We start from the raw sequence: 72,089 nt of genomic DNA, 5'->3' as shown, positions 1-72,089 counted from the left end.
TTAAAAATAAAATTTGATCAGATAGAAGAAGTTAAAGACATTTGTCGTTGTTCAGTTCGTTTCATGCTTGTGAAAGACTTATATGTACGTAGGAAGCAGTTTCCGTTTTCGCTAGCATATGCTGTAACTATTCACAAGTCTCAAGGATTGACTATAGATTGTGCTTTTGTGAACATTGGTTCAACTGTGTTCAAAGAAGGTATGGCTTATGTAGCTTTGTCACGAGTGAAAACATTATCTGGTTTATTCATGATAGACTTTGATGACTCAAAAGTTAGTGCTGATACAAATTGTGTAAAGGAGTATAATAGATTAAGAAGAACCTATGCTCCTCATTTAGGTCAGTATCCTGTGTTGGAGAAACGTGTAGTTTCTCGTAAAAGGAGAAATGAGAATATCTGTAATGAAGATGTAGAGAGGGGGAAAAAAAGAGGAGTGATGTAATTGCAAGCAAAGAGAAAAAGGAAAATGAAAAAGAGGTTGTAGGATGTCCTTTTGAAAATAGCTCTGGTGTCAACTGCTACGCTAATGTAGTGCTGAATGTTGCATTTTATCTGGAAAGTGTGCAAGAGCAGATAATAGTAAATCAGACAAAAAGATTCTGTTCTGAGTTGAGTCTCCTTTTTCAAAAGCTGAGTAATGATAAAACTCAAATAGAAAGTGCTACTGAAATTAGAAAACTTTTAGATGTATGTTCAGGACGAACACAGTTTTCTCAAAATGTACAGCAAGACGCACAGGAATTCTTGATGTTTTTTCTTCAGGTACTGGAAGAAGAAGGGGTTCCCATTGAAAATTTGTTTGGTCTCTCTTATAAATGGGAACATAGTTGTGAAAACTGTTTCAATACATGTGGCTCTAATGTTGATTCTGAAAGGTTTATTTATTTAACATTGCCAGAAAGTAAAACAGTCACTTTTGCTAAATTAGTTAAAGATGCTAATCATAACATGGAATGCAGTGAGTGTCAATCTGAAATGTTTTCAACGTTACTTTTAAAGGAATACGGACAATATGTAATTTTAATGATGCAACGATGTAAAGCTGATGGTTCAAAATTGGATACTTTAATAAAGAAGTTTACAGGACAGCAATTATCAATTTCAGGAAAAACTTTTGTAACAGTTGCAATCATTTTCCATGAAGGACCTACTGTTACTTCTGGACATTACACAGTTTATCTTAAATGTGAAAAAGGCTGGACACTGTGTAATGATTCCCAATTGATTTTCAAGCAACGTTTGCCTTTTGATTTAGCAAATTCCTATCTAATCTTCCTGAAACCTAAATTTTAGAGAGACTTGGCAAGATGTGTACAAAACAATTTTACCATTTTATTGGATTTCCATTGGAATTTTCAAAAAAAATGATTTTTCAAATTATCATTTGGCCTAATGGAAAGGTAACCAATTGTAATGTGGACTTTTTAAATTTTTAATGAAACTTTGGAAAACCAAAAATTTAGACAAAATCGGTAACATCTGCACAATTTAAATTTTGGAATGTTATTGGTTCGCCATTGGAAATTTATTCCAAAAAGATTTTTAAAATTACTATTTGGCCATGAGGAAAGGTAAACAATTGTATTGTGGACTTATTTAATTATTAATTAATCTTTCGGAAACCAAAATGTTACAGAGAATCGGTGAGATCTGTACAATTTAAACTTTAGAATTTTATTGGATTACCATTGGAAATTTAATCAAAAAAGAATTTTAAAATTACTATTTGGCCTAAAGGAAATGGAACCAGATGTATTGTGGAGTTATTTGAGATATATTTTTGTGATTATACTTCTGAAACAAAAATGTCAGACGGTATTTTAAAGAAATAAGTATTGATATTAGTTGATATTTTTTTAGAATATTATGCATTTCTATAATGTTATGTTTAAGTTAGAAGAGATTCTGGGCTTTTTTTATACAATCTTTGAGATTGTTATTTTTTTTTTGCCCGCTGTTAAATGATGAATGCAATTGCTTTCACAATTTATAGTGAAATGCAATATATTCTGAAAACAGCAAAAAAAAGGCAAATTTTTTTGGGGGAAAAACATGTAAATACGTGTACTGTGTAATATATTGATTTATTAAATATTAATACTTTTTTCTTTTTTTTCAGATTGTGAAAGAAAATTTTTAAAAAAAACCAACCATTTTTTCAAGTAATTTCAATTACATTTTAATTAAAAATTAAATTGTTGGGTGGGACAGGTAACTGAGAAATTAGAAGGTCTCTTTCTTCCACTTTATCTCAAAAAGATTTTTAGTATTTAGTTATTAATTCCTCAAGGATCTTGAGATGTGGTAATTGATTTTTAGTGTTTTTAAAAAAAAAAAAAAAAAATACGCTTTCGCGTACGGTAAAAAAAAAGTTTTAAAGAAAAAATAAAAAAAAGTTGAGAGGTAAGGTTGGCTCTTAAAAGAGCCGTTGTGTTCATGCAGGGACAGAGGAAAGGAAGTATGGGAACATTAGCTGGTTGGACATTTGTGCTGATCTATTCTGTTGTTAATGAGGGAAACACTGGTCTCCCTGTGAACAATTAGATCATGGCAAAATGAACACCGCATAGTAACCCTACCAAACCGAGGGTTCATTTCCAGAGGTTCAGAAAAAGGTGATTGTGCCCCCACAGATGAAGGGCTCTGCTGAGCTGCTGTGGATGTGGTTGCTCGACTTACTGAAGGGTTGGCCCTAGTATGTCGTGCATGTGTCCTAGGATGCACATCCTCAAGGTGTCTCAACATAGTGTGATTCCCAAAGGAATACTTCTTGTTGGGATTACCTCGCGAAAGTACACGCTGGCACAGCTTGCAAGTCACCAAGGCAGCATTGACTTTTTTCTCACCCTCTGGAAAACTGAAATACTCCCATATGAAAGAGCCCTTCTGTTTCCTCTTTCTCTGCCTGATGGTGGTGCTGCTAGCCTCACTCGCAGCAGAAGAGTGCTGTTCTGCCATCGTATCACAAAGACAAGTCAGCTCCTTCTCCTAAGGGATCACAAGCAGAAATGAGGGGAATGGGTGTGGTGTAGGAGAGTTCTAGAACTGAAAGTAGTTTCAACCAATCAAAAGTTGTGTTTCATGATCACATGACCCACCGTGCGCGTACGTTACGCTTACGTTACGCTTACGGTGCGCTTACGGTGCGCTTACGGTAAAAGTGCGCATGCGTGTAAAAAAGACACGCGCTCGCGCGCATGCGCAAAACAGTCACTCTACAACACTTCCGCGTAACGTGCGCATGTAGCGTGCATGCCTACGCGCCCCACGCACAGTACGCGCGGCTACGCAAATTGCGTAACTATACGCAAACAGAGTAGATAAATTACAAACATTGCGTAAACCGTAAGCTTACCGTACGCTTACCGTACGCGCACTAAAAAAAAAAACTAATATATCTTACCTGTTTGGTAAAAAAAAAAGAGAAAACTTGTTATATTGCATATTTTTTTTTTAAAAAACATAGTGTTTTAAGAGAATAAAAAGTTTAAAAAAAACTTGTTTTTTTAAAAAAAAACACATTTAAGATAAGAATTTATAATAAAAAAATCATACAAAATCAATAAAAAAAAATATGGGAATCACATATGTTATAGGTAAGAATTAGCATTTAAAAAACCATACAAATTCACTGAAAAAACCATGGGTTTCACACACGTTATAGTTAGAAATTAGCATTTAAAAAACCTTGCAAATTCACTGAAAAAACCATAGGTTTCACACATGTTATAGTTAGGGATTAGCATTTAAAAAACTTTGCAAATTCACTGAAAAAACCATAGGTTTCACACATGTTATAGTTAGGAATTAGCATTTAAAAAACCTTGCAAATTCAGTGAAAAAACCATAGGTTTCACACACGTTATAGTTAGCTGGACATTTCACTCGTAAAAAACCAATGAAATTTTCCCGTTATAGTTAGTTAAGCTAACTATAACTCGCGCGCCCGCAATGCACTGCTGATGACGTCACATATTACATCACTCATGACATGGTCAGTGACATCACTCATGACATCACTGATGACATCTCAAATGACATCACTGATGACATCATCCATGTGATAGAGTGGCAGACCTCCTCTCAACCTAATATAACCTTTGATACACACATTCAAAAATAGAGACTGAAATTTTCAAAAAAATGGACATACCAATACCAATTACAACAACCTCTTCAATAATTCTAAGAACCACATAAACATCCACTCATTCACCAACAGTCCTGTACAGTCACTCATTCGTGTACTCACACATCATATGTACTCATACACCAATACATCCTGTTACACAATGCCACTCATCCACAGAGTTACTGACACACATAGTCACTCATGAAAAAAGAAAGAAACATACATTTACTTGCATATACAGTTATACACACACCACCACACTTACTTCTACAGAAACTTACACATACTTAGTCTTTTAAACAATCACTTATAGAAACACATACTTATTCATACAGGAACTCTTTCAATCTCTCACTCTCACATATACTCACTTATATACACCAATAGTCACATATACTAGTTTAAAACATATGTAGTTACTCATAAAGACACTATTGAGACAGCCATTCACTCACTAACACACCCATACACACTCTTCCACCCATACAGTCCTGCACATATGCTGTCTTCAACACATACAAACAGTGAGTTTAAATACCTGAAAATAGGATGAATCCTATACCATGTGAAAAAATGAATATTGCTTTATATATCTAAGATCCATTTGACCCCAAATACATAAGTTATAACAGCATGAATGCTGATTCCTAAACAATTTCATGTGAGGATCGATTTTATAAATAAAGTGCAATTCCGCATGTGAACAAGGATACTGTGTTATCCGAAACGCGTCGAAAAGCTGCAATTCAAATAAAGACCTGACTTTGCCACGAAGAAAACTGGTGTCCGTGACTCTCTCTTCGCTGTTTGCCGGACGGGAAGCGGGAAGAGCTGGGAAAGTATTTCTGATATATATATATATATATATATATATATATATGCCAAGGTGTATTGAAGAATAAGTGGGTGTATAAGTGTCTGAATGGATGATTTAGTAGGTGCGTGACTGACTGTATACGTGAGTGATTAATTGTGTCTTACTGAAAGCATGGGTTAGTGACTAAACTGTCTGAATGTCTGTCTTAGTCTGTCAGTTGGTGTGCAATAGGGGTGGGTGGAATTTGCGTAATCGCGTTACGCAAATCTCCGCGAAACGGTAAAAAATCTCCGCGAGCACGCAGAAATTCCGCAAACACGCGGAATTGCTTGTTCGCGATGCTTTTTTCCTGTTCACAATCGCTGTTTGCGTGCTCGGGGAGAAATATCTCGTGAACACGCATTTTGGGAACGCGAACAAGCAAAACATTTCGCGAAGTCGCGGAAAGCAGAATTTTGTGCAATTTCGCGTTCTCCGCGGAACGCGAAATTACACAAATTCTGCAAATTCCGCGAACGGAACGGAATTGACCGCCCAGGCCTAGTGTGCAAGCGGCTGCATGGGTTGGTGAGTAGCTAAATGAGTGTCTATATGGGTTATTGATTGGTTGTCTGAGTATCTGTATGGGTGCTAGTGTCTTTGTGGGTAGGTTGGGGTGGGTGACTGTGCATAGATGTGTGAGTAGGTGATTCACTGGGTGTATGGGTTCAAGGGTGCATCTGTGAAGGGCTGTATGTGTGGGTGAATGTGTGTATGGGTGTGTTGGTGAGTGAATGGATGTCTCAGTGATACATGTGTGAGTAACTCCATATGTGAAAGGCAGTATATGTGAGTGTTGGAGTATACAAATGACTATATGTGAGAGTGCCTGTATGGATGAGTATGTGTTACTATCTGTATGAATAAGTGAGGTGGTGTGTTTATAACTGTATAGGTGAGTAAATGGGAGTGTGATTGATTCTTTGCATGACTGCCTAGGTGTGTGAGTAACTATTTGGGAGAGTGGCAGTGTGTGAGTGTCTGTATAGGTGTATGCGTGCATATGATAGTGCTGTATTGACGAGTGCCTGAATGTATGAGTGACTGGATGGGTGAATGAGTGGATGTGTGTGTAGACCTAGGAATCAGTGAGGGGGTATGTAGTAACTGGTATTGCTGTGTCTATGGTTTTGAAAATGGTATCTGTATTTTAGATGGGATGTATCAAAGGTCATATTAGGGTAAGGCAAAAGAAAAAACGCGTTTTGAATAGAAACGCGATCCTAACTATAACTACCTACTGGCGACCGCCTTTAGGTTATATATATATATATATATATATATATATATATATATATATATATATATATATATATATATATATATATATATATATATTATAATAATGGCAACTCTTTCCAGCACTTCCTTTCGGTGAACATGGAAAACAACGACGACCAGGGAAACTTGCAAATGACAGGAAGATTTATTTCTCACTCCTCACATGACGCGTTTCGGGCATCAAGTGCCCTTGATCACATAGCGAGATAGCGGTACGTCATTAAAGTTATATACACTCATTTTTTTCACTCTTTTCACTCTTTTTTTGCTGTTACACCACGTGATAACAAACAGTGAAGAAACACTTGTGATATGGGGCTCTTTTCTATGCGACTTTATATAGATCAGATCATTGTTTAAATCTATAATCTTTACGCATGGTTAAAAACTGAATACATGTCTATGTATATTTGTTCAAATACAATGCCCAGCTTGTCTTGCACATAAGTTTCTCCAGCAATTTATGCAGAGTTATATTGCTCTGTACGTATTGAACAACATGAATTTATGAATTGCGCACTGAATGCCATTAATAAGGCGATAACGTCGAATCCCCAAAGTCATTCCCTGAGTGAGTCACACATATCTTAATATAACCTAGAATTCGTAGGACACCACAGCAAAACCACTATAGACTTTCTTGACATCCGGGTTAAACCGATGGGAGGGAAGTTGGAGACTTCAGTGTTCCGCAAGGCTACTGCCGGGAATACAGTTCTTCACGCGGGGAGTGCTCATCCTTTTGCGTTAATTAGGAGCATTCCCTTTGGGGAATTCTATAGAGCAAGGAGAGCATGCAGCAATCAAACTGAATATGATAAAATTGAGAGTGAGATGACCCGTAGATTCATTCAAAGGGGGTACTCTCCAGCTGTAATAAAAGGAGCTGCATCTAAGGCAAGAGACCTTGATAGACAAAAAATCCTGTTTGAACCATCAAGAACAAAACAGAGAAAACTACAGAGAGAGGGAGACAAGAACCAACTTAATTCTAGATTCATAACAACATTCAATGAAAAACATAAAGAAATAAGATCTATCTTAAACAAACATTGGCATCTAGTAAGAAACGATCCCATAATAGGCTCTAAAATGAAAAAACACCCGGACATCACCTATAAAAAATCAAAATCGCTAAAGGATCTAGTTGTGCGGAGCGAATATCAGGAAGAGAAAGGGCGAGCTCTAACCTGGTTACATCAAAAACCAGGTTTTAGAAAATGCCCAAAATGCAAAGCATGCCAGCATGGCATGAATTGCACTGATTTTAAAACTTTTTTTAATAAAACTATTGTTATTAAGAGTTTTTTGACCTGTAAATCTAGCTATGTTGTTTACCTGCTGCGATGCCCGTGCCCCAAAATATATATAGGAAGTACAACCCTTCCTGTGTATAAACGAATTTTACAGCACAGGAGAGCTATTGTTAATCAAGACAGAACATATCCTATAGCACGTCATTTTGAATCCCATCACCAGAGTAACCCGATATTTTTAAAATATTCCTGTATAGCGGATGCCCCGAGGAGAAAGAGGGGAGGGGACAGGGAAAAGGAACTAAGGAGGTTGGAAACATTTTTTATCCTAGAATTTAATTGCAAAGAACCGCAAGGGTTGAATGTGGATGAGGATTTGTATACGTGTTTGTCTTGAAATGCTCGAAGAGATAAGAAATGAGAAACTCTTGCTATCATTACTTTTGTTAGTGAAAAAACAATCAATATAGAGGGTAACTTGACAAAGATAACCGCTCTGTATAGAAATATCAAATATGATTTTAATATTTATGGATATATATATACGTGTGATATTAATCCCTATCCTATATGGAACTAATTGTGCTAGAGCTGAGAAAGTAAAAATGGATACTGTGATTGAGAAATGTCTAAGTTTACATAAGCACTTGCACTTTAGGATTGTCATGATAATTTTGATTAAAAGAATTGTTCTTGATAAATTCATACAGGTATATAGATCATGAACTTGTATACATTAGGAAAGGGTTTCTCTGCGTTATTTGCACAATAGGCATTAGCACCTTTGATTATTAACTTTTGTGAAATTCTTTAAAACAAAACTAGCACTGGCACTTTAGAATGCGTAATTTGCACAGTAAGCACTAGCACTTTGAATTACTGAATTTTATAAGAAAATGTTAAAAAGGCACTTGCCGAATTCATTTCCTGAAGATTAATACCATTTGCACTAGCATGTTGAAGAAATTTAAATCTTTTAAAATTGTATGACAGACTCTGATTTTTAATTAGCTATTGTCAAATATACGCAAGGAGGTATCCTGCGCGAAAACATAAGAAATAGCTGTAATCATTGAGCCATGTAATACATCAATATGTGCAAATTGAGTATAAATCGTACTAAAAAAACATGTAAAACAAATAGGAATGAACATGTTACAAGATGGCGGCCAAAGTGCATTATACAGAGCTGGGGTATATGAAAGTTGAGTCCCTCTTTGTTGTCAATCACTAAATGAAATGTATTTTAATGAAAAAAAGTATGGCACAAAACATCGTGAACAAGGCAGCGCGAGTCTGCTGAAATGCGTTGATGTGATACCTCGTTGTTTGAAAATAAAGACCGAGTGCCCATTCTTTCACCGGAGTGCTGGATGTTTATTTCCTGAAAGGAGTATACCTATAGTTTGATATATATATTTATATATATATTATAATAATGGCAACTCTTTCCAGCACTTCCTTTCGGTGAACATGGAAAACAACGACGACCAGGGAAACTTGCAAATGACAGGAAGATTTATTTCTCACTCCTCACATGACGCGTTTCGGGTATCAAGTGCCCTTGATCACATAGCGAGATAGCGGTACGTCATTAAAGTTATATACACTCATTTTTTTCACTCTTTTTTTGCTGTTACACCACGTGATAACAAACAGTGAAGAAACACTTGTGATATGGGGCTCTTTTCTATGCGACTTTATATAGATCAGATCATTGTTTAAATCTATAATCTTTACGCATGGTTAAAAACTGAATACATGTCTATGTATATTTGTTCAAATACAATGCCCAGCTTGTCTTGCACATAAGTTTCTCCAGCAATTTACGCAGAGTTATATTGCTCTGTACGTATTGAACAACATGAATTTATGAATTGCGCACTGAATGCCATTAATAAGGCGATAACGTCGAATCCCCAAAGTCATTCCCTGAGTGAGTCACACATATCTTAATATATGCTCCATATAAGGGCAAATGTGCAAATTCCAGCATAAGTGCAAGGCATTGTGCAAAATACGCAACTAACATGTGCAAATTACGCAATGCAAACAAATAATAACCTTGAATCTCCAAGGACATCAATCGTCTAACAAACGCCTGATGTATAATGTACAAAATATGCAGATATATATGCGCCTATATATGTGCCACTTCCCGCTTAAATGCGGAATTCATGTGCAAAACAACGCAAATTGTGTGCAATTTGTTGCAAGATATAGCAAAATGTAACTGAATGGGCATAAATAATATCTAGAATACAAATCACATGTATTAAAAGCCATTGTTTATGTAATCTATAGCTACCATTTAATAGTAATTCAATTTGAAAATGTCTGTATGTATATCCAAAGCCCCCATGACACAAGTTCTTTACATAGATAATTCTATTATGTATTTGTCATTAACTATAAAGTGCCTAGTGCAGAAATGCATATGACCCCTCCAAAAAGTGTATCAAATTCATAATATTTATAAAGTGATTACAATTTTTATAAAGTAATTAAAATTTGGGGCAAGCTGGACAGATGTTGTAATATTAATTGTATTGGTCACAGCGGTCATTGTCATGGTAGAATATTAACCCTATACCTCTTATAGGCCTATATATGATAGTATATCTTTGTACATATATCACATATAACATCTCCTTACTGTCTTAGTTCAATTGTGTATTGTTACAGATGTAAAGGCCTTACATTCTATAAGAAGGTGTGCATGTCTTATGTGTTGTTGAGGCCATTCGGGAATCTACTATCCAGTTCTAAAATATATTTAGTTTCCCGCTGTCTAAGTGCTCTTTCTCTATTGCCTCCTATCCGTGGAGCTAGAACTGAGTCGATAACAAAATAGGATAGGCAGTTAATGTCCTTGTTATGGACTTCTTTAAAATGGCGTGCGACAGGATATGCCTGATCGCTATTAATAATAGCCCGAAGATGTTGCAAAATCCTCACGTGCACCTGGGGCTTGGTACTTCCCACATACCTAAGTCCACAGGTGCACATGAGCACATATATCGCAAAATCAGTGCGGCAGTTGTAGTTGCCTCTGATGTCCAACTCATTCTCTCTGAATGTAGTACTGTATTTAGTGGTGTTTATTCCAAATTTACAAGCACCACAGGTTGTGCATTTGTAAAAACCTTTTCTAGGTTTCAACCATACTTCCCTATGTTCTAGCTCTGGAAAATTTCTTGAGAGTTGCCCTCCCATCGATTGAGGTTTCCTGAATGTAAGCAAAGGTTTCTCTGGCAGCCTACTACTAAGAACATTATCAGTCAGGATGATAGGCCAGTTCTTATTAATTATGGCTCTGATTTTCTTTTCCTGACGACTGTACGTTGTAGTAAGTCTGGGTGGGTCTTCTGATGTGTTTTCTAACCCCTCTTCTTCTGTCTCCTGCACTAGGAGCGATGCCCTGGTTCTCTTGCTGGCTTTCAATACTGCATCTGTTAGTGTCTTATTAGTGTAGCCTCTTTTTCTTAATCTGGACAGGGCCTCATCCTGGCAACTCTCAAAATATTCTGATGTGCTGCAGATGCGTTTTAGTCTTAAAATTTCCCCATAAGGGATGCTGCCAATGAGATGTTTGGGGTGTGCACTGGTTGCGTGAAGTGTTGCATTGCCTGCTGTGGGTTTTCTAAAAGCCGTAGTGGCTAACTCGTTATTATTCACATAAATGCAAACATCTAAAAATTCTATTTTAGTTTGGTTAATACATGATGTAAAATGTAAATTAAAACCATTAACATTAATAGTTTCAATAAAATCTTCTGCACTTTTAGTGTCTCCATTCCAAACAATAAAAACATCATCGATAAAACGTAACCAATGCACGATTCTATTCTCAATCATTTCTTTGTATTGGTATCTGAGGACCTGCTCCTCCCAATAGCCCACATGTAAACACGCGTAGCTAGGCGAGAAGCAGGCCCCCATCGCAACACCCTGTATTTGCCTGTATATGTCCTTGCCAAATAGGAAATAGTTATTTTCCAAACACCATGTAATCAAAGATATCAACATCTTATTATGCATGAAATATTCTCACGGTCTAGAGTTTAGAAAATGCTAAATTGCATTAATTCCACATGAGTGTTCAATACTGGTGTATAGCGATTCTATATCCAGAGTCACAAGGATCGTATTACTTGACCATACAACGTTTTTCAATTTATCCAAGAAGTCCCCAGTGTCTTTTACAAATGAAGGTAATGTTCTTACAAGATCTTGTAAATAAATATCCACATACTGCCCCACCTGTTCGTCATGCTTTTGATCGCTGAAATGATGGGGCGCCCGGGAATCGGAGATGTTTTTTTGTGGATTTTTGGTAATAGATAAAGAAAGGGAAGAACTGGATGTTCATTAAACATAAAATGATATTCATCTGTCGATATTAGCCCCTCTTGTTTCCATTTTTTTTAACTCTTTCTTTAGGGCTTCCTTTGCTTTCTTGTAAGCCGTCATTGTCTCATAGCAGTCCATATTATTGAGTTGTCGCATGGCTTCCTCTACATACTGTTTCCTAGGCCAGAGAACAATATTCCCTCCTTTGTCTGATTTCTTCACAATAATATCCATGTCGTTACTGAGTTTTTTCATAAAATTTTGATATTGTACCTGATTAAAATTTAATTTACTTTTTTTGTAGTTAACCTGACGGTGGAGTTTTTTTATTTCTTCGACAACACATTCATGGAAAATGTCCACAGCGTCTTGAGGCATTACTGGAAGAAATGTCGATTTGGGTTTATATGGGCATTCCCCTGCACCCTTTTGTAACAGATTAATTGCATGTAACTTCTGTTGAGTAGAGTCAAAAGATTCCTCTTGCTTATCATTTCTCAAATCGTGCATAGTTAGTAATGTTTGTACATCCGATGCCTGTAAATTTGGTTGATCAGTCACATCCCCGAGATTCTTGTTTTTCTTTTCCAGTCCTGTTTTAATCATAAAGAACTTCTTTAATTTTAACTTGCGTATAAAACAGAAAATATCAACTCTAGTGGTGGCATATTCAAAGTTACTTTCCGGACAATAATTAAGTCCTAGGGACAGAAGTTGTTCCTCAGCTTTGGTCAAGGTTATGGTCAAAAGATTAATGATGGTTTTCAAATCAGGTTTTATCTCTTGCGCCAGTAGTTTCTTTGCTTCCCTCTCCGCTTCGCGTTTCCGGCTACGGCGCCGCGTTCGACTGATTGTGTTCCACCTTTTTCTATTGTATTCTTTTCGTTTCGTGGCCTCAATGTTTGCCTCCGAACCTCCACTAAAAAATCTACTTCTTCGCCCAAACTTAGGATCACTTTATTGAGTGCTCTATCCGTACTTGTGCCTTCCATACTTGACTCACTGGTTAGTGACTCAGTATCTGTTCCAACAATATTAGTTTCAGTTTCACATATTTGTGTACAGCTTAAGATATTTGGTTTGCTTGTACTGCTCGTTTTTAATTTCCTTGCATTGTCGTATTTACGTGCAAATGTATAAATTTGCCCCAGCTCATAATCCGCCTGGTCCCGAGCAAATTTATGTACTTTTCTGGCTTTTATTTTTTCTTCATGTTTCTTTAGATGTTCATTGATTTCATTTCTCTTAGCTGCAATGAATTCCTTCTTGTCCGATTTACCTAATTCTTTATTGATTGTTTCAATTTCTAACAGTAACATTTGGCGGTAAATTTCGGCATAGTTGATTAATATATGCACCAGATTCATGGATGCTACCAAGTTACTTTCTCCCCACTGCCTTAACATCGCTGGGATGGGGTTGTCAAAACTTGGAGCCAATAGTATTCTGAGTCCTCGAGGTACTTTGTAAGGGACTTGTGTTCCCACCACTTGGTTACTTCACTTTTCATTTTTTTCTCAAGATTCTTTAAAATCAGGTTAATATCATTGTCAGCCTTATCGATCAGTTCTTTAGTAGTTAGAGCATTAGAATTGACCCTTGGTATATTCCCATATAGTATGTCCGCTGCTGCCTCTCGTTCACGTACCGCGTCAACTGACATGTTTGGAGGTTTTTTATGTGAGTTTTTATGTGAGTTTGAAAAACAACTCGTTCTATGTGTTTTTCTCAACAAATCCTATGCAAGCTTCCGTTTATATATGTACAACTCCATACGCCGTTTCATCTTCCAGCGCTGAACACCAATGGAGGACGGACCACAGATAAGTGCAATGTTTTTTATTTTTCCGCTCCCTTACACTCTCAATCACCTGATGCCTTTCAATCCTCTAGGGATCTTGATCACATGACGCGCTGTTCGGTGCTTGATTTGCTTTAATACTTTTTGCTACGATTTTTTGTTTTTAAAGTGACCTGTGCATTTGAACATCACGTGTTATGAACCATAGACTTAGACAACATATTCGTCAAAATGTAGTACAGGGAGCTTCAAGTTTAAAAGCAATATATGTTTAAATACATTATTCTTAAAAAAACTTTTGATTTGTTTCCCTTAAATTTAAAATACAGTACATATGACTTATGGTATTGCTATTGTACCAACATTTCTTATATAGCTGCCCTCGCTTTGTGCAAACACGCAATTATTGATGACACACGCTATCCAGGTTTGAATACCTTGGCACATACCCTTGTTGAATTGGTCAGATATTGCCAACCATAGCTCTTATAATCTTTGGTATACATCATTCTGGTACATTTTATCCACTGTTCAAAAAAGTGCAAGCTGCTTTTCTAGTGCAAAAGTTCAATGTGCTTGTGTTAAAAACAACACCAACGTATAAATTATAAATAATAATGTGCTAAAACACCGTGAAAAATTGCATCTGGAATTTATAATTGTGCAGCATCCTAATCCAATGATTGCTGTATACAGGGATTATTTTTTTCTTCTTCCTTATTATTACCCACTGATTTTCTCTATTGAATTTCATTGTTATTAGTTTCAGTAATTGTCAACATTTCATCTAAGTCTCATCACATCGAATGCTAAAGGTAAGTATATAAATCTTCAGTTTGGTTGAGACCCCCTGGGTGCTTGGTGTCAAGATTCAAAATGTATTTGGTCTCTAACTGGCGTAAAGCTCTTACGCGATCACCTCCTCTCTTTTTGTTCTGCACACAATCAATCAAAAAATATCTCAAAAGAGTTGGATCTGCCTTGTGGTGTTCGCCAAAATGTCGTACCACTGGATAGGACTGATCTTGATTCTTGATTACCCTGATGTGCTGGAGTACCCGTTTGTGTCCCTGTAGTATAGTACTACCTACATATTGGAAATTACATGGGCACTCCAGCACATAGACCACATGGGTCATTTTACATGTCAGGGCTTTCTTAATGGGAATCTAAACAGAATTAAAAGGGGTTTTATAAGAAGTGGCATTGACACCATGTTGGCATGCCTTACAGGTTTTACATTTGAAAAACCCAAGGCGTTGGCTCAACCAAGTGCCTTTGCCTATATTTTCCAAATCATTGCACACCAGGGTATCTTTCATAGAGGGTGCTCTGCTATAGGTTATGGTGGCATTTGTGGGTAGCTTCTGTCCAATCACCGGATCTCGTACTAGAATAGGCCAATTCCTATTTATAATTTTTTAGATGTTTTTACTTTGTTTGCTATACCCAAATATAAACCTGAATGATTCCTCGTCTTCCCTCTTTTTAGTCGCTGGCTTACTCCATTTATTTAAAAGGGTATCTCGACTTATCTGATTACTTTTCTGAATAGCATTTGTTTTGCATTTAGGCGAATATCCTCAAGCCAAAAATCTAGCTTTACTAGATGCCTGTGCTTGCTTCAAATCATTGTCATTACTGCATATTCTTTTTAATTGTACCATCTCACCAAATGGAATAGTTTGAATGAGATGGTCAGGGTGGGCACTACTCGCATGAAGCACCGAGTTACCCGCAGTGGGTTTTCTATGCAATGTCGTATGTATCTGATCATTGCGGATATAGACCTCAACATCCAGGAAATTTACAGAAGTAGTGCTAATAGAAGCAGTGAAGTGCAAGTTTAAATTGTTGACATTTAAGTTCTGAACAAATGTCTCTGCTTCACTAATTGTTCCATGCCAGACCACAAAAAGGTCATCTATGTATCTCAACCATTTTTTAACATTCAATGTTATGTTGTTCGAGAAGTCTTCGATGAGGACCAGCTCCTCCCACCATCCCATGTGTAGACAGGCATAGCTCGGTGAGAAGCTGGCCCCCATCGCTACTACGCGTTGTTGTTGGTACAATACATTTTCAAACAGAAACACATTGTTATTGAGGCAAAACTCCACCATGCTGACCAACATTATATTATGTTGGTCAAACTCAGGGCCTCTAAGTGAAAGATAGTGTTTTAGTGCTTTGAGACCATCTTGGTGCTTAATAGAAGTGTTTAGGTATGTAACATCCAATGTAATTAAAAGATAATCTTTTTGCCATGTCACATCTCTAATTTTCGCAAGGAAGTCTCCTGTGTCTCTCACGTATGAAGGCAATTCTTTCACATGAGTCTGAAGAAAATAGTCTACATAGACTGATGTTTTTTCTAACATGCTGTTGCATGCTGAAATGATGGGTCTTCCTGGGGGCTTTGTTGGATTCTTGTGGACTTTTGGGATGAAGTACATTATAGGCATCACAGGATTGTCATTTTTCATATATTTGTAGTCATCAGTGGTCAATAGACCCGCATTTTTCCATGCTACCAGTTTCATGTTGTAATAATTGTACATGCTTTTGAGGTTCTGATGATCAAAGCGATGGTAGCATTCTCTGTCCCTTAATTGCACCATGGCCTCTTCAATGTAATCCTTTCTGTCCCAAAGCACCAAGTTGCCTCCTTTGTCGAAATTCCGAATAATTACATTTTTGTTTTCCTTCGGTTTACTCATCAATTGGTGATATTGTAGTTGTTGTTTATTGCCTTTGCTTTTAGTTTTAGCATTTGTTGTACAATGAAGCTTTTTAATGCTGGAAATGACTTGTTCATTAAATACATCAATTGAATCCCGAATTTGTATGGGAGTAAATATGGATCGTGGTTTAAAAGGAGTTACCCACTTGTGTTTTGCTGTCTGACTGCCAGGTCGCTCTTCGCCTTGGGTTGAGTCATTGCTTTCTGTTGCCAATTCATGTATTGCCTGTAGAATAGGCCAATCAGTTGCCGTTAGATCATAAGGCAAAGACATCTGACTATCAGTTGGCTGACCCTCATTTTACTTTTGCGCAAGGAAATGTTTTCTGAGTTTCAATTTTCATATACACATATATATATATATACATACACACTTATTTGTTTTCTTGCTTTCACTTTGATTTGGTGGAAAAAACAGGAACAGACTCCACTTTTGCTGGTGCATATGTGTTTTTATTTGCTCATTGGTCCGTCATGATGCGTTTGGGCCTTTGCAGGCCTTGATCACATGATGCGGCTACACTGTAGTGCTAGTATTTAAAGTGACCAGTGCATGAAAAATACTGAAAACAGACTCACATTCAAACTTTACGTGGCCTCAGCAAATAACAATTTCATAATAAATCGTTTTGACATTTGATAAATATGTGTTCGCTGTTTTATATACACAATAATGGATAACTGGTTTAAAACATTTAAAGATATCATTAATGGGTATTAGGCACATTCCATGACACATTATTGTTATTTGACTACTCTTCTTTGTCATGACTATGTGTGTGCAACCTTTTATTTTACCCTTAATTTATTAGCAACCAGCCATCATCTAGCTATTGTACATTCTCTTTATTCATAGCTACCTAATATTGCCCAAGTGGGCCTTTGTATCTGATGTTTCCAATAAATAGTGTGTTATAAAGTGCTTGGTACTTAAAAACTCCCTATATGCCCCCTCACTTATAAAAATTACAGTTATTAGACAAATTAAAATCCAAAAAGAGGCAGTGTGTGTATACGTATACACAGAATTTCATATATATGGAGATATGTTGATGTTATACTCTCTGGTTTTAGATGTTTGCAGTAAGGAATTTTATACTTTGTTGTCTTCTTATAATGTCTTAGTGAGGTTATAGACACGTATAGAAATCATCGTTAGCATTCAGCCCATGTGGGCTTTTGGTGTCAGGCTCTAAGATCTATTGCGTCTCTAGTTTCCTTAGCGCTGCCTCCCGATTACCACCACGTCTTGAGGGTAAAACCGAATCTAGTACATAATATTTGAAATGTTCTACCTCATTCTCATGTACTTCTCTGAAATGTCGCACCACTGGGTACGATGGATCAGAGTTAGTAATCGCTCTAATGTGTTGGAGAACCCTCTTGTGAACCTGTAGTTTTGTACTGCCTACATATCGGAATCCACATGAGCACTTGAACACGTATATCGCATGATCAGTTTTACATGTTAAGGATTTTTTAATATTAATAGGCTGATCTCTAAATGGTATGGTATAGGATGTTTTATTGATACCAAATCTTCATGTGCGGCATGCGGTATATTTAATAAAACCTTTCCTTTGTGTCAGCCTATTTGATTTTGTTTTGGTTTCGGGGCTGCTACTAACTAGAATGTCACTGATAGAGGCTGCTTTTCTGAAGGTAATAGCTGGTCTTTTGGGTAGCTTATCCCCTATAACAGGGTCACTCAAAACAATTGGCCAATTCTTCTTGATTATATTACATAATCTGTTTTTCTGTTTGTTAAAAGTCAGATTTAGCAGTATACTTTCTTTTTCCTGAATTTTGTGATTGCTCGTTTTTGGTGCTGTCTCACTGTCTGACATTTTAAATAATAGGTCTGTTCTACACAAGGCTTGGGTTTTGCTCATAGCTACATTGATGGTTTTCTCTGAATAGCCCCTTGCCAGGATTTATGTTTACTGTCTCTTTGTGCTATACGTATGTCTCTGTCCGTGCTGCATATTCCTCTAATTCTAAGCATTTCTCCAAATGGAATGCTATGTATTAGGTGTTTTGGGTGGAAACTGCTAGCATCTAATATAGCGTTTCCCGCAGTTGACTTCCGGTGTAGTTTGGTTTCAATTTTCTTGTTAGTGATAAATACTTCTACATCCAAGCAACAGACTGATTCGTAGCTTATGGTGGCTGTAAATTGTAAATTGACATTGTTGACATTGATTTGTGAGATGAAATTCATGGCACTTTCTTTTGTGCCCCGCCAAATTACAAATGTCATCAATATATCTTAGCCATTTGACAACATGCTAATCGAGTATCTCCTTGTAATCTGTTTTGAGGACCAGCGCTTCCGACCATTCCATATGTAAACAGGCATAGCTTGGGGAGAAGCGGGCCACCATTGCGACACCTCTAATCTGCTGGAATCTCTGGTTCTGGAACATGAAAAAGTTATTTTCTAAGCAAAATGTAGTCATATTCACTAACATCCTATTATGTTGGTATAGACAGATTGATCTATTGTCTAAAAATATATATATATCGCAGCAAAGCTCCTTTCAGATTGAAAGTCATGCACTCAGGGGTCAATGAACTAATTTTATTGTGCCAATTTGCAGACACGTTTTGGCAGCTATGCCTTCGTCAATGCTCCGGGTAACTGAAGGTGACAATCTGACAATTTCAGTTAAATTTGTTTAGCCACACTCCCAGTGGTGCTTTTTGCGTGGCTATTGAAAAGGACAAACAATCCGATGTTTGAATCCTCTGTTTGCGGCCGCCATGCTAGTAAGTACAATGTTCAATTAATGTTCAATTAATATCCAATGACAGTATTAGTGTTTAGTGACTAATGATTCCACTTTTACAAAAAATATATAAGTTTGCCAATCACAAACAGGGTCTCTAAATAAACACCTATACCAAATGATGTTCCCCACGTACTGGCAGTCCATATTGAGTCCTTCCTCTTTAAGAAAGTATGCATTACTATTGTCCATGCCTTTTTGACAAAAAAAAAAAACCCTATGATTGTCCCTTGTCTGCCTCCTGCGATGTTACTGTGGGAATCCAAGACTTTCAGCTGCTGGAATTGTGCCCAATGGCTATCAATTCTCAGGTTTGTATAACCCCCGACAATCGTCAGCAAGCTATATGCCTATTTCTCGACAGGCAGCGGTTCTGGCAGCATACATTCATTTCTATGCTCTAGTTCTACCCAGTCTGTTGAACTCCTTCAAGGCAGGTGCACCGTATGTGAGGGTGAGTTCACAGATAAATAGCAATCTGCTTCTGAAAAACAACACTGATCATAAACATGGAATAAGACAAAAAAGTAAATAAATGTAAAACATTCTAAAATAGGAACTCAACCTAAAACAGAGATAAAACAAACCATGAACCTCAACCCAAAACCGTACTAACTGCCAACAAACAAATAACCTATTTTTTCTAACAACAGAAAAGAAACCACCTGCTCCACATTACAACAACTTCAATGGAAAACTTGCAGAGAAAATGTGAAACACCTAACAAACACATACATGTAATTATAAAAAAGGAAAGGAGTTTCTTAATTTAATATGTAAACAACAAATGTATTAAACATTTCAAAATTGACATGACAGAAGCATCAAGATATATCACATCACAGAAAGGAGAGCAATTATTACATAACATGTGCTACACCTACAACCAAGAAAGTAAATCGATAGTAACAATACATTGAAAATGTGCTAATTATTATTCAAATGCATGCTATGGGGGGCACTATAAAAGTTGATGTTGTCAATAATGCAAAGGAACACAACTACCCGCCAAATGTGATAGAAATTGAAGCCATTATCAAAACTGGATGGTGGATTTGACACCTTTAAAATGTCCCCCAAACCATTCCCTCAGAAATACACCATAGATGGTAACTATCTTAACTCAAATATACCTTTTGTATATGCCCTACTCCCAAATAAACAGAGTAGCAATTACTACAAACTCTTTAATCATATTAAACATAAAATAACAATTACTACCCACAAAAAACAATAAAACTTTGAACAAGCCATGATTCAAACTTTTTTAAAAGTCTACCTATGCACAACCATACAAGGCTGTTAATACCACTATAAACAAAGCTAATAGGGAGACATCTCAATTATTAGCACTAAGTGTAGAATACGCTGCTGTCAATTTGCCTTTAAAGTGATATAAAAAAACAAGACAGCATGTGCCTATGTCCCTGTCACAGAGGTAGCTCTACTATTTTCTTATAGAAAGTATTTTCTATCAACAAAACAGACACAAATGCCAATCAAACTACCAAATACCATGGTGAAATTTCTATGACAGTTCCTTGCCACAGGAAGCTAAATCAAACAACGCAGAAGAAGAATGGCACAATGCCGTCCAATCCACACTAGGCAGAAATCAACCCAATGCTTTGTAAATTTATAGAAGCCCTACAAAAAGAAAGAACCTACCAATAACTAAGAATAAAGCAATCATTAACTCAAATTAAACCGAAAATTTGCAAACAAATTAATAACATGTACGACATGATACAATGTAAAGTAAAGTTCTTCATAAACTACAAAGGAGTAGATGGCTTTGAACTAATATCCTGAAGCCTACTGTACATTAAATACTAATGTACAACCTACAAAACTCACAAGACTCCCCCAAAAATTAAAAGCATAATCTTACCCAACGTAAAAAAAACTTTTAATACAAATAAACATTATCTTATTTTATCAGCCAAAAAATTAAATAAAATTCCAATTGTAAATAGGACTGATAAAGTAAAATATTTGCAAATTATATATATAAAATTCCTAATCCTCAATAACCAGAAATCTTGAACATTAAATTCAATCCCTCGTAAAAAATAATTATAAAACATAAACATATTATACCAAAATAACACTAATACAAACTGACATACATGGTAACGTATAACATTTCCTACCTAGACCAATTCCTTTTTTTTTACTTAGGGCCTTATTGCAAGTTTGGCAGACCTATTGTCAGCACCCAACTGCCACACCGACAGGAGGACTGCCAATCCCGTAGTGCGCCCGTCCGCTGCACTGCATTACAAGTGTAATTAATGGCGGGTGAGTGATGATGCAGCAGTCTCATGGCGGTGGACTGATAGGCTCACAGGAGAGGCTAACATGCACCCCCACCCTCCGTGAAAGCACCTGCAGCACATTCCTGCATGGCGTGGCATGGATGCCACACTATGCAGGAGTGGGGTGTAATTATAGGGGGGCAGAGCATGTGCCCCCACCCACATGCAAACCCAGGTGCATATCCAGCAGGGGTCTCCAATAAGGCCTCTTTAGTTGCCTCTCTGCCACCCTTTTCATGGTGGGCTACCCGCCATGAAAAGGACGGTGAAAAGGCAACTTGTAATATGCTTGGCAGTTCCGACAGCTGCACTGCTAGCATATTCAGAACGGTTGCAGATCGCCGGCCCAGCCAGATCCTTGATCGCAGCGGAAACTGAGGTCTCATGGCATTCCGACCGACACACTCATAACACTGAGGGTGGACCTGCAGTGTGGCGATGGTTGGACCACTAGTACGGCAGTCCTGAGGGTCGCCTTACTTGTATTTGGGCCCTCACTGTTCTGCAGCTACATATCATGCTCAGTATTTATATAGTCAAAAAGTACATTCCACCAAAAATATACGAAAATGTAATTCCCAAAAAGACCAAATAAATACAAAACTAAAACCAGTCCAATTGAAATCCATGAAAGCAATCCAAAGTATCAAAGAACCATAAAAAAACTGTGTATAAAAAGAAACACCCCAGGAAACAAAGGAAATCATAGCGAAGAAAGTCTTATTAGAAACTGATTTCCTTAAAAAAAAAACGAAATCCAGTTGTCCATAGAACAGGTTCATAAAAAAAACCTGCAAAGTAAAATAGACCACCACCCACAAAAAACAAGCATATATAACATATATATTACCCTTCAATAATAAAAAACAACTAACATAAAACAATATAACATAGCATATCTAAACATTATTACAACACTGTTCTAAAACCTACAAAAACACACTAGTGAAGAACACTACAATTACTACAATTACATGTAGTAAAAACCTGTAAACAACACTATAACTAACCTTGACACCCACAAATCTCCCCTGGCCTCAAAACTAATTTTTTTTTTTAAAAAAAAAGACCTACCTGTTCCACGAACAGCAGCACATTCCTTCAACCTGCATCCCGGAAAATAGACTAAAAAAGAGATGAATAGACTTCAAAATATATGGTAGCAGTAAAAAGAAAATGGTCAATAAATGAAACTTAAAAAAAACATTATCTCCCCATAGAAATCAATGGAAATAAAACTTAAAAATGTTTACAAACTTTTGCAAAGTTGTAAAAAAGTAAATGATAGTATACAAAATATACAATTACCCAATACATCTTTAAAGAATTCTGTAAATCTTATGACAAAAAATGATTATAAAATACATGTTAAATAAGAAGATCATGTTAACAATGTAAGAATCATTTTCAGCATTTAAAAAATAGCATACAATGCATGTATTCAATTAAAATATGTTATTTTAATAACTATTCATACATATATACATTAAACAATTTAAATTTATTATTTATTTTCAAATATTAATATTATTTGCATGTGTCAATATCCTATAATATTTTATTTTAGCAAAACTTTCAACTTATTTATTACATTTTAGTACAAAAATATTGTTATTATTAATTGGCATAACATAACAAAATTAACGTTACATTAAAAATAAAACATTAATTTTTTAAAAATCTCTCCCCCTGTAACCCCTACAAATCCCTACTTCCTGCTACTAAAAAACAATATGGTACCCATTAATGTTGTATTAAAACTTTAAATAAAAAAATATCAGAATTCACAAATTGTTATAAATTTTATTAAACACACTAATTACAAAAAATGTAAAACACGAAATCAAGCAGTACATTAAAATAAAGATCACATTAGATTTATTAAGAAAATTCAAAATAATTGTTATATTTTGATTCATATTATTGTTTCACCAAAATTAAAAACAAGTCAGAACTATGGGGCTCATTACGATGGCGGGTGGACATCAGTACCCCCGCCATTGTTGCAGTGCTGGGACCGCCCACCAGACGTGCGGCAGTCCCACCACACATATTAGCATCCTGGGCTTTTAACATTGCATACGGTGCTGCTGGCTGCAGCACCGTACGCAATATCAAAAAAGCTTGCACTCCATTTCCCTGCACCACATGGCAGGCAGCATGCGGTGCCTGTAACTTGGTGCATGGAAATGCTGGGGGGTACCATGTATACCCCCCAATGCACTCTCCCACACACAGAGGCGGCCCGCAATGGGCCCCCAAATCCAGCCTCCCTCTGTCTTTTTGCGGCGGGATGACCTCCGCAAAAAGACAGCAAGGCACGCCGCAATGCTGCTCTGTGTCCTGGTTCCGTAAGGAGGGCGGAAAAGAACCACCTTGCGGAACCGTGGCGGATGGACTTTGTCTGCCGCGGACACATTGGGATTGCCACTGCCATTCTAATTTGGCAGTGGGAATTTCATGTGTGATGGCGGAAGGACCACCACCGCCGGCCCGGCAGTGGTGGTCTTTCCGTCATCATAATGAGCCCCTATATTCTTACCTTCAATATTCTTGTAAACAATATTCTTGACATCCCAATATTCTTGACATAATATTTTGGTATCACAATATTTTGTCCAAACATCGGGTTACAGGATTTTGGTTTGCAAACAGCAGAACCTCCATCACTTGGTTCCATGTTCTTGCATTTCAATATTCAATTTGTTCTTTGCCTTGTATATAATCAATGGGGCAGTTAACAACATGAAGAGAGTTTGAAGTCTTGGCGATATGTGGAAAATTCTACTTTTCATGCCCCTCAGAGCTAAAATAGGTGAATATCTCTAGCACTGAAGGGACATCGCTCTCTGAAAAGTCCTCTAACGATACAAAAATGCAACTCAGGAAGATGTCTTCAAAAGCTCACAACCCACAACTGTATCGACCATCCAGCATCCTTTTCTCACTTCTGAGAGACATATTGGGATGGTGCTTGAGGGCTATGTTTGCAAGTACAGTGTTGTCAACTCAACTCTGTAGGCTATTTTCAACCATTCTGCCATGGTGCACACCACTGGGTATATCTCCGTTGGGGAACATGCTGCTGTGTGTTACAGTGTAGCTTGTGGAGGTAAAGGGCTTGCATTGCCCATTTCAACAGCCAGGTGAGGGAGCCATGTTATTTGGTGGTACCAGTGATCAACATGCTACGCCAGTGCACAAATATATTAAAGCACTAGATCTAGTGCTGCAAACCACCCACGCTCACATGGCAGTGCCAGTATTGCCCATGTGATACTTAAAACACAAACATTAAAATATTGTAGCCTTTGAATAAATACACACAACAAAAATATATTAACATCAGGAGATATATGTATCAGATGACATCAAACTCTTTTTCGAGGAGAATCTGGAACCGTTGCTGGGCAAGTTGCGGCGGAATGTGGGGCACTGGCAGTCAGTGGCATTCTCCCTATTGGGGAGAACTGTGTATTTAAAATAATGTCTTTCAAACACTTCTTGTGTGCACAGCAAAACACCTCATATGAGGTCCATAAATCTAATTTCAAAGTGATTGAGATGGAGATCTGGATGTTGCTGTGGGATGGAGGCCTAGTGTGAATTGCACTATTCAACCTTACAAAGGTCTGGTACAATGGAGGCATAGCTCTGCTTGACATTCAGAAATGCTTCCGGGTGGAGCTACTGAGCATGATTTTTTTTTATTTTTTATAAACACTTTATTTTTAAAATAGCGCATGAGAGTTACATAGCATTGCAATGAAGTACGAATAAGCATTCAAGTTTTTCCTGACAGTGGTAATACAATAAAAAACATAGTGATCTACACAGCCAGTACATTGATCACATCTAGCGCAACAGCCAACCCCCCGAACTGCCCTCATCCGCCCACCCTTTCACACCCTGCCACTAGGTGACCATGCTGGCAGTGCCCCCCAAACCGCACCAATCCTCTGCGTGGCTCCCCCATCTGTAAGTGCCTATAATAGAGGGTTAACCACAAGAGGCTCTGAAAGTGTTCCCTCAACCCACTCCCTCAGGTACTATTCCATTATCTGGCTGTGTGTTGGGGGCCTGCTTAGTCTTCTCCAGATAGGCACTCAAGGGACCCCATATGTCTTTGGGCCGTGACATCAGTGGCATCAATCTGGAATATACCTCCGAACTTGTATTGCAGTACACTAAACTCTTTAGCCAGTCTTGCAATTTAGGAACTGTTTTCCTGCCCCAATGGATGGCGACTTCCCTTTTCGCTAGGAGGAGTCCTAATGCAGCAAATTTCCTGACCTTCAGGTGGATCTGGACTGTATATCCCAACAGTGCGATTTCAGGGAGAGGAGCCAGTGAAAGGCCTATTATCTTCCCCAATGTAGCATGTATCGCAGCCCAGTAGGGCTGCAGGTGGGAACAGGACCACGCCAAATGGAAAAAATCTGCGTGTGGAGTCGCGCACCTCAAACAACTATGCGGTCTGCTGACGTCTATCCTATGTGCCATGGCTGGTGTAAAGTACACCCGCTGAAGAAACTTGAAATGTAGCAACTTATGGCGACTGTTAAGTGAAATGTCCTTAGTAACCTCACAACATTTTTTCCATTGCTCGTCTGTTATAATGTGACCAGTGTTCACTTCCCAAGCCCTTCTCACTTTGGAATCGTCAACTTGCAGTATCCTAGCGGTAGCCTTATACATTTTGGAAATGAGGCGTGAACCGTTTGGGGACTCCAACACCAAATCAAGCGGGGGAAAGGATTCGGGCTCGACCGGATATGTGGGAAGCGCAGCACGCAGTGCCGACTTCAATCGGCTCAGTAGGAACTGTGTCATGAAATCGCAATCAGTGAACCTGGTGTCTTCGTCTAACGAAAATATGTGACCCCCCGGAAAGAAATCCCCTACCTTTGCAATATCCAGCGTGGCCAAAGTGCGTTGCACCAGCTTTTCCCCGGTAATTGGGAGCCACCTAGCATTGGGCAGTAGTAGCACAGAAGAATACAAGTGCGCCACACCCGTGTGTTTCCTCAATCTATGCCATGCCCAAGAGGTTGTAGACACCGTCTGTATATCGTGTCTGTCCCGCGGGAACCCACACGGGAGGACCTCGCACAGCTGATCGGGGAGCACCAGATCCGCCTCCGGGCATAAATACGGGGTACGGGCGTCTGGGTGAAACCATTCCGCCGCGTATCGGCACTGTGCCACCAAGTAGTATAGCTGGAAGTCAGGAACATGGAACCCGCCTCTATCGTATGGCAGAGTCATCGTGGACCAACGGATGCGTGGTCTCCTGCCACCCCAAACCAAGCGTGTTGCGAGTGTGCGTAAACTACGGAAAAAATAGTCCGCAAGGGGGATCGGAATGTTGTTAAAAAAGTACAGAAACTTTGGCAGGACCACCATTTTCAGAATGGCCACCCGACCCGCCAGGGAAAGGGGCAAATGCAGCCACCTGTTCACCTGCTCCTCCAGGTTAGTAATGGCCACCCCGTAATTCAGTCGAATGATTTGTGCAGTGTCCAAATGGATATGTACGCCAAGGTATTTCACCGAATCGCTGCACCATTCAAGAGGGAATTCACAGTCCCACTTGACCGTGCCCGCCGTAAGCAGGAATATGATCGATTTGTTCCAGTTGATACCTAAACCCGAAAAGCTACCGAAGCGGATGATTTCGCGGATAAGAGACGTCAGGTTGATGTGTGGTTCCCGTGCATAGAAAATAGTATCATCTGCATCGAGGGAGGCAAGGAGTGGGCCCGTGTTAAACTGTATCCCTCTCTGTAGATGGCGTTCCTGGAAATGTCTGACCAGCGGGTACATGGCCAAGATAAAAAGGAGTGGGGATAACGGACAACCCTGTCTGGTCCCCCTGTACAATCGAAAAGGGCTGGACAAGGTGCCATTTAAGCGGAGTCTAGCCGATGGTTTGCTATATAGCAAGGAAACCGTGGCAATGAAACCGAAAGGCATCCCCATATGTCTCATCACTTCCACGAGGAATGGCCATTCCAAAGAGTCAAACACTTTTTCCGCGTCCAGTAAAACTGCCGCTGCTGGAATGTCGGGCTGAATTCTGTGTATGACCGCAAAGAGCGTGCGGAGATTCAGCGATGTCGAACGATGGGGGACAAAGCCAGACTCCATCGGAGAGATAATGTACTCCATCATTTGTGACAGTCTATTGGCTAGAACCTTGGCCAAAATTGTATAGTCTAAATTTAATAAAGACAGCGGCCGGTAGGAGCCGCATTGTGTGTGGTCTTTGCATGGCTTGGGGAGCAATATTGTAAAGGCCTCACGCAATGTGGGGGGGAGGCATTGCTTCTCTAAGGCCTCAGCGTAAACCTCAATTAGCTGAAGTGCCAGTGCGTCCTTAAATTCTTTATAAAAGTCCCCCCTGAAACCATCAAGTTCCGGGGCGGAAGAGCCCCGTAGGGTGTCTTTAGCAAGCTCGACTTCGCTGACTGCTATGGGATTAGCCATGAAATCTAGCATGTCTTTCTCCAAATATACCAATGCTGTCATGATCTGGGACGCCGCGAAGCCACGCCGCGAAAGAACGGACTCCAACACCCAGAAACCCAGGCGCCTACCGGCAACACGGGACCTCCGGAAGCGCATAAAGCGCGGAACCACCCAGGAGGCGGGGCCAATGATTCCCATCGTCTGGTTCGTGTACGACTCGGAAGCGATCTCCGGCTCGCTTCGTTCCCGCTTGGTTTTCTCCTGGTCCAGTCCGGCGAGACATCCCTGCAAGAAGACTCGCGGCCGCGTTGGAAAGCCCCCACCGTCTCTTCCATCCACATCAGCGGGCAGCCTCAACCTTGCAGTCCGCACAGGCTCCCAGCCGCCCAGCGAGCCTCCCTCCTCTCGGTGAGTACACTCCCAGCGCTCCTCCGCCCAAGGATTCCGGGCGTGACGTAGAAGCGCCGGGTACTCTCACCGGTTGAACTACAGGTCCCTCCGTGCCAGGAACGGAGGAGACCCCTTCAGGCTTCTGGCGCTCCTCCGCCCAGGGATTCCGGGCGTGACGTAGAAGCGCCGGGAGCACTAGCTTGATACACCTCAGGTCTCTCCGTGCAGGAACGGAAGAGACCCCGATCGATTCCCAGCGCTCCTCCGCCCTAGGAGGTTCCGTGGAGCGTCGAGTGGTAGCGCCTCCGCAAGTCAACCTTAACTCTTCCTGAACCTTGGCCCTCCTTCGCTACTACCCGTGACGTAACGAGGTAGTCCCGGAGGAAGGCTCCCTGACTTCGCTCCGCATTTCTCCACATCCTCAGCATTTTCCCGATCTGCACCAGGGGTCTTGGTGTCCCGCGGAGCCATACGGGGGGAGGAAGGGTCGCCAGGTACGCAGAGAGACTCAGGCCAGGGGTGGTGGTGGGACCCAGAGGGTCAGCCTTGGTGTAATCCATCTCCTTCTCTCTTTGCAGGTCTCCTTCCCCGCTGTTCCTACCCTTCCTTCCCTCGCCCACCTGTCTTCTGAGTCCGTGAGTGTTATACATACGCCAGACTGGGGACGGATGGGGGGTGGACCCATACCTAGCATCGGCGTCATCCCGAGGAGAAGATCCCTGGGAACCGTGACAGAATCATTGGCCCACGAATTTTCCTCCTCCTGATCACGTCGGTGCAACACCATGGCTACCTTGGACGACGTGTTAGCCGCGTTGGCCCAAGTGCAACTAGAATTGGCGGCTTCCCGGGCAGACTCCGCCGCGCTGCACTCGCGCTTGGACCGCATGCAGCGTAATCCCTTTGACGCGGGGCCTGTCCCCCCTGTCCCTACCCCCCAGGTGGTTGTAGAGATGCCAACACAAATCCCCTTGGCCCCCCAGAACGGTTTAATGGGGATATACAGAAGGTGCAGGTCTTCCTGACGCAGATACAGCTACACTTCCACTGCAAGCCGAAACTTTTCCTCACCAATCAGGCCAGAGTAGCGTTCTTGATCTCCTACCTGACCGGAGAGGCAGCTTAGTGGGCAGTTCCTCTCGTGAGGAGAGACAATGCCCTCCTATATGACTGGGATTCTTTCCGGCAGGAGTTCGAAAAGACTATCGACCGCTGGGCCGACACCTTTTCCGCCGATCGTGACCTCCTTGACCTTCGCCAATCCAGTACGGATTACTTGGGGTACGTCAACAGCTTTCGCCGGTTGGTGGCCGAAACCAACTGGCCTGAGTCAAAGCAGGCCGCGATTTTCTACCGAGGGTTGACGGAGGAACTAAAGGACGTCATAGCCCAGATAGACCCGCAACCAGTCACTTGTGCTGCAATGATTGAGGTGGCTTCCCGGCTAGAATATCGGCTCCGAGAGAGAAAAGGGGACCACAAAAGAAAAGACAAAAACCCTTCGCCGTTTGAGCCTCCCCGGTTGTCGGAGCAGGCATCGCCCCGAGGTGACCCCATGGAGATCGGGATGGTGAGAGCGTCCCTAACCCTTACCGAACGGGATCACCGTCGGAGACAGGGTCTCTGTCTCTACTGCGGCAAGAAAGGCCATTTCTTGCGCGAATGCCCGGTACGTCCAAAGACCAATAGGCCAAAGGCCAGCCTGACGGCGGCCTGTCTTGGGGAAACGGCGTCGGAAAACCAACGCGCTTGAAGGATCAGGGAAGGAAGCCTTCAAGCTGTCATTTCATTCCTTCCCTGGAGGCTGACGGCACTAGAGAACCCGACCACCTGTTTCTCACCGTGCAGGTGACCCTCGACAGGGGCCCCATAGACGTGAGGGCCATGATTGATTCCGGAGCCACGGGCTGCTTTATGGACATCAAGGAAGCGGAACGGTTGAGGATTCCGCTTCGCACGAAAACCACTCCCGAGCTGGTGTATGCAGTCGACGGCAAAGAGCTGGAATCCGGTCCCATTCGTCACGTGACCCCATCCTTGTGGATCACCATAGGAAAAGACCACGGCGAATGGCTCGCGCTGGCCATCATCCAAGCACCGAGATGTAAGCTCATCCTTGGGCTTCCATGGTTGAGGCGACACAAGCCTTCCATCCACTGGTCAACCAACACGATCACGTTCGGATCCCCGTTTTGTCAGGCCCAGTGCCACCTACAGGGGGCCCCGGTGGATAAAGCCGAAGCGGGCTCGCACCACTTGGCCACAGCCGCAGAGAAGGAAGTGACTCTGCCCGACTGCTATGCCCAGTATGCGGAGGTCTTCGAAAAACAAAAGGCCGAAGAGCTGCCGCCACACCGCAACTACGACTGCCGCATCGACCTGGTTCCAGGAGCCGCTATCCCGTGCAGCAGAGTGTACGCCCTAACCGGCCCCGAAACCTGCCACTTGAGAGCGTACTTGGATGAGTATTTGAAACTGGGGTTTATTCGCCCCACGAGTTCCCCAGCGGCGTCACCCCTGTTCTTCATACCCAAGGCTAACGGCAAACTTCGCTGCTGTATCGACTACCGCTCTCTCAACGCCCTAACCATCAAGAACCAATACCCCTTGCCGCTCATCCCAGTGCTATTGGAGCAGGTCCAAGGGGCGCGGACCTATACGAGGTTGGACCTCCAGGGGGCATACCATCTGGTACGGATCCGCGCGGGCGATGAGTGGAAGACCGCATTCAAAACAAGATTCGGCCTGTACGAATACTTGGTGATGCCCTTTGGGCTTTGCAACGCCCCGGCCGCGTTTCAATACTTCCTCAACAAAGTATTGAGAGAGTTCCTGGACCGATACGTCGTTGTTTACATCGACGACATCCTGATCTTTTCATCTGATCCGGAGGAACATGTCGGTCACGTTCGGAAGGTGTTGGCGGCCCTGGAAAGAAACCGGCTGTTTTGCAAACTCACCAAGTGTGAGTTCCACGTCACCACTGTGGAATTCCTCGGTGTCCTGCTCACTCCAGAGGGTCAGATCATGACTGAGCGCAAGGTGCAGGCGGTCGCCAAGTGGCCCCAGCCGACATCCGTGAAGGAAATCCAGGAGCTTCCTGGGTTTCTCCAACTTCTATAGGAGATTCATCCATCAGTTCTCTCACATGGTAACCCCGCTCACCAAGCTAACGCGCAAAGGGGCTCCCTTTCTCTGGTCCGCTGAAGCCCAAACGGCGTTCGAACAACTTAAGAGAGCCTTCACCAGTGCCCCCATCTTGCGACATGCCGACCCTGATCTTCAGTTTCTGGTCAAGGCGGATGCTTCTGACGAAGCGGTGGGCGCAATTCTATCCCAGCGCCAACCGGACACCGGTGTGCTCCACCCGGTCGCCTACATGTCCAAGAAACTGAGCCCGGCCGAACTCAACTATACCATCTCTGAGAAGGAGTTGCTCGCCATTCGGGAGGCGTTCCTGGAATGGCGGCATTGGTTGATGGGGGCCCGGCATCAGGTGACTGTGTATATGGACCATCGGAATCTCCAATTCCTACGGTCTGCCCGCCATCTCTCTCCCCGACAAAAGAGGTGGATGCTCTTCTTTGCGGAGTACCATTTCTTGGTCACCTATCGACCAGGAGCGCTCAACCGAAAAGCCGACGCCCTGTCACACCAGAATTCCCAGGGCCTTCCAAGGGGAACCCCAGAAAAGTCCATCGTCTCACCAGAGCAAGTCATAGGCAGCATAAAAACCGACTCGTTCTTGCAGAAGGTGAAACAAGGACTCCGCACCTTCGCCTGGACCACGTGGTTGAAGAGCCATAAGGAATGGCGCCTCCACCAGGGTCTCCCCCTGTGCGGCTCCAGGCTGCTAGTACCCACGCCCCGGCTTCGGAAGCTCATTTTCACCTGGTGCCACGATCTGCCCTGTGCGGGGCACATGGGAGGGACCAAGACCTTGGAAAGGGTGCTGAGGCAATTCTGGTGGCCCTCCGTCAGACCGGACGTGTTACAGTGGGTTCAGCAGTGTGCGATCTGTGCGCAAATGAAAACCGACCATCAGAGGAAGCAGGGGGTCCTGATGCCTCTTCCCACACCGATGAACCCCTGGGAAAGGATCTCGATAGACTTTGTGGTGGGGCTACAGAAGGACGAGGGATGCACCGCCATTATCGTGGTGGTGGATTACCTCACCAAAATGGGACACTTCATCGCCTGTAAACAAGTCCCCACTGCAGGGGTTTTGGCATCTCTCCTGTTGAGACACATTGTGCGGCTTCACGGACTCCCATTAGGGATCGTGTCTGACCGAGGCTCGCAGTTCACGGCCAGGTTTTGGAAGGTGTGGTGCGAACAGCTCGGTATCCGCTCTTCCCTCTCCACGAGCTTCCACCCTCAGACGGATGGCCAGACCGAGCGACTCAACCAGACCCTCAAACAGTACTTGCGCTGTTATATATATCAGGCAGCGAACTCTTGGGTGGACTTGCTCTGGGTGGCGGAAGTGGCCTACAATAACGCACAACACTCCGCTACACACCACACTCCCTTCTTCCTCGCTTCCGGGTTCCACCCACGCTTTATCCCCTTCATACTCCCACGAGAGACCACGTCTCTCCCCAATTTCCAGACTCGGCTCAGCGCCATCCACTCCGCATTAAGACAAGCCCGGACTCACCTTCGTGTTGCCAAGGGGAAGTACAAGGACAAACATCGTAGACCCGCTCCGGTCTACCACAAAGGGGACAGAGTGTGGTTGTCCACCAGGAATATCCGCTTCCGGACACCCAGCGTCTTTAACCCGAAGTACGTTGGACCCTACCCGGTGGTGCGACATGTGAACCCCGTGGCGGTGCAACTACGGTTGCCCCCTCATCTACGAATTCACCCGGTGTTTCACATGTCTCTGCTCAAACCTTCGCTGTGCCCGATGAAGAAGGCCCCCGCTCCCGTATGGGTCCACCATGACCGGGAGTATGTTGTTCGGCGAGTCCTGGATTCGAAGCTGGTGAGGGGGAAGCTGTGGTACCTCTTGGCGTGGAAGGGGTATGGCCCGGAAGAGAACTCCTGGGAACCGGCTTCGGCGGTGCACGCGGCACGCCTAGTGGCGGCCTTCCACCGCCGCTCTCCCTCCAGGCCTGGGGGCCCCGGCAGTCGAGGGGGTGCCGGGGTAAGGGGGGGTGTGCTGTCATGATCTGGGACGTCGCGAAGCCCCGCCGCGAAAGAACAGACTCCAACACCCAGAAACCCAGGCGCCTACCGGCAACACGGGACCTCTGTAAGCGCATAAAGCGCGGAACCACCCAGGAGGCGGGGCCAATGATTCCCATCGTCTGGTTCGTGTATGACTCGGAAGCGATCTCCGGCTCGCTTCGTTCCCGCTTGGTTTTCTCCGGGTCCAGTCCGGCGAGACATCCCTGCAAGAAGACTCGCGGCCGCGTTGGAAAGCCCCCACCGTCTCTTCCATCCACGGCAGCGGGCAGCCTCAACCTTGCAGTCCGCACAGGCTCCCAGCCGCCCAGCGAGCCTCCCTCCTCTCGGTGAGTACACACCCGGCGCTCCTCCGCCCAAGGATTCCGGGCGTGACATAGAAGCGCCGGGTACTCTCACCGGTTGACCTACAGGACCCTCCGTGCCAGGAACGGAGGAGACCCCTTCAGGCTTCTGGCGCTCCTCCGCCCAGGGATTCGGGCGTGACGTAGAAGCGCCGGGAGCACTAGCTTGATACACCTCAGGTCTCTCCGTGCAGGAACGGAAGAGACCCCGATCGATTCCCAGCGCTCCTCCGCCCTAGGAGGTTCCGTGGGGCGTCGAGTGGTAGCGCCTCCGCAAGTCAACCTTAACTCTTCCTGAACCTCGGCCCTCCTTCCCTACTACCCGTGACGTAACGAGGTAGTCCCGGAGGAAGGCTCCCTGACTTCGCTCTGCATTTCTCCACATCCTCAGCATTTTCCCGATCTGCACCAGGGATCCTGGTGTCCCGCGGAGCCATACGGAGGGAGGAAGGGTCCCCAGGTACGCAGAGAGACTCAGGCCAGGGGTGGTGGCGGGACCCAGAGGGTCAGCCTTGGTGTAATCCATCTCCTTCTCTCTTTGCAGGTCTCCTTCCCCGCTGTTCCTACCCTTCCCTCGCCCACCTGTCTTCTGAGTCCGTGAGTGTTATACATACGCCGGACTGGGGACGGATGGGTGGTGGACCCATACCTAGCATCGGCGTCATCCCGAGGAGAAGATCCCTGGGAACCGTGACATATGCGACCTCGTAGAGATATGCCGTCTGGGCCGTGCCGTCCGTCTCAGCCCTGGAGGAGTACAGCTTAGTATAGTAGTCCAGAAATTCATCCCGAATCGCGGACGTCGAAGTGAGGGTGGAACCCGACGCTGAGTGCAGTTCTGTAATAAAAGTTTTGTTGTATGGCGGTCGCAGCATTTGTTCCAGAACCCTGCCCGGGCGATCACCTTCACCGTATCTGCGTGCTGTGTGATATTTACCCAGGTATAATATTTCCCTTTCGGCAGTGTCTTTGTATTCAGTCAAGAGGGCCAGTCTCGCCGCCTGAAGCTCTGGGGTGGGGCCAAGTGCAAGTTGGGAGTCTAAATGGGAAATGTCGCGTTCAATGCGGGAAAGAGTTTGTCGGAGGTCTCTGAGCACCCCGCCCGCTTGGATATGCAAACCCCCCATATAGTGGCCTTGGAGCCCTCCCACAGGACTGCCGCGGAATCGACTGAACCTGTGTTAGTGTAAAAATAATCCTCTATCGCCGCACAAACCTCCGCCTTGAACACTTCATCCTGCAGGGCTCTGCTTGGGAACCGCCACTGCCTCTCATACCCCTCCGGACGCGGAATCAGCAGCCGTAATGCTATAGGAGAGTGGTCAGAGTATGTGCTGGGGAACGTGGTGAGGAACACGAACCAATCCACGATTCCGGGCGAGATTAACCAATAGTCTAACCTGGTCCAGGTACCGCGGGGACTCGAGTAGTGAGTATATTTGGTGAGGGTGGGGTTACGATGTCGCCAAATGTCTAACAGAGCGTATTGGGTGCAAAGATCTCTCAGGCACCGCCTCGCCCGTGGCTTAGCATCCGGGGCTCTAGAGGTGCTGTCCTGCTACTGAGCATGATTAACACGAGGTGTTCCTGCCGTGGATGGGGCTGTTACAATGAAAGGACAGGTATGTCCTGGGAGCGTGCGGACACCTGAAACCCCTATATGGTGGTGGGATGGTGACTGGCTTGCCTGTTCCAAAGGGTGGTAGTGAAGCTCTTAAAGGAGGTCATACTCTATATGGGGTGGAAAAACACTGTTACACAGGCAACACCAATGTGGGATGCTGTGATTCTAGGTACACTGCAGAGGCAATGGGTTTGACAAATGGGAACTTATTGGTCTCTCAACGGTGGGGGACATATGGACCCAGGGACATATTACCCCCTGCCTGATTTAGTGAGAGTATCAGTGACCTATGACCTATAAAAAAAAGAGGACACCACACACTGGATGCTTTGCAAAAATTAAGGGGTCAATGGAACTGGGAGAGGGGTGGTCTTGCAGATGGGGAATGGGAAGAGGCCCTTGCAGCCTCAAGGGAGGTGGCCAAATGGTCAGGTTTCTGACTGGTACAGCTATAGATCCTCTACGACATCTACGGAAGGGCACAGATGCACATTGTTTACGCAAATGTGGCATTATTGGATCCTTCTTCCACATCCTATGGGACTGCCTGGTGGTCAGAGGCGGCCTGCATGATTCGCGGGTAGCAGGGAAGGGGCTGGCACTAGGGGTGTGGGTGTGGACGCGAGGTAGCCACAATGAAAAACAAAAAAATTCAAAAAAATTACACTTACCCTGCCACCGGTCCCGCCGTCACATCTCTATTCCTTGCTCCTTCTCTCGTCGTGGGACAGGAAGCCAGGCTCCCCTGACCAATCACAATGCTGTAATGCAAAGTTGTGATTATTAGGCACCCAGGCTCCCCTGACCAATCACAATGCTGCAATGCAGCGTTGTGATTGGTTTTGAGCTTTCTGGTGGGACGCTCAACCAGGGAATGGGAGCCTTGGCTTGTTCGCCATGCAGGCTGTAATGCAGCCTGCATGGAGAATGGGAAAAGTGTGCATGACTGGTTTGGGCGGCCGAAATGGCTGATCAAACAGTCACTGTGTACTTGGGAATGGCCAAACCACTCCTCTCCTGCCCTGCTCTGCATGAACAGAGCACCCCCGTCCACCCGCCTGCCCGCAACAGAACAAAACATAAAATGATGATAACTAAAAGTTATTATTATTTTATATTTCCTTTCCTTTACACTGCTCAAAGCAGTTGGGCGACGCTCCTCTGCCTTAATGGAGGAGCAGCTACAGCCAGTGAAACAGGAATTCAGCTCCGACCTGGTTGACTGTCTGTTGGAAGTGGGACGGGGGCTTAACAGTCTCTGCCAAACTATGTGTTCTTAATATTCAGGGGGAGGTGACAGTGAGGAGGACGTGAATGACATTGGGCATTGTGGTGGCAAGGAGAAATATAGCAAAGGCAGGGTGTGCCAGACAAGCTTCAGACCAGGGGGCCAGGGAAGTGAGACGTGGACTGGGGCATGTTAGCCGAAAAATTGATTGATGAGGGTAGGGGGTGTCCTTGAAAATGAACACAGATATAGAATGTAGGGAACTCCTTTAAGGGGCCTGGTACACAGGAACCCGGATTTTGTGGATGGTGACAGAACTAATAGACAGAGAAATGGAAGATGAACATAGGGAGGGAGGTGGGTTTGAACTTTGGGCGGGGGGCTCAAACTAATTCTGCAAGGTATTCCGGGTTGTGAGACAGTGCTAATGTTAACTGCTGTTGATGTAATTATGAAACTTTCAATAAACAGATGCTTTATAAAATCAAAACACAATAATAAGAATATTAGCTCTTAAAATAAACAAAAAAAACGAAGATAAAATGCTTATTTAAACAATTAGAAAGTTCTGTTAAATACATGTCATCAAAAAGTATAATTAATACGTAAAAATAAACTTAAAAGACAATAAATAAATAATTGACTTTTCAATAAATATTCATTAAAATAAGTGAATATAAAAAAATAGTAGAAAAAATAAACTTTGAAATATAGCATTACACATTATAAGCATTTCATAATAACACAAAAGAACACAAGCATACATTTCAAATTAAACAGAAACACAAATTGACATCCAAAAAGGTAACAACTGAAAAAAAATTGAAAACCAAACACAAATAACCAAGAAAATGTCCCACAAAGAAAACTAACCAATACAAATATTACCTTAATCTCAAAACAATATAAAAGGAATAGCAAAATCTCATTACTTCTCACAGAATAAATACAAAAAAACCTGCTGGAGAATGACACTGCTGGATTTTAAAAACAACAGGGGAGATGAAAAGTGCAAAACAATTTACCAAATACCTTAACAAGTACGTTAAAAAATAAATGAACTCAATGTATGCAAACTTATTTTATAAACAATAAATTAAATTTAGGGCCTGATTCAGAGCTTGGTAAAATGGGTCCTGCCTTCACTTTTTCGTTGGTCTTCCAGCCCGCTGCCTTGGTGGTCCACCAGTCTGATTTAGATCTTGGTAGGATCTCGGACAGAAGAACGCCTCGGTCCCACAACCTTTACCTAGACTCCTGCTCCTGCCTGGATGGAGAGAGAGCCAGAAGCGACTCTTGGAGGGAGTTATTCCCAGCTTCCCACCGTCCAGATTACAATGTGCCAGTCCATTGAGCCTTTTCTGGCGGTGTCACCGCCATGAGCGAGTCGGCGGAAAAGCAGAAAAATATATGAAAACTCGTCTTTTTTTGGGGTCCCACTTCGAAATCCTTGTCATACACCATTGTCCGGGTCCTTCCTGTGCTCCTTCTCCCTGACCACGACGCTCAGTATACCCATTGGCATCGGAATTAAAGATAAGCTTCTGTGTCACTTCTCCTATGTAGCGTTTGGTAACAGTTACTTTCGCCTTGTGCTATTTTACATGCAACAAAACAGAGAGTATACCTGACCTACATATACATTATGAGTGACATACATACAACATATATATGTAATTCCAGCAATAACACATAATACTTACCTGTCGCTTCAGCAGCAGAACCTCACTCCATCAGAACCCTGATGCCAGCAAACCACTAGCCCATCAAGAACATCTAAATCGGCTCAGTGGGATACCACGGGCCCAACAGCAGCTAGGTACTGTCAGCCAGCAGGGAAGACCATGGAGGAAGCTGGCTGTAGCCACAACATTTAATTACAGCAGGTGGCACAACGTCAACTCGGTGGGATGGTGGTAAGACCATCAAGATCTAAATCAGGTCCTTAGTATAGAAAATGCAATAAACAGCCAGTTTAACTTCGAAATTTTAAATATTTTATGCACTGTTATATGTCTTAGAAACAGAGCTAGCTAACCATATTCTTATAGTATCCCCATTTTATCAACAAAGTAAATAGAAATGAGCTCCCCTAATGGACTATTTTGAAGACACTTGAATTGGCAGAGTGCAACACTCCAGACACTGACGTCAACCCAAATACCAAATCCACGGTAGAGATAGATCCCGATATTTTTTTTATAAATCAAGCAAACATATTGGCCCCAATTATGATGTTGTCCGACCGATTTCGTAGCAGAAACAGATGGCCCGACAAGAAGTCGGTGGTGCCGCTTCTACAATTATGATGCGACTACCTTCACGGTGGTCGGAATGTGTATATTTTCTATTGAGACTTGTGCTTTGTATAGAAAATATTCACTTTTAAAACACCCCTGCACTGTGTGGCAGGCACCATGCTGTGCCTGCCACATGGTACATGGTGCAGAGATGTTTACAGGGGTACCATAGGTGCCACCAGACCCATAGTGGTTGGCCAGGGGGCTAGGGCCCTCCCAGTCACTTTCCAACTGCCTTTTCATGTCGGAAAGGCTGACATGGATAGGCTGTGCAAAATGGACATTATATTCCTGACGGCGCCTCCATTTGAGGACCATCTGCCCTTCCAAGGCTCCAACGGGCTCTTTGAGCATGCCAGAAGTTGAGTAAAATTCCTCTGCGGGTTTCCCTCCGACCGCCAGTATCGTAATATGGCAGTTGGACGGTCACCTATCATGTCGGACGGAAAGCCTCTGATGAGCAGTCGGATGGCTTTCCTCCCAACATTATACTCAGGCCCTTAGTAATAAAATAGAAAACACTGATAAATAAAAATTTATTATTTAAAAAAGTAATTAAAAATCTATACATCAACAGCCACAAAGCACAATATTAGAAACTAAAACAATGTAAAAGTAAATAAACCACACATGTAGAAAATAAGACTTTTACATTGAAATTAGAGCAAAACACATATACATAATAAAATATAACATTTTCCACCCAAACACAAATAGGAAGATCATACTTATTATTGTTGCTGGAAGCAAATTGCTACAATGGGCATATAATGTGAAATGTGTGACCCTCAAATATATCAGCCACCCAATGGTTTTAGGTGGCTGATATATTTGGGCCACCTAAATGTGGCTCAAATGAGCTTGTGGTAGACTTGATTGAAAAAGATGTGTATAAACAACTTTTGTGGGTAAACAAATCTTAGCACAGACTAAACAACAGGATTGCTTCTCCAAAAAAAAAACTAGGTGACTTCAAAAAGGAAGACTTATTTATACCATTTATACCTGCTCTGGTCTGGGTAAAAATTAATGATTTCAATTTCTCAATCCTGTAGGGAGCAAATTTCTTCAGGATGCACTTTTCTGCAAATGGATGTGATATTACACACTAGCATGCCTACACAAAATTAATCCAGGATATTTGAACGCCTGCCTTAGATGCCAAGCATCAGACTCTGGTAATTGACCTCATATAATTTGGCAGTGTCCTACATTAAATATATTTTGGAATTTGATTTTCTGTTATTTAGAAACCTTTTGGGGTGTACCAATCAAACAAGAACTACTAGGTTATTATGAATGTATTCTAGCTAAGAGAAATTGGGTAGACACCAAAGGCTGATTTATAGTTCTGTGCTGGTAGTATGTTCCCTGATACTCCAAGAATGGCAGACTAGTTTGATTCCGCAATGTTCTGAATGGTTATGCAAAATATTAAGCGTTTGTAAACAAGACGGATTTTATGCAAAAGGAATGGCCACTAAATGGAAACATCATAAGTTCTGCGGGTGGGGTTGTTCTTGGAAACCTTTAGTAGTAATTGGGTTGGCTCTTAATGTAATATATAAATATATCAAACTTAAAGTAATACTTGGTGCATTTGATATAGATGCTTAATGTGCATTAACTTATTATAACAAACTGCTATATCACGATTTTAGAGGAGAAACTATTTCATTACTTCTTTCACTTCATTAGGTCATGCACTGAGTGTGCTAAACATTGTTGATTTTGTCAAATCACAATAATTATGACCTTTTATGGTTAACACGTTTGTTTGTTATTACAGAATATATTGTTTCGATTTTAAATTAAAGTAGTAATAAAATTCTTTCTCCTCCAAAAACATGATACGCTCGGATAAGCATGACCTAGATACAATACACAAGATCAGTTTGTATAGTACGTTAATGCACATTCAGCATCTATTTGAAATGCACCAAGGAATTTATTTTAGGTTTTATATATTTTTAGAATTATTTTTTGTGAATACATATTATTTAATATTGTTATTGTGGTGTAAACTACGTTTCCCATAATGCTTCATTGCAAGCAGAGATAGGATATACAAGGGAATTAAAGAAGGGACGCACCCAACCGTGAGCAAGACTTTTTAGTTAAAACACATAGGTTGTTGATGTGCTCTGTGGCAGTGAGCCACTAAGTAAAAGGATTTGCCAATGCGATGACATCACGGACTTCATCAGCCCACACGCCCTCCCCTCCACCGACTACATCCTCCTCGGGGACCTCAACTTCCACCTGGAGAACAACAACACCGCAACACCACCGCCCTGCTGGACAACCTCGCTAACCTCGGACTGAAGCAACTGGTCAACACCCCCACGCACTACGCCGGCCACACGCTCGACCCGATCTTCTCGTCCAGCACACACATCTCCTTCAGCCACTCCACCGGACTTCACTGGACCGACCACAGCTGTGTCCACTTCAGCTTCAGGAAGAACACAACCCACCACCACCCGAAGCAGGTCCCCCACAGAAACTGGAGCAAGATCACGGCCGACCAGCTTACCTCCTCTCTCAGCCAGAACCCACCTGTCAGCACAACGGACCCCAACACAGCAGCCCGCAACTTCTCGCAGTGGCTGACCACCTGTGCCGACGACCTCGCCCCACTGAAGAACCCACCCACCAAGCCCAGAAGCAAAAAGGCCCCCTGGTTTACCGACGACCTCAGGGTCTCCAAGAAGGCCTGCCGCACACTCGAGAAGGCCTGGCTCCGCGACAAGACCGCCAACAACATGACCGCCCTCAAAATCGCAACTCGCAGACATCACCAGCTCATCCGCATCACCAAGAAGAAATCCCTGAAGGAACGACTGGACAACAACGCCCATGACAGCAAGGAGTTCTTCAGCATCGTCAAGGAGTTCTCCAACCCCAGCACCGGAAGGAACGGCATCGCCCCTTCACAGGACCTCTGCGACTCCCTCGCCTCGTACTTCCACCGCAAGATTGCCGATATCCACGAGAGTTTCGGGACTCCGCCCCCGCACCCATCGGTAGAACCTCCACACACCACCGTCACTCTCCAGACTTGGACCAAGGTGACTCCCGAGGACACTGCCCGCATGATGAACACCATCCACTCCGGCTCTCCAACAGACCCATGCCCCCACCAGGTCTTCAACAAAGCAGCCTCCACCATCGCACCTCACCTCAGAGACATCATCAACATCTCCTTCGACACAGCCACCTTCCCGGAGAGCTGAAGGCACACCGAGCTCAGCGCACTGCTGAAGAAACCAACAGCGGACGCAACCGACCTCAAGAATTTCCGCCCTATCTCGCTCCTTCCTTTCCCTGCCAAAGTCGCCGAGAAGATCGTCAACAAGCAACTGTCCACCTTCCTCGAGACGAACGGATCTCTCAACCCATCGCAATCCGGCTTCAGAGCCAACCACAGCACTGAGACCGCCCTCATCGCAGCCACCGACGACATCCGGGCTCTACTCAACAACGGGGAAACTACGCCTCTCATCCTCCTGGACCTCTCCGCAGCATTTGACACTGTCTGCCACCGCACCCTAGTCCAACGCCTCAACAACACAGGTATCCAAGGGAAGGCCCTGGAATGGATCACCTCGTACCTCGCCGGCAGAACACAGAGAGTACGCCTCCCTCCGTTCCGATCTGAGGCCACCGAAGTCATCTGCGGCGTCCCGCAAGGATCGTCACTCAGCCCCACCCTCTTCAACGTCTACATGAAACCCCTCGCGGCCATCGCACGCCAACACAACCTCAACATCATCTCCTACACCGATGACACCCAGCTGATCCTCTCACTCACCAGAGACTCTGACAACGCCAGGACTAACCTGCACGAAGGGATGAAAGACGTCGCCGAGTGGATGAACCCGAGCCGCCTGAAACTGAACACGGACAAGACAGAAGTCCTCATCCTTGGACCATCACCCTCCGCATGAGACGACTCCTGGTGGCCCCCAGCCCTAGGCACTGCACCAAAGCCAACGGACCACGCACGCAACCTGGGCTTCATCCTGGACTCTTCCCTGTCGATGACCAGACAAGTCAACGCCGTCTCCTCATCCTGCTTCCACACCCTCCGCATGCTCCGCAAGATCTTCCGATGGATCCCGACCGAGACCAGGAAGACGGTCACCCAGGCCCTCGTCACCAGCAGACTAGACTACGGAAACACCCTCTACGCCGGAACAACACCCAAGCTTCAGAACAGACTTCAGCGCATCCAGAACTCCTCCGCCCGACTCATCCTAGACGTCCCCCGACGCAGCCACATCTCGAGCCACCTGAGAGACCTCCACTGGCTCCCTGTCAACAAGAGGATCACGTTCAGACTCCTCACCCACGCACACAAATCTCTCCACGACATGGGCCCAAGATACCTCAACAACCACCTCGCCTTCTACGCGCCCACTCGCCAGCTACGATCCGCACGCCTCGCCCTCGCCGCCGGCCCTCGCATCCAGAGAGCCACCTCCGGAGGAAGATCCTTCTCCTACCTGGCGGCTAAGACATGGAACTCTCTGCCCATCCACCTTCGGCTGACCCAGGACCACCTCGCCTTCAGGAAACAGCTCAAGACCTGGCTGTTCGAGCAGTAGCAGACCCCCTTCCCCTAGCGCCTTGAGACCCTTCCGGGTGAGTAGTGCGCAATATAAATGCCTTGATTGATTGATTGATTGCATAGCTCCTGGCGTGCGGCGTGAAAATCTTTTAGTGGATAATAAATGCAGGACGTGGTTCCGTCCTGAACGCCCGCACCGTCATATGAGTGTGCTGTTTTTGGAAACAATTTGGTCTGTAAAATATATATATATATATATTCACTTTAAAAACCATAGGTTTCACACACGTTATAGATAGGAATTAGCATTTAAAAAACCTTGCAAATTCACTTAAAAAACCATAGGTTTCACACATGTTATAGTTAGCTGGACATTTCCCTCGTAAAAAACCATCGAAATTCCCCCGTTATAGTTAGCGCAGGCAACTATAACTCATGCGACCGCAATCCTCTGCTGATGACGTCAGATATTACATCACTGTATTTAGACACCTATTTACCCATGTCTTCTTCCATTAATCCTTAGCTATACATATATTACAAATATTTATTTTTCAGAAAGACACATATGTTATCAGTGATGTAATATCTGACGTCATCAGCAGAGGATTGCGGTCGCATGAGTTATAGTTGCCTGCGCTAACTATAACGGGGGAATTTCAATGTTTTTTTACGTGGGAAATGTCCAGTTAACTATAACATGTGTGAAACCTATGGTTTTTTAAGTGAATTTTTACGTTTTTTTAAATGCTAAGTTATGTATTAATTATTTTTTTTTTTTAAGGTTTTTCACCGTGCGCGCTGTGGGCGCGTGGTGCGCTTCACGCACCAAGCGCCCACAATGCGTTGTTCGCGCCGTGCGCGTACGGAGCGCGTACTCCGCGATTTTTCAAAAAAAAAATATTGTTTTTTTTACCCTTGGGGGTCCTTCAGTGACCCCCTGACAAAGGCCAAGGGGGTCAGGAACTGTCCATCCTGCCCCCTTTTCACATTTTCCACCTTTTTTTTCACTGCCTCAGACTGCGAGAGACAAAATGGCGGCCGAAACTTCCTGATTTCAACCGATTCGAATGTTTACTGGCATCTAACAACCAATCAGAATGGCGCTCACGCACGGCAGCGTGCGCGTACGGTATGCTTACCGTACGCGCACGGTGCGCGCTTATAGATATATATGTACTTTTAACTGCAATTTTCTCAGGAACTACTGAACAGTTTTACACCAGACCTGCAAAAGGCACATCCCTTACCTGAGGACTACCTCTCTGCCAAATTTCAAGTAATTCTGTTCAGCCGTTTGAGCTGTACCTTGGACTAAAGGTCCCTATGGAAAATTGCATGGGAAAAATGCGTTTTGGGACCTCCCTTTTTTCTCAGCCCCCGCTTGACGAATCCCCCCGAGACTTTCAGGGTAGGAGCGGAGCGGAGCGCCCCACCTATTTTGAAAATTTCGCAAGGATTCATCAATCGGCGCAAAAGTTATTCCAAATAGAATGTTGCGGATTTCCTATGGAAACACGATCCTAACTATAACTATCTACTGGCGACCGCCAGTAGATAATATATATATATATATTCACTTAAAAAACCATAGGTTTCACACACGTTATAGTTAGGAATTAGCATTTAAAAAACCTTGCAAATTCACTTAAAAAACCATAGGTTTCACACATGTTATAGTTAGCTGGACATTTCAGTCGTAAAAAACCAATGAAATTTCCCCGTTATAGTTAGTTCAGATAACTACAACTCGCGCGACCGCCACTCTATCAAAAGGATGATGTCATCAGTGATGTCATGAGTGATGCCACTGACCATGTCATGAGTGATATAATATGTGACGTCATGAGCAGTGGATTGCAGGCGCGCGAGTTATAGTTATCTGAACTAACTATAACGGGGGAATTTCATTGGTTTTTTTACGACTGAAATGTCCAGCTAACTATAACATGTGTGAAACCTATGGTTTTATAAGTGAATTTGCAAGGTTTTTTAAATGCTAATTCCTAACTATAACGTGTGTGAAACCTATGGTTTTTTTAAGTGAATTTGTACGTTTTTTTAAATGCTAAGATATGTATTTATTAATATTTTTTTTTTCAGGTTTTTTACCGTACGCGCACCGTGCGCGTACGGTGAGCGCACGGTGCCCACGATGCGTTGTGCGTGCTGTGCGCGTACGGTGCGCGCACTCCGTGGTTTTTCGAAAAAAAAATTGTTTTTTTTACCCTTGGGGGTCCTTCAGCGACCCCCTGACAAAGGCTAGGGGGTCTGGAACTGTCCATCCTGCCCCCTTTTCACGTTTTCCACCTTTGTTTTTCACTGCCTCAGACTGCGAGAGACAAAATGGCCGCCGACACTTCCTGATTTCGACCGATTCGAATGTTTACTGACATCTAACAACCAATCAGAATTGCGCTCGCGCACGGCAGCGTGCGCGTACGGTATGCTTACCGTACGTGCACGGTGCACGCTTATAGATATATATGTACTTTTAACTGCAATTTTCTCAGGAACTAATGAACAGATTTACACCAGACCTGCAAAAGGCACATCCCTGACCTGAGGACTACCTCTCTGCCAAATTTCAAGTAATTCTGTTCAGCCGTTCGGGCTGTACCTTGGACTAAAGGTCCCTATGGAAAATTGCATGGGAAAAACTAAGTTTTGGGACCCCCTTTTTTCTCAGCCCCCCGAGACTTTCAGGGTAGGAGCGGAGCGGAGCGCCCCACCTATTTTGAAAAATTTGCGAGGATTTGTCAATCGGCGCCAAAGTTATTCCAAATAGAATGTTGCGGATTTCCTATGGAAACACGGTCCTAACTATAACTATCTACTGGCGACCGCCAGTAGATAATATATAGAGATATATATATGAACACCAACGCCAGTTTTCCGTTTCCCTGGATGCCAACACAAGGACTCTGGTCGAGATTTATAAAAGATTCTCTTTTATTGTTATTATTTCGATGTCTGGTAACGCATTTTGCCGGTTTCCACAGGCTTGCTCACACCAAAAACGCCATTGCCATTACTTCAATCGTGTAGAATTCAATTGAAAAGGAATACTTGCCGCGTAACAAAAAATCTCAATACAATTTAAAACATTTCATCTTCATGTTTTACATTTGTGTGGCTATCTAAAATTCTGGCAGAACTTAAACGTATATTTATTTGATTTTTTCAGAGTTTCTCCATAAATATCATTTTGTAATCAGCCAATATTATTTCTGGTGAGTGCCTTAATGTATTTAAGTGACTTGTTACAGTTCCTTAAGATGCTATGATATGCAAAATTGACAATAGGCATAAAATGCAATTATAAAAAACATATTAAAATTCATACATTTTATAAATATTCCAAATATTAATTTGAAAACCTCTGTAAAAATATATTCTTTCTATTGAGGAGAATTTCTATCCATGTTTAATTGCCTTGTTGGAGTTTGGATCAAGTACTAATACACCATGTGTTAGTAACTCAGATTTTCTTAATTTAAAACATTCATTATATGCTTAATCATATTCAAAGGGGTATCACATACTATTGTAACATTAGAACAATATACGATAAGTCTCTAAAGTGCTAATGCAAAGTGCAAAAATGTCAATGTGCAAATAATGTCAATACGGTACATTAGTGCAACGTGTAATAAAGTGCAAGTGTTTTTTACCGGAATTAATATAAAATTCATCATTGAATCTAATGAAGTGAACCCAATTTCTTCTATGAAAATCTGCAGGTGCGTCTTGCTTTAGTGCCCTCTACTCCAAACATTAAATCACATTGATACTAATAATTCCTCTTAATTGTATCTGAACTGCTACAGATATCTGTTTCCTTTATGCATTTCAATCTTATTTGTTTCATTATCTTTACACTGCAAAATTAAATCATTAAAAACCAAATTATGAATTCTCTGAACTTATTAATATTAGCCATATTTTCTTTTTTTATGGATACTGCTAGTGGCTCAGATGTACATGCAAATCCTCATCTGTATTCATTCCCTTCGGGATTCTGGTGTTAAAAAGCATTGTGTATTTAGATTCCAGTTGTCGCAAACTTTTCTCCCTGTTTCCTCCTATTCTCAATTTTGGTGCCTGATCTATTGCAAAGTAAGTCAGATCCTGTAGCCTGCCTTTATGTATCTCATTCATGTGGCGAGCCACGGATATGTCTTATCATTGTTTTTTATTGCTCGCATGTGTTGCAGAATACGGACGTGAACCAACTTTGGACAGGAACATTTTAAAATATCAATCACATTTTCACTTCGGCAGTTTAGGAAGCACCTAATTTTCCATGGGTTCATCATGAGAGGAGAAATTACTTGCTTGGTGTTGTGGGCAATAGAACAGGTTTGGCACTATTGGCATTTATAAAAACCTGGATTTGCTTTTAACCAGCTGCCCGATTTGATTAATTCCTGGCTGCTGCCTACCAACTCCTGTCTCATGGATTTTGCCCTTTTAAAGGTTACCTGCGGTCTCCATTTAACAACTGCACCAAGCATGGGGTCACTCTCTTATCAGATGCCAGTGCCTACTCATACAATCTCTCACTTTTTTGTGGTAGGCACTGTATCCTGTGATCAGTCTTATTTCATCATTTCCATGTTTTTTATTTTCAGCTCTTTCTTCTTTAGGTGTCAACAAGTCTTCTCTTTTGATGCCACTAACTTTTTGTAATGCTTGATCCAGGACCTGTTTTTTATAACCCCTTTCCTCAAACCTTTGTGTTAGATTGTCCTGAGCTTCCTCTAATGCCTGCCTCTCGCTATAGTTTCTTTTCATCCTGATGTGCTCCTCATGGGGAATACTCATTTTAAGGTTGATGGGGTGAAAGCTGTCCGCGTGCAGGATAACATTTCTTGCAGTTGCCTTCCTGAACGTGCGTGAGTGCAGTGTATTGTTCTTTATATAAATTTCAAGGTCTAAAAATGTTACTGACGTCCTATCTATGGTATATGTGAATTTGATGTTCAATAAATTATTGTTTAATTTCTTGACAAAATCTTTTGCTGACTCCTCTGAGCCCTCCCATACCACAAACTGGTCATCTATAAACCTTGTCCACACTACTACATTTTCTTCCATTCCTGTACACGTTCAACTTTGAGCAGCTGTTCCTCCCACCAGCCTATAAGCAAATTAGCATACCTAGGGGCGAAGCAGGTGCCCATCACCGTACCACGAACTTGTCTGTACGTCTCATTTCCAAATAAAAAACTATTGTTTTCTAGGCACATTCTGCCCATCTCAATCAGCATTCTAGAATGTTGATACAAAGAAATGTGACATGTATCCAAAAAATGAAGAATAGCATCTAGTCCTGCGTCATGTTCGATACTCGTTTATAACGAGGTAACATCCAGCGTTATTAACAAGTAGCTTTCTTTCCAAGTTAGAGTTTAAATCTTATTTAAAAAACCTCGAGTGTCTTGTATGTAAGCTGGAAGTTTTACAACCAAATTCTGTAAGAAGTGATCCAAATAAGTTGAGGTCGTTTCAAATAGACTGCCTATGGCGGAAATTATTGGTCTTCCCGGTGGACATTCTTTGTTCTTATGAATTTTGGGGATTAGGTATAAGATCGGTGTCACCGGATTGTCTATCTTCAAAAATAAATATTCTCCTTGAGATAACAAGCCTAATCCCCTCCAACGTACCAGTTCTTTGTGCAATTTGTTTTTGATTTCCGTCAAGTTGCTATGAGGGAATTTGGTGTAACAATTTTTGTCGCTGATCTTTGATGTTGCCTCTTTGTTGTACCTTATAAGTGGCCAGAGGACTACATTTCCTCCTTTGTCCGATTCTCGGACCACTATGTTCTTATCCTTGTTTATCTTGTCCATAACTGTGATGTACTTTCTGTCTTGAGAGGTGGTTTCCTTTTCAAAGTTCTTGTTTGATGTTAGTGCTAAATCTTTCAAATCTTTTATCACGGCTTCTGAAAACGAATCAATCAAATCCCTTGGCACATTGGGAATAAAAGTGGATGTGGATTTAAAGGATGTCTTCACTCCTTTGTCTGCATTAATTCCCAGGGTTTCCATTGTATCTCTCAACATTCCTTCTGGTTGCAGTCCCTCACATTGCATTTCTAACCCCTGAATCTCCTGTAACATGTGCAAATCTCCAACCTCCAAATGTTCTCCTGTTGTCTCTTCTACATTTCCAGGTTGATTTTTTTGAGAAAATAATTTTTTCAATTTTAATTTCCTTACGAACTTAAAAAAGTCTAGGCGTGTTTGGCAGTAATCAAAATTGGTTTTTCTACAATATGACAATCCCAATGATAGAATGTTATTTTCTTCCTCGGATAACACCAAATTTGTCAGATTTATCACCGTAGCTGGATTACACTTTATTAGCGATTGTTTCTTTCTTTTGTTTTTGTTCCAGACCTTAGCTCCATCCCCTCCTCTCCTGTTTTTGCGCTTTCATGGTGATTTTTTGTTTTCTGTTGTTGTGCCCTCTTTCAGTTGTTCTGTGTTCGGTCTATACCTAAAAAAAGGAATTCCTCAACCACTGTTGGTATTTCTTCAATATTCAGGGCCGCACCTGCCACATCATCTTCGGAGCCAGTCTCTACATCAGAACATGCCACCGAACTACTTTCAAAGCACTGTCATTTCCTGTATTGTGGGTTCCTTACTTTCTCCAGGTCACAGCTTTCCCAGACAGTCTCTGCCTCCTTTTGTCGAAGCAGTGGCCAAAGGTGTAAATCTGTCTTCTCTGATAATCCAGTTTATCTCGTAAAAACTTTGTGGCTTTGCTATCTCTAATAGTTTGTGCATGGTTTTTTAATTTAACTAGTAGTTCCGACTCAAATTTATCCAAGGCATCTGGTTTTATCATCTGAGTTAGTTCGGATTCAATTTTCTTGATTTCACTCAACAACTTATCTCTGTCCTTTTGCACATATTTCATAAGTATCTTCATCATGTTGCAGGATGATTCCGCATTGTTTGCGGCCCACTCTTAACATTTTGGGGTCAGGATTTTCAAATGTCGGTGCCACCAATATTCTCAGCTCCCGTGGGACCCTCCCGAATTCCAAATATCTTTCTAGGGACATTACTTCCCACCATTTGGCAACCTCTCCTCGTTTTAAGTTCTCCAATTTACGCAATAAGTCCTGGGCACTTGCATCTGGAGTTACCATTTGTGATTTTTCCTTGCGATTTACATTAATGCTGATATTGTTGTCAAACACTGAGTTTGCTGCTTCTTCTTGCTCTTGTAGCCATGTATCCATAATGGATTACTTACGTACACGTTAATTTAGGCACCGTAATGATTTCTCTTGAGAATGTTTGTATGTCTTTGTAGACCAATGTCCCACCGGGTAACCTCCCTGGCTCCTCTCACCATCTCTGTTATTTTCGGGAAAGACCGTACACTGAGGCACAGGACTCACCCGACTGCAGGCGTCCTCCGATCCACTGCTTTCCGGCTCGTTCCCTCCTCGCGGTGATTCTCTCCCAAATCCAGTTTCAGTGCTTTTGATGGGGCTTCTAGTTATGCGCTATATATAGATATTACTCAGATGGTCGTGCCATCCTTTGTGTCTAATTTCAATCTTCCAATGAGAGCACAGCTGGCTAATTTAAAAGCAACTGCTGCATGAGTGTCTCCAACCACAGCAAGCATTGAGAATTTGGATTTGCCAAAACGAGTTTGCAATGCATGCTGATCAATACATTTCAACATTAACCCCTGTGAGTGCTAGCGAGTGCCTGCTTCTTGGAGGTGCTTTTGACACACACAAACACACATATATATATATACATAACCTACTGGTGGTCGCCAGTAGGTAGTTAGAGTTAGGACCTAGTTACTATTGGAAAATGGCAACATTCTATTCGCAATAACTTTTTCGCCGATTGATGAATCTTCGTGAAAGTTTCAAAACTAATTCTTTGTTGAGATCAGCTCCTATGTTGAAAGTTTGGGGGTGATTCATCAAGGGGGGGTCGAGAAAAAAGGGGGGGCCCAAAACGTGTTTTTTCAATGTTAATTTCCATAGAAAACTTTAGACAAGGCTACAGGTCGAACGTGTGAACAGAATTACCCCAAATTTGGCAGGGAAAAGGGTCTTGGTCTAGAAAGCACGCTTTTGCTTATTTGGTGTAAATCCATTCTGTAGTTTTTGAGAAATATCTAAATTTACAGATATCGATATTTGGGAATCCTGCCATCTGATTGTCTGAGGCGTTACGAGCAAGAGCTTGATGCTGATTGGCTGCGAGCGTTTGCAACTAGGAAGTGTTGGCCGCCATTTTGTAATTCCGTTGAAGCGAGTAAGGGGGAAAAGGGTAAAAAATGTGGGAAAGAGGAGGGTAGGAGCACTGCAACCTTTGTGGGGTGTTTAGGGTGTGCTATAGAGGGAGTGCGAAGTGAACTAATCATACCTACCGGTGGGAAAGTTCTAGGCTTCGAAAATTAAGTGAGGTATTGGCTAGTGTGTGATGTTTCTAAGGTGAGCTTGTGCGCGACTCGAGGATTAAAGCGTGAGCCCACACTGTGTCTTATGCTGTGAAGTCATGTGCCGTGGCCGCTGCCGTACAGTTGTGGAAGTAGTGTCAGCATGTGTTTATACCTACTAGGATGAACTACTGACCCGAAGTGGTGTGAAAATTCTGGATACGGAAAATATGTGGGGTATTGTCTAGAGTCTCATGGAAGGAGGAAGTGTTGGCCACCATTTTGTGATTCCGTTGAAGCGAGTAAGGGGAAAAAAGGGTGAAAAAGTGGGAAATAGGAGGGTAGGAGCAATATAACCTCTGTGGGGTGTTTAGGGTGTGCTATAGAGGGGGTGTGAAGTGAACTACTCATACCTACCGGTGTGAAAGTGCTAGGCTACGAAAATTAAGTGAGGGATTGCCTAGAGTGTGATGCTGCTAAGATGAGTTGGTGCGGGACTCGGGGATTAGAGCGTGAGATTAAATTGTGTGTCTTATGCTGTGAAGTCATGTGCCGTGGCCGCTGCAGTACAGCTGTGGAAGTAGTGTCAGCATGTGTTTATAACTACTAGGACGAACTACTGACCCGTACTGGTCTGAAAGTTCTGGGGTACAGAAAATATGTGAGGTATTGTGTAGAGTCTCATGCTGCTAAGCTGAGCTGCTGCCGGACTCGCTGAGGAAAGTGTGAGCCCAAACTGTGCGTCATATGCTGTGAAGTCATGTGCTCTGACCGCTGTGCCACATCTGTGCAAGTAGTGTCAGAATGTAGTTATAGCTACTTGGAGGAACTTTTGTTTTGAACATTGTAACTTGTGTATAGTGCTTAGGGGGTGTTATATAGGGAGTGTGAAGGTAAATTTGTGTGTATGAAATGAATTTGGTATTTGGAAAGTGGAAAGCACTGACTCATATGGGTCTGATGGCGCTGCGGGCGTAAGGTGAGGTGCTGCTGGAGTTGGGAATAAAGCTGATGAACTACTGACCCCTATTGTGAAGTTTTAACGTGCACGTGCCATTGAATGTTCGATAAAATGTTGCAAAAGTATACCGTTAGGTTAAGAAAGAAAATGATGAACTTTTAACCTGCAGGTGTCGTAGAAGGTTCCAGAAAGTGTGGGGATAAAAAAGGTTGAACTTGTGACCTGTATGTGGCGCGGAATAATAAGTAGCTTTTCGGAAGGAAAATTCAAAATTAGCCAATGGAGGTAAGTTTTGGAATGTCATTGAAGGAATGAAGTATTCTGATTTGTTCTTTACATGTATTTATGTGTGGAGCGACCGAGAATATTGTGCCATTCTTGGTTTCATTCTTGATGAAGTCGGAGCTTTACATAAGAAAGAGAGAATTGTATGTGCTTGTCATTTGAAATCTGAATAACAACTACAAAGGTGAGTAAGAAATGAACAAGGTGTGTTATGTGTTATTGTGGTGATGTTTTTAATTTTGAAAGTATTTTTTATTTCAAATATTATAGTGTTAGTAAAGTGTTGTGTTTGATATTGGTTATGAAATATGCATACAATTTGAGCGGTTATATAAGTATTTTATATATGTTTAGGAATTTTTCACAAAGAAGAAGTGTAGTTTGTCATCTTTATAGGACTGTATTTTTTTTAAAATGAGGTACAGCGTTAATTTGAGTTTGTAATGTATTTGGGGAGATAAAGAAAATGTCGCACGTTTGCAACTGAAACTTTTTGTGGAAATAGTGGGGTGGGGTGGTGGTGGTAGGAGACGTATGTGTTAAGTTAAAAGCGATAAAACGAAATGCAGAAATGTTATGTGGGCAGGTTGTGGTCTTATTTTTGACATGAGATGTAGGTTTGAATGTAAGTCAGGGTAGGTTGTTGTACAGTGGGGCCGTGTACAGTGTTTGGAGATTACATGGAGAGGAGATGGAGATAGGAAAAGTGATACGTTCCTTTTAAATGTACGCATAGTTTGAATCATGTGATCCTAAGTTGAGATAAATATGAATATGGTTTCTGGTTTGCATTTGGGTATAGTGAATAGTTTTTGTAGTTTCTGACTAGTGAATAATAAAAAGGTAGATATACTAAAATATATGGTAGTAAACGTATTAATTATTGTCTGTTCTTATGGAATAGAAGTAGTTGGGGAGTGCTTCTGTAGAAGAGATGTTTAATAAATGTGTGAGAGATAAAAAAATTTAAATGTGCAGTACATTTTCTGTATGAGTTTGTTGACATTAGAGAACTACATGTGATTATAAGTGATACTATTTGTCAGACTGTGTCGCTGTGGCGGATATATGTAGGTGTTGAAGTGGTTTGTGTTTTACTGATGGTGAGTTCACTATCCCTTTTGAGACGCTCGTCAATGTATTCATTCCATTTAATATCTTTACTATAGATACAGTAAAGGGACTGTATATCAAAAGTTTGGGAATTAGAACTTAGTTTGCTCTCCCCATGCCCTGATATACACTCTACAGAGTGTTTAAACGACTTTCGTAACATATAGATGTCTAGCTAGTAAAGGTGGTGTAGTTCGACTGGGCCAATTTATAAACCGTGCTATGGGATGGTTTATGTTTTACCCGCCAATTTGCATGTTTGAATACTTTTTGGTGATAAGTGTTCCGGCAGACACCTGTTAAAATTAACGTCGAATATGGGTATAGTGGCGCTGCTGGGAATGGTGAAGGTTTCTGTTTGATTTTGCACGGTTAAGCAAGGTGAGGGGTGGGTGTGGGGGAGGTGGTTATGTTGCTGATTGAAACACAGAATATAGTAACGTGCAGATGTCGAGCTACTAAAGGTGATCTAGTACCACTGGGAGCACTTATAAAGCGCCCTATGGCATGGGATATGTTTTAGTCGCAAATTTGCATGTTTTAAAATGTTTTGCTGGTGAGCGTTTCAGGAGACATCTGTCGAAATTAAGCCTCTGTTTTGCTATAGTGGCGCTTCTACGTTTGCTGGGGCTCTTTCTTTTATTGCGTAAAGTTAAGCAAGGGCGGGTGTTGAGGTGGTACTGTGACTATTTATAAACCGTCTTATGGTATGGTGTATGTTTGAGTTGCAAAATTGTACGTTTTAATAGCTTTTGCTGATGAGCGTTCCGGCAGACACCTGTTGACAATAAGTCTATCTATGGCTATAGTGGCGGTAACGGGAGTGCAGGGGCTTGTTGTTTGATTTCGTAAGGTTAAGCATGGGTATAGGTGGGGGTGGGGGATGTGCGTACGTTGCTGATTATAAGACGGACATTTGTAACGTGGGCATGTGTAGTTAGTAAAGGTAATGTAGTTTGAGTGGGCCTATTTATTAACCGTGCTATGGTATTGTGCATGTTTTTCCTGCGAATTTGCATGTTTGAATACTTTTTGTTGATATGGCATGGCATATGTTTTACCCGCAAATTTGTATGTTTAAATACGCTTTGCTCATGAGCGTTCCGGTAGACAGTTGTTGAAATTAAGTTCTTGTATTGGTATAGTGTGTTTACTAGGTTTGGTGTGGCTCTTTCTTTAATTTTGTGAAGTTAAGGAAGGATGGGGAAGAGGGTGGTGCAGTGGCAGTGTGCCCATTTATGAATCGCTTTATGGTATGGTATGTTTTTCTGCCAAATTCCCATGTTTTAATACATTTTGGTGATGAGTGTTCCAGCAGACAGGTACAGAAATGACACAACATTTCTGTGGATAAGACATCTTCATGCTGATAGACACTCTTGTACTGTGGTAGAAGGCTGATAGCGTTGATGGAACATTATGAAACTTGGTGCCATTGTAGATTTTAATGGAAGGTTACACTGTTTGTTTGTTACTATGGTGTACTTAGTGTTCTAAGTGGGAGAAAAAAAGTGGGGGTGCTCTAAAAGGGAGGGCAAAGCTCTTAAAGGGGCGTGGGCTATGCAAGTTGGGGTGTGGTCTAAATCAAGATAAGTATCATTGTGTGCTTTAGAAAATCCTCTCCAATTATCGTAGGTTCTGAAAAAAACATTGTTTAAAGTATTTCCCTTTCTTCTACAACGTGGGTAACCTAGCGTGATGCCTCCAGTTCTCAGTAGTGGGCAAAATAAGCATGCGTACATCGATGTGCATGCTGTCACTGCAGTGTAATGAATTTTTTTTTAAAATGACTATCTTTGAGAGGGCCGAAAATAGAGCCTGGTAGAGAGTCGTTTGAAGGCTGCCTGAAAATAAGTGCCGGTCCCCAGACCCGGCCCAATTAAAGCGCAGTATCCATGCATCCTAAGCACTGCGCCATTCAACTATCTTTTAATTGATGGATATATTCCTACTTATATATATACATAAATCTGTTTGTCTGCTTATCTTAAGCATCTATGAGCGCACTCACCTATAGTAAGCACTGTGCCATTCATGCAGCGATACGCCTATATATGCATAGATATATCTGTCCCAGAATTGATCCTAAGCATTTATCAGCCCACCCGTGTATCGTTAGTACTGGTCTTTGCATTCATTCATCCTTTCATCCATCCATACATTGATACATTGATCTATGTATCTATCCATTGATGCACCTGGCCATGCATCCACTCGCCCTTTATTCAACTATACGTTCTTATTTCCGTGCATCGTACGCCCCCAATCTTAAATACAATGTATTATACTCATCCAGCTACCCTATTAAGGCGTTGAAAGGGCTTGCGAAAAGCATTGACAGGCAGATTTTTTAATAAAGAATAACAAAGCTTTGAGTTACTCTTTGTGGAGCATACTTCAAAACCCTTCTCTGGTGGTGTTTCAAACACAGGTACATCTAGCGAAAGAAATGTAAAGGAGCTTTTAAGTGTAATACGTTAATTTAGAAACATAACGTTTTTTCGAGTTGTTTATAGGTACACTGTTTTAAAGTGGCCGTGACTGACAGATTCTGAATACCTGTACTTCTTATATTTGAGAAAGTATACCAGAGAGCTAATTTGGGGTGGTGAGAACCTTGAGTTTTATATTTCCATGTGAACTACAGTATAGGAATATAAAAGTAATTGGAAAGCTTTTATGCTCATATTAAAGAGGGGGTGTGAGAACTTAGTGAGGCAGGCAAAGTGTGTGTTTTTGTAGCAGTAAAACAAGACTGTGTGTAAGGTGAGAGCAGATTTGTGCTGGAGTTGCCTTGTTGTGGTCGTTTGTAGAGGCGCAACCAGAGGGAAATTTCAGGGGCGCTTTCAGCAATAGGCAGAGTGGGCATGTAGGGGTGAAAAAGAACAGAGTCTACTTTACAAAAAATGATGTTTTGAAGACCGGTGAAGTACTCGGTGCGGCTCTGTGTGTGCGCCCGGGAAGCAGTGTCAGAGAGTCCAGGGCAATGAGCGTTGCGCGCCTGGTGGTCTGTCTGCTAAGCACCCCACGATGATCTTGCTGGTGCGTTGCAAAAAGAGAAGGGAAATACTGAGAGAAAATGGCTCTCTTTAAAGGATTTCCCTTCTCCTACAATGCGAGTCACTTGGCATGATGTCTGCACTTCTAAGTAGTGAGCAATGTGCATGCTCTCACAGTGCCACTGCAGTGCAATAAAGAAAAAAAACGGATTACGTTTGTGAGGTCGGAAAATAGAGCCCTATAAAGACCCGTTTCGAGGCTCCAAAAAATAAAGTGCTGGTGGTCACATCCCCACAGACACCCCCTCCATTTAAAGCCCTGGGTGCAGTGTTACGTTTGCAAAGTTGTTGATAAAATTGTTAGGTAATAATGGAAATTTTTATGTGTACTGTTTGGTTGATAATATCATTCTAAGTACATGGATTAAAATTTTTAAAAATACTATTTATAAAGGTGTGTGCGGTGGGTTGCAGAGAAAGTGGTGTGGGGTGGTGGGGTTTGGCGGAGAGGTGAAAAGTATGAGGTAGTGCAGTTATATATAAATTGCAAAGGAGTATGTAAATAATTACATAAATACTTGCTGTATGTTCTATGGCACTACTTGTCATCCTAGTGCTTATCTGTCGTGCTCCATCACGTTGCAGCACTGGGTCTGGAAGTTGTCAGTGGAAGTTTTGCAATTGTATGGTGTTATTTTAACATAGTGAAGAAATGTGAAAAATAATTGAATCTATTTTTTGCTTTTCGGAAAATTATTTGGAAATGCCTAGAAGAAGTGAAAAAAAAGAAAAGAGAAGAAAAATATATATTTGACGAAAACGAAAGATCTTGAAGTAGAAAAAAATGCGAGTAGTAGAGAAACTTTTGGAGTAAAAGCAAAAGAAAATTTTTGAAAAAATGTTACGAACATTAAGGGGTCGATTCCGATCCTGTAAAACCCGGGTACGAATGGTATTCTCCATACGACTCGTACCCGGGAAATCCTCCTTACAAAGCAGCAAGTACGATTCGTACAGAAATACCATTTCCGTACGAATCGTAAAAAACTACATGCGGCGAGAAAATACCCACAATTCCGATCTGGGACTTTGCGTACGTGACGTCCGGACGGAGTCAGGCAGCGTTTTACGGACCAGCAAGTACGATTCGTGCCTACGTCACTCCACACGGCTCATTTTTTACGGCAGCCAAAAACTCCTGGGAAATTGAGGACGACGCGAAGAAGGAGCACCGGTACGCGACGGACAGCAATGGACCCCATCCTACGTGTCATCCCGGCCCTCCTAGCCTACGACCTGGTGCACCGAAACCGCCGCGCATGCCGCAGAAGGTCAGAACAACACCCAGGGGCAAGGGGGGGGCGAGGGGCAGGAAACATAACCCCTACCCAATTTACTAAAATTATATCCTGTACATACATTACCTCCAGGGTCTGGCCACTTCGGGGGGCATGGCCACCAATCCCTGCGTACCGCCACAACGGAAGTGGACGTCTACGCGTACCTGTCACCACTACAATGGTGGGACGGACCGTACCCACGCTCTGAGGGCGTGGGTACGGTCCGTTCCACCATTGTAGTGGTGATGTAGGGGTACGCGTGGTACGGACCGTACCCACGCCCTCAGAGCGTGGGTAAGGTCCGTACCACCATTGTAGTGGTGATGTAGGGGTACGCGTGGTATGGACCGTACCCACGCCCTTAGAGCGTGGGTACGGTCCGTACCACCATTGTAGCGGTGATGTAGGGGTACGCGTGGTACGGACCGTACCCACTCTCTGAGGGCGTGGGTACGGTCTGTACCACGTGTACCCCTACATCACCACTACAATGGTGGTACGGACCGTACCCACGCCCTCAGAGCATGTTTACGGTCCGTACCACGCGCACCCCTACACCACCACTACAATGGTGGTACGGAATGTACCCACGCTCAGAGGGCGTGGGTATGGTCTGTACCACATGTACCCCTACATCACCACTACAATGGTGGTACGGACCGTACCCACACGCTGAGGGCGTGGGTACGGTCCATACCACGCGTACCCCTACATCACCACTACAATGGTGGTATGGACTGTACCCACGCGCTAAGTCCGTGGGTACGGTCCCTACCATACGTACCCCTACATCACCACTACAATGGTGGTACAGACCATACCCACGCGCTGAGTCCGTGGGTACGGTCCATACCACCATTGTAGTGGTGATGTAGGGGTACACATGGTACGGACCGTACCCACGCTCTGAGGGAGTGGGTACGGTCCGCACCACCTATGAATACGGGGGTGCGGACCGCATCACCCGTACCCCTAGGGCACCAGTACATTTGTGATACAAGGCATACACATGCCACGAATGTTGGCTTAGGGCCTGGTGCAGCATATAACCAGTATATTGGGGGGGGTGTATGCCCAGGACAGCAGTGTACTGCACCAAGGGTGCGGGTGGGTGGGTGGCTGCCTAGGATTCCCAGCAGTGGACAAAGACATGTGAGGTGTGGGTGCAGAGGAATACCAGCAGTGGACAGAGACATGTGAGGGGTGGGTGCAGAGGAATACCAGCAGTGGACAGAGACATGTGAGGGGTGGGTGCCTATCACTCCCATCAGTGGACAGAGACATGTGAGGGGTGGGTGCAGAGGAATACCAGCAGTGGACAGAGACATGTGAGGTGTGGGTGCCTATCACTCCCAGCAGTGGACAGAGACATGTGAGGGGTGGGTGGCAATCACTGCCAGCAGTGGACAGAGACATGTGAGGGGTGGGTGCCTATCACTCCCAGGATTGGACAGAGACATGTGAGGGGTGGGTGCCTATCACTCCCATCAGTGGAGAGAGACATGTGAGGGGTGGGTGCCTATCCCTCCCAGCAGTGGACAGAGACATGTGAGGGGTGGGTGCCTATCACTCCCAGCAGTGGACAGAGACATGTGAGGGGTGGGTGCCAATCACTGCCAGCAGTGGACAGAGACATGTGAGGGGTGGGTGCAGAGTACTCCCAGCAGTGGACAGAGACATGGGGGTGTGTACATCATTATCAGATGACCACAACTCCATGGGTGTATGTACGCATCCCTAATTTTCAACTATGTTGATAGTGCCATAACAACACATCATTGACAGCAGTGTCACACTCCCATGAGGATGGATGTCTTTCCCCCACTGCATGACACACCACATGTGGGTGTGAAGACAAAGACACATGCATACCCACCCCTGGCAGATGCAGCACAATACACACACTGAGATCATGCCACAAGACTGTATAGTCATGTCAATGCCTATTAAACTAAGCGAGCCAAAGGGAACACACACTGTCACGCACATCCCAGGACTGATAGGAATGTACAGGTGCTGGGACAGCCACCAAGATGTTGTCTCTCATGGAAAGAATAGGGTGGAGTTCCCACAGATACAATGCCTACAATTGTCAGTCAGGTGCCCAAATACCCTGCAGAACAAGTACCATATGTGTGCTAGGCTGGGATTACACACATGCATAGTGCGGAAAAGGGAGAATTTCTTCCTGAAGGCATGGCAACATACTCAATACACAAGTACAGTGACAAGCAAGGATGGCACAGACGATGCAGCCGGAGACATTGCTGAGAAGGCATGGCCATAGTTGCAGGGATCCGTCACCAACAAAGGGAATGTATACACAGGACAGCACAACAATTGTGCAACTCTCTGCAGGGAAGATGCCAGGTGCCACGGAGGAAGGGACACTCCTTGGTACAATGTCTCCAAAAACAAATAACACACACGACCAAAGATCCTTTGCAGAGACCTTATGATGGCACGCAGATCCCATGGGCCACCTCATGACCATCAGACTCGAACCTTTGCCCGAAACATAACACATTACCACAACCCCAACTCCTGGAGCATCAGCACCAACATCAATACCTGAAATGCAATAGTGTTCAAAGTCAAAAGAAAATGCTTTAATCAGCATAAGATAATATTTTTTTCAAGAACACTATATACAAAGGCCAATGGCCAGTCCAGAATAAAAGTCCTTGGGGGGACACATGGGCACGTGTCTCCCCTAGCTTGCCTGCACATTAGAACCCTCAGGTTCGTCGACTGGGGGGGGGGGCATCATGTGGGGAAGGACCAGGGACACGAGGTGTAAGGGTAGGTGTGGTGGGTGCAGGAGCTGGACGCCTCCACCACAGGGGTGGGGCAGCTCCAAAGGTGGAGGTGAGCTCGGCGCTGCACACTTCTGCCAGGGCGTCCAGAGTATCCCCTGCACCGGAAGAAACCACAGGCACAAAGGAGGGGGGGGGTCGGAGGGATGGGTGCCGCGCTACTGGGGGAGGGGGTGGACAGGGGGGGAATCAACTCCCCAACCCGGGGAGTGCCTTGCCCGTTTGCGGGCTGGTGACCCAGTGGGGCTGAGGCCCAGCACAGCCTAGTAGCTCTCCTTGTCTGACTGTGTGGCAGGGGAGCCAAGAGGAGTGCCTTTGGAGGGACTGGGTAGTGAGGCATGTGGACTCAGACTGTGGCTGCGTGTATGCCTGTGTGCCCCAGACCCAGTGGGTGTGCCTTTATCCCCCTGAGTGTGCGTGCCAGGAGGTGTGTGCTTGCCCTTACGTGTTTGTGTGCTGCCTGTGTCTGGTGGGGTGCGTGCCTGGGAATGTCTGGATGTGCATGGTACAGGCATGGGAGTGGGAAGTGTGGATGGTGCAGGGGTAGGGGGGGACGAAGCGCTGCAAGAGACTCACTGCTGCCATCAGTGAAGAGTCCATGGACCTCAGCAACATCCGTTGGTCAGACATCGCTGCTGACATGCCCTCCATGAATGACACCATCTGTGTCAGCAGTGTGATGTGGCCATGGAGGACATTCAGCATCGATATCTGGCCAACCTGCAACTGCCGCTGAATGTCCACAGACTCTGCAGTGAGGGCAGCAGGGGTGACAGGGGCAGGGGGTGCAGTGCCTGACACAAAGTAGACATGGTGGTGCCCTACACGGACAGAAGGGACCGGAGCAACTGGGAGGGCGAGGATGGGAATGGAGGAGGCGGTGACAGATGTTGTGCTGCTGCCAGGTGTTGTAGCAGCCTCCACCCCCTCGAGGAGTTCAGCCTCAGACCGTCGTAGTCGGTGTCGCCACCAGACAGGTCCTCCGCCTGACTCCCCTCGCCCTCCATGCCACTTGCTCCCGCAGACTCGCCAGCAGTGGTGGCACCGGTGCTGGATCCCTCCTCCAGGTCCGTGCAGGTGTCTCCCTCGGTGTCCTCCGATGATGCTGTGGGCAAGGTGAAGATACAGAAAATAATCAGTCACCTGTATACATCTGACACATGAGTCCAAACAAAATAGGTCACAGTGCATATCAGGAAATGCATCATGAGTAACATCTAGATTACTCCGCACATATGTAAGCCCTGCACTCCCCAGTTGTTTGACCCAACATGCCACTTGGAAACAAGGAAAAATAGGACACAACAGCAAATAACTTGATATCGAATTATACTGAGAAGCTAGTGTCTGGGAACAGTTGAGCACAGCAATACTATGAAGGCATGCCACCTCTTGTTTACTGTGAATGAAACAGTATTGGTGCACCCAAGGCTAAATAACAGACCGCAATGCTGAAGGTGTCCCCACAATCAGAGACCTGTGAGTACTTTGGAAATCCAAACGAAATACATTGCGATCCCTTGGGAATCAGAACACTTTACACAATCTACATGTTTAGAATGTGTGAATGTGCCACTTTGTGAACAGAACACACATGTGCCTGTATAAACTAAGTCACACAAGGAGGTGCACACAAAACTATATTTACACAGTCATTGTCTGAGCTGCCAGCCTTATTCAAATAAGCCACTGTTAGAAAGAAATGGGGTTTCAGTATGTACATATACATGGCCCCACGGCGGTCTGGATGACTTGACACTCGTAAGTTGGTATCAGCAACAACCAAGGACTTACCCAAATGCCACCACACTGTGGGAACATGTATATGTATAATCTGAAAAAAAGTGTTATTAGAACTGTGCCTTTCTTTAAAATGTATCCAAAAATCAATAGGAGAGTGGATCACTAGTCCCAAGGAACCAGGGTGTGCACGGACAGTAGAAGGTACTGTTAAAAAACCCTCAATCACGTTATACTGGGATCGATGTTAGCAGTATATTTTCATTCTCCGCTTCGTTATAGGTAACGTGACAGCATCATCATTGGGTTTTGCTGTAATGCTTTCTCCACCTGGAGAACATACCACTGGTTGTATTGGTAGTGATCGTAGATAAAAAAGGAGAGTGAGTTTTAGTGAAGTGATTAGTGGTGAAAAGGATATACTTAAAAGCCCACAGAGCCAGTAAAAAAATCTTTAATCGTACTGGATGTTGGGGGATTCATAGGTCTTTGGTGTGCACTCAGGGGTGAATTAGGACCCTGTGCATTCTAAAAAAGTGTCCATAAAAAGGTCGACATGTTTCAGCCCTTCTTCTGCCCCGAGGGGTCAAGCGGGCTTTCTTCAGGACCTAGGTGGTGAAAGACCTGAATATTCACAGGGTCTTTGTGGTGAGGAGAGTTGGGTTAGATAGTCCCAGAAGTAACTGTTCAATTGAACCTATAGTTATTGTTCCGAACAGTGTTGATGAGAGGTAGAGTTTGGGGGAAGGAAATAGACCTTATTAAAACAATGTAGAATTCATTAAGATAGAAGCATCTACAGACAACAAACAATGTGAACATTGCTAGTTTTACCTCAGACATGTTTTTGCCTGCAACAGCTAAAAAATGGCAAATCTTTCTTGTATTGAGGTGAGACACTAGGGTGTCTTCACTCTCTATAGCAAAATTCGTCCCTCCTTTCAATACTAGTAAGAGTAAAGACATTCCATCTTGTCATACGAGGTACAGCTAGTACTTGTTGTAATAGTACTATTCCCTTGTATTAAGGTGTAAATAAGAGAGCACACAGTCAGTTTTGTCATACGGTATAAGTGGTAGAAATGCTAATGAAATGAGCTATCCTTTAGTTGAACAATAACCCCCAAACTATGGGAAGGAATGGTGGTCCACATATAAATTGGAATGATTTTGTAGTACAACCAATACACGTATTGAAGCTAGTTACTGCAAAAGGAGTGTTGTCTCAAAGTTTCCCAAAAACCACTCGCGCGCTTGCTTAACAATTCGATAATTGACACATGCTCTTGTCAGAGATCCACTAGTCACTTACGCGCTTGGGAAAGGCTGCACAGGAAAAGTAACGGGCAGTGTTTGGCATGTGCGGCAATCAATAGGGGGCTGTGCGGGGAAGCGCGTTGCTTAAAAGAGTCTGTAAGCACCCAGAACAAGTAGGCCGACCGTACCTGTATCCCCTGTTTGCGGGCAACAGCGGGTGTTGTTAGGGCGGTCGCTTACGCTCTTAAAGTGAAAGAAATGAAAAAAAGAAAGGTTTGTCAAGTATTTAGCCAAGTGATACGTTATGATTGCTCCGCAATGCTGAACGCCATCCTGCTGACCTCTTCGGCGCCGAACTTTGGTTCTGTGCTGACTCTGCCCTCGGTGACCCGGTACTGCAAGGGGAGTCTAAGCACTGATGTTATAAGGGGTGAGGAGAGCATAAAAATAAAGGATGGACTAACATGGACTGACATGTCAGTGTGTAATTGTCTACATTAAATTACATCGTCTTACTGGAATTGTAATGTGGAAACGGAAGTTGAACAAGGATGTAAATGTTGGACAACGGTCCACGTGCAAAGAGTATTACGTTATTGTAGCAATATCATTGCGGAAAAAGAGTGCATGATCAGGGTCTCTGATAATTCACGCAGTTTCGTCAAAATTAGATAGGTTATAGCGGGAGAAGACTTCTATTACAGGGTAATGTGTGGGTTATGTGTAGAACTAAGAGATAGAGGGTAGTTCGGTGACTCGGTGTGAGTCTCGAGTGATGTTTTTACGGCATGGCTTTTATGCGTAGAGGGTGTCTAAGTCAACGGTGACTCGGTGTGAGTCTCGGGTGATGTTTTTACGGCATGGCTATTATGCGTAGAGGGTGTCTAAGTCAAGTGTACAGTTTGTCAATAAAGATTGTCAATAAAGATATATTGTGACAGATTCTCATTGTCTCAAGACACTCAACCAGGGTATGCCATCGTTCAGACCCTGTGTATTGGTACACAACCGGTGGACCCATCTTTGTTCTTTTTCGAACAACACCCTTTCAGCATGGTCGTTCTTGATGGTAAGAGTTTCCAAAATCACCCAGCGGAGATCATTGACAGTGTGTCCTAGTTCCAAATAATGGTTGCTCATCTTGGTAGTGCTCTTCTTGCACTTGATGTTACTACGATGCTCACAGAGTCTTTGTTTCACTTTCCTGCAGGTCATTCCGATGTGTCGCAAGCCACATGGGCAAGTGATCATATAGATAACATGGGTGGTGTTACAATTAGTATGGGTTCTCATGGTCCATTTTAGATTGGGTAACAACTGTAAGTTCTTTGTTGCCGTTGTTAGGTGGCAAACTGAACACGACCCACATGGAAAGTGTCCCGTAACAGGTGTATTGTGCCAGAGTCCCTGCTGTATCTTCGCGGCTGGTTTTACCAGAGGTCTCGTATGTACGAGTATATCTTTGAGGTTTTTGGTCCTTTTATTTGAGAACCTCGGTTTTGGCCATTTAAGAGTTCCTGAAGTCAGAATTCGCCAGTTCTTGTTGATCATTTTTTTGACATCATTTGTTACTGTGCGGTAAGTGCTCACACAGGTCATCAAATTCGTTGTAGGTTCTTTGGTCGTTTTTTCTAGCAGGGTCTCTCTAGGTTGGTTCCTTGCCCTTTTCTGGCACTTTTTGATAATGTTCATGGGATAGTCTCTGAGTTGTAATTTCTCACTAAGCTCCTTCGCTTGATTTTTGTAGTCTGTGATGTTACTACAGTTCCTTCTGAGTCTAAGGAATTGTCCATAAGGAAGGTTTTCCCTCAATGGACGGGGATGGAAGCTTTTGTATGATAACAAGCTGTTCTTGGCCGTTGGTTTGAAGTAGGTCTTTGTCTCTATTTTGTCTCCTTCGATGAAGATAGTAACATCTAGGAAGTCCAGTTTATTAGAATTAGCTGTGTAAGTAAACTTCAAACACTCATCCCTGGTATTGAGCCATTGGTGGAATTCGCTCAGATCTTCACTATCCCCTTCCCATATCATGAGAACATCGTCTATATAACGTTTCCAGAAGACAATGTGACTTAGGAAGGGGTTAGTGGGGTCATGGATGTGGGTGGCCTCAAAGTCACTGCCTTCCACAACAGAGAACCTTGGAAACCCTGGAGACATTACTTTTTAACCTACAATGGGAACACAGAACACCGAGACACTTCGTGCTCGAATGCTGTAGGTTAGCACTCACAGAAAACCACTTTGAGTACGACAAGGTCATGTACAAACAGTGCCATGGTACTTCCATGGGAAGTACCTTTGCGCCGAGCGTAGCGGGGCTCTATGTCAGTGACTTGAGGCCACCCACATCCATGACCCCACTAACCCCTTCCTAAGTCACATCGTCTTCTGGAAACGTTATATAGACGAGTGAATTCCACCAATGGCTCAACACCAGGGATGAGTGTTTGAAGTTTACTTACACAGCTAATTCTAATAAACTGGACTTCCTAGATGTTACTATCTTCATCGAAGGAGACAAAATACAGACAAAGACCTACTTCAAACCAACGGCCAAGAACAGCTTGTTATCATACAAAAGCTTCCATCCCCATCCATTGAGGGAAAACCTTCCTTATGGACAATTCCTTAGACTCAGAAGGAACTGTAGTAACATCACAGACTACAAAAATAAAGCGAAGGAGCTTAGTGAGAAATTACAACTCAGAGACTATCCCATGAACATGATCAAAAAGTGCCAGAAAAGGGCAAGGAACCAACCTAGAGAGACCCTGCTAGAAAAAACGACCAAAGAACCTACAACGAATTTGATGACCTGTGTGAGCACTTACAGCACAGTAACAAATGATTATCAACAAGAACTGGCGAATTCTGACTTCAGGAACTCTTAAATGGCCAAAACCGAGGTTCTCAAATAAAAGGACCAAAAACCTCAAAGATATACTCGTACATAAGAGACCTCTGGTAAAACCAGCCGCGAAGATACAGCAGGGACTCTGGCACAATACACCTGTTATGGGACACTTTCCATGTGGGTCTTGTTCAGTTTGCCACCTAACAATGGCAACAAAGAACTTACAGTTGTTACCCAATCTAAAATGGACCATGAGAACCCATACTAATTGTAACACCACCCATGTTATCTATATGATCACTTGCCCATGTGGCTTGTGATACATCGGAATGACCTGCAGGAAAGTGAAACAAAGACTCTGTGAGCATCGTAGTAACATCAAGTGCAAGAAGAGCACTACCAAGATGAGCAACCATTATTTGACAAACTGTACACTTGACTTAGACACCCTCTACGCATAAAAGCCATGCCGTAAAAACATCACTCGAGACTCACACCGAGTCACCGAACTACCCTCTATCTCTTAGTTCTACACATAACCCACACATTACCCTGTAATAGAAGTCTTCTCCCGCTATAACCTATCTAATTTTGACAAAACTGCGTGAATTATCAGAGACCCTGATCATGCACTCTTTTTCCGCAATGATATTGCTACAATAATGTAATACTCTTTGCACGTGGACCGTTGTCCAACATTTACATCCTTGTTCAACTTCCGTTTCCACATTACAATTCCAGTAAGACGATGTAATTTAATGTAGACAATTACACACTGACATGTCAGTCCATCCATCATTTTTATGCTCTCCTCACCCCTTATAACGTCAGTGCTTAGACTCCCCTTGCAGTACCGGGTCACCGAGGGCAGAGTCAGCACAGAACCAAAGTTCGGCGCCGAAGAGGTCAGCAGGATGGCGTTCAGCATTGCGGAGCAATCGTAACGTATTACTTGGCTAAATACTTGACAAACCTTTCTTTTTTTCATTTCTTTCACTTTAAGAGCGTAAGCGACTGCCCTAACAACACCCGCTGTTGCCCGCAATCAGGGGATACAGGTACGGTCGGCCTACTTGTTCTGGGTGCTTACAGACTCTTTTAAGTAACGCGTCTTCCTTGCACAGCCCCCTAGGTCCTGAAGAAAGCCCGCTTGACCCCTCGGGGCAGAAGAAGGGCTGAAACATGTCGACCTTTTTATGGACACTTTTTTAGAATGCACAGGGTCCTAATTCACCCCTGAGTGCACACCAAAGACCTATGAATCCCCCAACATCCAGTACGATTAAAGATTTTTTTACTGGCTCTGTGGGCTTTTAAGTAGATCCTTTTCACCACTAATCACTTCACTAAAACTCACTCTCCTTTTTTATCTACGATCACTACCAATACAACCAGTGGTATGTTCTCCAGGTGGAGAAAGCATTACAGCAAAACCCAATGATGATGCTGTCACGTTACATATAACGAAGCGGAGAATGAAAATATACCGCTAACATCGATCCTAGTATAACGCGATTGAGGGTTTTTTAACAGTACCTTATACTGTCCGTGCACACCCTGGTTCCTTGGGACTAGTGATCCACTCTCCTATTGATTTTTGGATACTTGAGACAAGGAAGTCGAGTGGATCAGAAGCCCTTCCTTCTCCCTCCTGATTGATTATCATAATTTCTTTAAAATGTGCCAGCGCGTCCCCTGAAAGTGTAAAGGTGGTTTCGTGTGCACTTCCGTGGGAGACATCTGTCATGCAGGCACATTATTGTCCTTCACAACAAAACATCAAAGTCAAGCATTGAAAACATGAATACATGTTGACAAGTGTAGTGAGTGCCAAGGTACAAGACTTCTTGACTAACAACTTGAATCATGCCACCTGTCACATGGCCATCCATACCATGATGACACAGTTGGCAACACATCTGACCCACTGCCTGTCATGTGGAGTGGCATAAGGAGCACCTGCACTGAGGAGACACACTCATGGCAACCAAGAATGTCCACACAGATGTAAGCACACAAAGACCAAACTACGTAGCATCTGGACCACACACTGGTGCCAAAAATGAATGAGCAGGAATCATGCATTTAAACTTTTGACACATGCTGCAAAGCACAAACATTAAACCCTGCACAACATGACTGGGTCACTGCATGTTGAGTGTCTGTCCAGACAATTATCACACACAGGTCAGACCTGGCAAGGAGACATAAGGTTTGGACATGTAGGCCTTGCCCGCACAAACCCCCCATACCTGAGACAATGTGATTGAGACAGATCAAGAAGTTACACCTCTTAATCTGGGTTTACTAAAATGTACATCAAGAATTCCTAAATGTACTCCACATCACCTTGTGAGGCTGCCAACACATATTTGTGACAAACAACCATCAACAGATAGTTGTAAATAGACACACAGGCACTGCCCACTGTGAGGATGCACAAGCCAAATGGGGCCACCCTGTCCAGTGGACACATGTAGCACACTTTACATAAATACAAATGAGGCCAGGGAACAATGCCACAGTGGCCAACCTATGCTGAACACACAGAGAATGGGCACAGTGTTGGATGAAACACATGATTCCGAGGCAAGGGTGTCTCAGGGGACTGTAGTGGGCACACTGCTCCATGGTCCTGGAATGATCTAACTGTAACATGAGGAACCGTCCTGGCACTATGCATATCTCCCACTCATGCACATCATGTCTGAGGCCACAACATCGGTCAGGCATGATGCAACATTGCGGACATGTACGTGTAGGCACTGGTAGTACACGTACGGGTACGTGTACTACCAGTGCCTTCACGTATGTGTACTACCAGTGCCTACATATACGTGTAGGCACTGGTAGTACACGTACATGTGTACGGTCCGTACCACGAGTGCTCCTATGGCCACACAACTCTAGTGATACGGACCATACACACGCCCTCAGAGCGTGTGTACAGTGCGTTTCACACGCTTACACTGTTGAGAGAATGCACACACGAATGGAATGGAGGTCTCAGACTGGCACAAGGATGTACATCAAGTCATTGTCAATGCTGTCCTACATGTGCAGGGCCTAGGTGTGTCAGGCAGTGATATTGCACATGTCTCCTCATGTATTTGCACAATTGATGTGTGATGACCTGTGTACACATGTCATGTGTGATGGGGCACTACGTGGCACACTTCCCCTTCACACTTTGCACATGTGTGCATGTAGTACAAACGTGTCAAGAACAGCATCACTGGTATGGCACAGTCACCACCACCCGCAACTGTCCCCTGATGCCAGGGACAGGGACACTAACAACTGACATTTAACGACCAGCGTGCAACAATGTGACTATGTCATGTGTGTGTCATGTGTTCCCATGAGCGTGCTGTTGGTGTCCCGTCAACTGCATCTGCTGTTGCTGCTTCAAACATGTGTCTGTGTGTAGATGGGCATGGCACACATCTACGCACACCATGCCACATGTGGATTTACACGTAACGTGTGTCTGTATGCATCGAACTTGATATTTTGACATGAGGACATATCTGCGTCGTCTCAATGTCTGTGTTTTCTGTTTTCACGTGTATCCCTTAATCGCAAGGTGTGTGATCTGTACATTTGACATTCCATGTGATCTGTGCGTCTAGCTTGCCGTCAGCTGTCTGTATGAGATGACATCCTTAAAATGCTGAGATGTGGATGTATGTCACTCTTGTGATGTCTCTGGCTATTCACTGACACTGGCCCACAGCTCGTTTCAGGGCATGTCATGTAGACTTGACAATCAACGGGTGTAGGTGTCTTTTCGTAGGAGTATCACCTGGCTGGCATGCGTGTCCTGGATGTATTGCACAGACCAGACTCTGTACTTAGCAGATGTGAATAAGCAGTTGAGCATGTGCTCAGTTCTTTGACATTGATGTTGTTATGTTCTCACTCTTTGTTATTCATTCCCAATTTCTGCAGGGCACCGCCTGTCCCCAGACCAATGCCAGACTTGGGTGCCATGAGGGAACGTGACTGCATACGCCATTACAGATTCACCCAATAGTTGATTGAGGACCTGACAAACAGGCTGGCACCACACCTCCAACCGCGACACAGTTATCCTACTGCGCTGACCCCCAAGATGAGGGTGATGGCAGCCCTACATTTTTTTGCCACAGGTACGTTTCAATTCACCATAGCTGATGTTGGTGGCATGTCCCAGACGATGTTCAGCCGTGTCCTGCATGATGTTTTGGCAGCCATGTTGGAGCACCTGGATGAATTCATCCATTTTCCGACTCCTGATGAGTTGACAGGTGTCAAGGGTGATTTCTATGCCCTGGGAGGGATGCCCCATGTCATTGGGTCCATTGATGGGACACATGTGGCTTTTGTACCACCAGAGGCACCGGAGGTTGCCTATCACGACCGTAAACATTACCCCTCTATAAATGTTCTTGTGATGTGTCTTGCTAACATGCTGATTTCTCATGTCTGTGCACGTTTTCCAGGGTCAGCACACGATGCCTACATCATGAGGCGTAGCAGGGTGCCACAAATGATGCTGCGGCTGCACAACGAACGAGCATGTCTTGTTGGAGGGTATACTCGGTTTGTCCTGTGTTTTGCGGTATCTTTGTATCTTACGGCTTCTCCTGACC

This window comes from Triturus cristatus, chromosome 2_2, assembly GCF_964204655.1.
Source record: "Triturus cristatus chromosome 2_2, aTriCri1.1, whole genome shotgun sequence".
Lineage (NCBI taxonomy): Eukaryota > Metazoa > Chordata > Amphibia > Caudata > Salamandridae > Triturus > Triturus cristatus.
Note: the sequence above shows the minus strand (reverse complement) of the source record.